The sequence below is a fragment of the Lathyrus oleraceus genome, chromosome 4 (assembly GCF_024323335.1).
Source record: "Lathyrus oleraceus cultivar Zhongwan6 chromosome 4, CAAS_Psat_ZW6_1.0, whole genome shotgun sequence".
Taxonomy (NCBI): domain Eukaryota; kingdom Viridiplantae; phylum Streptophyta; class Magnoliopsida; order Fabales; family Fabaceae; genus Lathyrus; species Lathyrus oleraceus.
In genome coordinates this window covers 233,438,300-233,500,561 of record NC_066582.1, presented here as the reverse complement: position 1 = coordinate 233,500,561, position 62,262 = coordinate 233,438,300, and the positions used below count along the sequence as shown (strand labels likewise).

General features: G+C 33.6%; 1 protein-coding gene and 1 pseudogene across 2 annotated transcripts; both read left to right on the top strand.

Moving 5' to 3' along the window:
* Positions 1–8,464: 8,464 nt before the first annotated feature.
* On the top strand, positions 8,465–9,513 carry LOC127136825 (protein BASIC PENTACYSTEINE6-like; annotated as a pseudogene).
* Positions 9,514–36,660: 27,147 nt separating this feature from the next.
* LOC127074776 (uncharacterized) lies at positions 36,661–39,007 on the top strand. Of its 2 annotated transcripts, none has more exons than XM_051016130.1 (2): positions 36,661–36,923; positions 38,032–39,007. In XM_051016130.1, exons 1-2 carry the CDS (start codon positions 36,907–36,909, stop codon positions 38,810–38,812), a joined length of 798 nt encoding a protein of 265 aa, XP_050872087.1. In that variant the 5' UTR covers positions 36,661–36,906; the 3' UTR covers positions 38,813–39,007. The 2 variants fall into 2 exon arrangements, with proteins under 2 accessions (XP_050872087.1, XP_050872088.1); XM_051016131.1 differs by having other exon boundaries at positions 36,680–36,923; positions 38,121–39,007.
* Positions 39,008–62,262: the final 23,255 nt, after the last annotated feature.

Sequence of the window (62,262 nt, the reverse complement as noted above, 5' to 3'; positions counted from 1 at the left end):
ATAAACATATTTCCACCTGTTTACACTTGAAGCAAAATGAAAAGATAAGTTGTCAATTGGTACCTCAGGGACACTAGCTGCAAACTTGCTATTGGTTGGCTTCTTCTTTGACAGAATGTCAGAGACATTACAAGGAACATCTGAGTCAGACTCAACAACAACAAACTTGGTCTTCTTTTTCTTGGGCACCACTTTGCTCCAAGATTTGGTTGGACCATGAACTTTCCTCTTGAGGGAACTCTCGACTGCCACCGTTATCTTGGAAGAGGTTGGAACATCAATCCATAAATGTTAGAGACAAAATGAAAAATTTCTCTGAGAGGATGCTTGAGTGAATGGAAGTTGAAAGAGTGGAAGAAGTAACTCTTGTTGCAAGTGAAATAACTATTATCTGTTGACCAATCAGAGCACACTTTCAGTTGTTTAATAATTTGAAATATTAAATAGTAAATTCCTAACATCCTTAGTTGCTATAATTCCTCAGAAAGACATATTCCCAACTTGCCCCTTAAATTTTCAAACTGAGTAGCATCCAAAGCCTTTGTAAATATGTCAGCAAGTTGTAGTTCAGTTGCCACATGTTCCAAGGTAATCATTTTGTCTTCTACCAGATCTCTTATGAAGTGATGTCTAATGTCAATATGTTTGGTCCTGTTGTGTTGGATAGGATTCTTTGAAATATTGATGGCACTGAGATTGTCACAGAACAATGTCATGACATTCTGAGTGACATTGTACTCTGTCAGCATCTGTTTCATCCATACCAGTTGGGAACAACTGCTTCCAGCTGCTATGTACTCAGCTTCTGCAGTGGATAATGATACACAGTTCTGTTTCTTGCTGAACCAGGATATGAGATTGTTTCCCAAGAAGAAACATCCTCCTGATGTGCTTTTTCTATCATCGGCACTCCCAGCCCAATCAGCATCACAATACCCAGATAAGATAGGCTCAGAGCCATGAGAGTAGAGCATACCATAATCACAAGTCCCATTAATATACTTGAGAATCCTCTTGACTTGATTTAAGTGACTCACTTTGGGTTCTGCTTGGTATCTAGCACACACACCAACTGCATAGGCAATATCAGGTCTACTAGCAGTTAGATATAGTAGGATACCTATCATGCTTCTATACCAGCATTGATCAATACTAGAACCTCCTTCATCTTTAGTTAACTTTAAATGAGTAGGTGCATGAGTTCTTTTGTGACTAGCATTATCCATACCAAACTTCTTAACTATGTTCTTGGTATATTTGCTTTGGGAGAGAAACATAGAATCTTCCATCTGTTTAACTTGCAGTCCAAGAAAATAAGTTAATTCCCCAACCAAACTCATTTCAAATTCAAATTGCATCTAGTTAACAAAATGTTTCACCATTCTATCTGACATTCCACCAAAGACAATATCATCCACATATATTTGGGCAATCATGATTTTTCCATCTTCATCCTTCACAAATAAAGTCTTATCTATCCCTCCTTTTCTGTAACCATTAGTAGTCAGAAATTCAGTCAGCCTCTCATACCAAGCTCTAGGAGCTTGCTTCAATCCATACAGAGCTTTCCTCAACTTGTACACATGTTTTGGTAGATAAGGATCACTGAACCCTTTAGGTTGTTCCACATAGACTTCTTCATTCAAGTAGCCATTTAAAAAGGCACTCTTCACATCCATTTGGAACAATTTGAACTTCAGAATGCAGGCAACACCTAACAGCAACCTTATTGACTCAAGTCTTGCAACAGGTGCAAAAGTCTCATCAAAATCAACTCCTTCAACTTGAGTATACCCTTGTGCCACTAGTCTTGCTTTATTCCTAGTGATTACTCCTTTCTCATCAGACTTGTTCTTGTAAATCCACTTGGTACCAATGATGTTAGTCCCTTCAGGTCTTGGAACTAACTCCCATACTTCATTCCTTTTAAACTGCTCCAGTTCATCTTGCATAGCATTGATCCAATATTCACTAGTCAGAGCTTCTTTCACATTTTTAGGTTCAACCTTGGATACAAAGCAGGAATTTGAGCTATTCTCCCTTGATATGGTAATCACACCACTATTAGGATCTCCTATGATAAGATCCTTAGGGTGGTCTTTCTGAATCCTGATAGAAGGCACCTTGTTGGATGCTTCTAACTCAAGTCCGGGAGGAGTATCCTGTACATTTTCTGTTGAAGTCTCAAGGAATGTTCCAACATCCTCTATGACATGGGATTCTTCATCTTTATCATCAACAATAACATTTATGGATTCCATCAGGACATTAGTTCTGGAGTTGAAAACTCTGTATGCTCTGCTGTTAGTAGAGTATCCCAGGAATATACCCTCATCACTTTTGGGGTCCATTTTTCTTCTCTGTTCACCATCTGTAAGAATGTAACATTTGCTTCCAAAGATATGAAAGTACTTCACAATAGGTTTTCTGCCTTTCCATATTTCATACAGAGTGGAAGAGGTTCCCTTTCTCAAGGTAACTCTGTTGTGAACATAGCAAGTTGTATTCATAGCTTCATGCCAAAAGTGCATAGAAAGCTTCTTTGCATGAATCATAGCTCTAGTAGATTCTTAAATAGTTATGTTCTTCCTTTTAACTACTCCATTTTGCTGAGGAGTAATAGGTGAGGAAAAATCATGACTTATTCCTTCATATGAGCAGAAATCATCAAACTTGGAATTTTTAAACTCCTTTCCATGGTCACTTCTTATTCTGATAACACAACTATCCTTTTCTCTTTGGAGTCTTATGCATAGATCTTTGAAGACATCAAATGCATCTGATTTTTCTCTGATGAAGCTTATCCATGTGTATCTGGAATGGTCATCAACAACCACATAAGCATATCTCTTCCCACCAATACTTTCAACCTGCATAAGTCCCATTAAGTCCATGAGCAAAAGTTCCAGAGTTTTGGATGTTGTAGGAAGTCCAAGCTTAGGATGTGACATCTTGGTTTGCTTGCCAACCTGACATTCTCCACAAACTTTTCCTTCATCAATAAGCCACTTTGGGATTCCTCTAACTGCTTCCTTGGATATGATATTCTTCATTCCTCTTAAATGAAGATGTCCAAGTCTTCTATGCCACAGCTTCACTTCCTTTTCTTCCTTGTCTAAGAAGCACATTGAGGAGTAGTTTGAGACTTTAGGTTCCCATAGATAGCAGTTACCTTTGGATCTGGATCCTTTCATAACTTCCTTATTTTCTCCATTTGTCACAACACATTCTTCCCTAGTGAACTGTACATTGAAGCCTTGATCACATAGTTGGCTTATGCTGATGAGATTAGTAGTTAGTCCTTTTACTAACAACACATTATTCAGTTCTGGAACTCCAGGACTGTCCAGCTTACCAACACCTTTGATTTTTCCTTTAGCTCCATCACCAAAGGTCACATAATTGGTAGTATGAGGTTGTATATCTACCAGTAAGTTATTCATCCCAGTCATATGTCTTGGGCAACCACTATCAAAATACCAGTCTTCTTTGGTAGATGCCCTTAGAGATGTGTGAGCTATTCTAGCAACCCATTGTTGTTTCTTGATAGGGGCATTATGCTTAGGTGCCTTCTGCTTAGGTCTGACTTGAGGGGTCTGGTTAGGATAACCATGCAACCTGTAACAGAAGGGTTTTATGTGACCCAATCTTCCACAGTAGTGGCATCTCCATCTTTGAAATTTCTTCTTTTGATGGTTAATCCTCCTATTTCCATGATGTTATGACATTGGTTGTGACTTCTGCATGATTTTCTGAACTTCAGCCTTTGAGCTTTTGAATTCAGATGAGGATTCCTTAACAAAGCCTAAACCAAACATGGTTCCTGATTTCTGTCCCACCTTTAGAATTTCTTCCAAAGTGTCAGTTCCTTTATTCAGCATTTTGATGGATTTTGTCATTTGATCTAGCTTAGAGGTCAACAAGGTTATCTCACCATTTAGATCATCTATGACTGTCATATGCTTCTTCTTCTCAGCTTCCAGCTCCTTGATAAGTTTCTTCTGCTTTTCTCCTTGTATACACACTTCTGCACTTTTGACACATAACTCTTTATATGAAGCAGCAAGTTCATCAATTGTAAGTTCATCTCCACTTGAGTCATCATCAGAGGCACAGACACTAGTTAGTGCAATGACATGTTTTACAGATTCTCCTTCTGATTCACTCTCAGAGTCTCCATCAGACCAGGTGACAGATAGTCCCTTCTTTTGCTTCTTGAGGAAGGTAGGACATTCAGCTCTAATGTGTCCAAAACCTTCACATCCATGACATTGGATTCCCTTGCCTTGGTTGGACTTTTCTTCAGATTTTGATCTTCTACTGATGTCAGATGAAGTGTTCTTGACATTTGGTCTACCTTTTTGATCAATCTTCTTTATGAACTTGTTGAACTATCTTCCAAGCATGGCTATAGCTTTTGATATACTTTCATCACCTCCAATATTTCCTTCTTCTGAATCCTCTTCAGTATTTGATACAAAAGCTATGCTTTTGTTTTTCTTTTCAACATTCTCACACAAGCCCATTTCAAAGGTTTAGAGAGAACCAATAAGCTCATCAACCTTCATATTGCAGATATCTTGAGCCTCTTCTATAGCAGTAACCTTCATGGCAAATCTCTTGGGCAATGATCTGAGAATATTTCTTATAAGTTTTTCTTCAGACATTTTCTCTCCTAAGCCTCCAGAAGTGTTGGCAATTTCAAGAATATTCATGTGGAAGTCATGAATAGTCTCATCCTCTTTCATCCTCAGATTTTCAAACTTAGTAGTCAGCATCTGGAGTTTAGACATCCTTACCTTGGAGGTACCTTCATGAGTTGTTTTGAAAGTATCCCAAACTTCTTTAGCCAGTTCACAGTGATGCACCAGTCTGAAAATGTTCTTATTTATCCCATTGAACAGTACATTCAAAGCCTTAGAGTTTCCAAGGGCTAATGCCTCTTGCTCTTTGTCCCACACTTCTTCAGGAATTTGCATAATGATTCCATCTTTACCTGTCTTCATTGGATGTTCCCATCCTTTGTTGACAGCTCTCCAGACCTTGCTATCCAGAGACCTCAAGAAGGCTATCATACGAGGTTTCCAGTCATCATAGTTAGAACCATCCAGCATGGGTGGTCTATTTGAGAATCCTACATCCTTGTCCATGGTACTAGAAAGTAACGTCCCTAGATCTCACCCAGAAACTAACAGGCAGGGTGCCTGCTCTGATACCAATTGAAATTCTAGTAACAAACTATCGATGTCACACTGGATGTTATGACATCCAATTATGCGCAGACAGGTAATGTATGCAGAAAGTAAATGTAAAAAGCAGTAAATGACACAGAGAATTGTTTACCCAGTTCGGTGACAAACACACCTACTCTGGGGGCTACCAAGCCAGGGAGGAAGTCCACTATAAGAGGTATTAATTCAGGACTTAAACCACCAGTTTAATCCTATCACTTAAGACCTACCCAATGCAATTTCAATCTAAACTAAGACCTGAGTACCTACTCACTCCCCCTCAATCACAGTAGTGATTACAACCATTAAGAATTTTAAAGTCAGTGGTGAAGATATACTTCAAACAACTCTTGATTGTCCTTAAAAGCTTTAATCAAGAAAAACAGCACTCACGCTTAAAAGCTTAGAGTGACACAACAATTACAACTCAATAAACACCCTAGTCCAATGCAATCATCTAGGTGATAATTGCTTAGCTCACAAGTAAAACCTAATTCAAGACACAATGAAAGTACAACAATGATATATAATGATATATTGAATTCTTCACGCTTCAAATCGCTGAATTGCTGAAAGTAGGATTGCCATCCTTTTATAATGCAGTACTTGGGCCTTGAACTTTAATTTCATAAAACTAGGGTTAAGCAAGTTAACCTAATTTCCACATATTAGGGTGCTAACAAATAGGCTATATGCTAGGTCTCTTAATTTTAGCACAGCTGTTAGTTTCCTAAAAATCAGCCTGAGATAAATACTGAAACATAACAGAAAAATTAGCCTATACTTTAGCATCTGCTGTCAGGGATGAATGTCATAACATTCAGTTTGACATCCAGAAAATGCTGTCATGAATGAATGTCATAACATTCAGTTTGACATCCAATAAATCCTGTATTAGCTAATCCTGTAGCATACTACTTAAGCATGTCATGACATCAGTCAAGACATCTTAGTACAGTAAGTGTTTTAACATAAAATGCAGCCAATCAAAAACATCTCCAATATATATATATATGTATATATATATATATATATATATATATATATATATATATATATATATATATATATATATATATATATATAGAGAGAGAGAGAGAGAGAGAGAGAGAGAGAGAGAGAGAGAGAGAGAGATGGGTGAATGAGAGCAAAAAGGAACGTAGTGAACTTTGAGAAAATATGAAAATATGCAAAAAAAAATCATCGTATAAGTCGACCTATTGAAGTCATGTGTCGACCTATACGAGGCATTGGTCGACTTGTTGAAGGTCATGTGTCAACTTATCAATGTCATGTGCCTCTTATGTGTTGACATGTGGAGTCAGCATATGAAACATAAGCTATAGGATTTAATATTGCAGTATACGTGTCGACCTGCAGCAAGGATGTGTTGACCTATAGCCTGGAAAATTTTACTATAGGCCGACCTGTTTATGTATGTGTCGACCTATCATATGCCTGTGTCGACCTGACTATCAATTTTTCATAAAACTTGATTTTTTTTATGCGTGTTTAATGCATGAGACCTTTTCAAAGATGTTCCCGGTGTTGGTGTAAGCCCTAGAGGCCAATACTTTTGGTACTTGTATCGAATTATCTAAAGGCTTTTTCTTTATTACGTTTGTTTAATAAAGTCCCTAGAATAGCTAGTCCGTTTAATGTATCAAGTGGGACTTGATCATGAGATCACATTAAACATAAGGACACTATTCTTAAAGTATCCGTAGTCGAGCTTTATTGTTAAATGGGATAATATTAAAGCATTAAGACTATTATGTATATAGACTGATGATCACATCTCACGGATCATGGATAAGGAGTTATCAAGTCTTAAACATAGGTATGAATATTAAGAGTAATATTTATACCGGATTGACCCGCTATGAGAATACTATATAGAAATTTATGCAAAGTGTCATAAGTTATTCTCATGGTGATAATGGTGTATACCACTCTTCGACCTGAAACCATTATGGACCCTAGATGTAGAGCCGAGTGCTTTATTGCTGATCAAACATTGTCTGTAACTGGATAACCATAAAGACAGTTGATGGGTACTCCACGAAGCATGCTGAGGGACATGAGTGACCTAGATGAAATTTGCCCATCCTGCATAACAGGATAAATGTCTATGGGCCCAATATTGAACTGGACAAGGATGACACAGTCTATGCCTTGTGTTCAATATAGACATAAGAGCAAAAGGGTAATTATGCACATAAGTATTATCTCAGAAGGATTTGTCAGATCACATGACATTTTCGTGTCTTGGGTAGCAGTGATGTGTTGCTAGATACCGCTCACTGTTTATTATGTTAAATGCGTGATTTAATATAATTGTCAACGTCGCGAAAACCTACAGGGTCACACACAAAGGACAGATTGATGAAAGATAGAGTAAATAAGGAACACCGTAAGGTACGGTGCCCTTAAGTGAATTGTAGAACATTGTATGGTACGGTGTACTTAAGTAGAATACGAAATATGGTAAGGTACCATGGGCTTAAGTGATTTTGGGCATATTATAAGATATGGGTCAAATACACTTAAGTGGGCTTTTTAGCTTGAAGCCCACAGAAGTGGTTCTATAAATAGAATCCTTGTGCAGAAGCATTCATTGTGGTTGTGTCATACCCCGATTTTGGTCCTGGATCTTTTTCATTTTTTTATTTTTTCATTTTTTATTTGGCACGTGGCCTAAAGTTCATTTGCATACATTCATGACCAAAGGCAACCGTCCATTCCCAAATCCATATTTTTTGATAAACATTGGTCATTATCTAGGCTTTTTGATCATGGTGTTTTTTTTATTATAAAATGGATTCTAATTATTTGACTTTTTAATTTTCAATTTGATTCTAATTTCAAATTAAGTCTAATTCCAAATTTCAATTTAATCTTAATTGTGTTTTTACTAATGATTCAAACTCTAATTGATTTTAATTTCCAAATAAATGTTAGAATTGATATCAAAGTAATTTTAACAAATTATAGATTAATTTGATTTTAATTGGTTTTATTGGTTTTATTTATTTATTTTAAATTGACATTTAGATGAGTCTTAGATCCATATCCATCTCTATAACCACAAATTCATTTCATTCAAACCAAGTTTGTTACAACCATTTTTTTGTAAATGTCATAAGTTTCCGACACTAGATAACCATTGCATTTGCCAATTTCATTCCAATTCCAAAATACATTTACGCTCAAAGCGCATAAGTCACAAAACCATGACACTACACAAGCATTACAACATTTCCATAAATTACAAAGCCATGCTCCAAATTACATTTCACAACATTTTCTTACAAGTTCATCATATTACATAAATCCTACAAGTACAATCCTAATGAACAATCAAAGCCCAATTTCAAGCACAATTTCAAACATTCCATTATAATTTCATACTACATACCAAATTACCACAAATCCAATACATTTCCTTTCGCATTATCAGCCACCATACACACCTTAACACTATTAGTCATTACCGACAAGTCCATACATTACAAAGTCCACAACAACCTTTCAGTTTCGAGAAAACACTTTGGCTAATGGCAGTATGTCATCATGCCCTCCAAGATGTCAAATTTCACGGGGAGTTAAGTATATACATCATCTTCCGCAACAGGTAAACCATTTGCCTACTATGGGGGATTCTTCTTACGACACGCGTGAATTGCCCACATCCAATGCCTTCCCAGAATCACCTATTCCTTCAGAGGTTGGGAAACCACCTAGGCGGGCCAAACGACCAAAGGAAAGTAAGTCTGTTTCACCCAACAAGAAGACTCCATAAACTACTAGAAAGGTCAAGAAGGAGGGTGAAGATTTAAACAAGACAATGATTGCCAACAACAAAGCACTTGAATGGAAGAGTAGTCAGGAAATTATAAGCGAAAGTGATGAACTTACCAAGCAGTTAGCGGTCTCAAAGGCTGATTGGAAACCCCAGGACTTGGCACTGAATCAAGTTGCATACGACGATTCAACCATGCCAGCACTAGTGTGCTCTTGTACTAGCGTTCTCAGACAGTGCTACAAATGGGGTAATGGAGGTTGGCAATCTGCTTGTTGTACAACCACTTTATCAGTGTATCCACTTCTAGCAGTGCCCAACAAAAGGCATGCACGAGTAGGCGGTAGGAAAATGAGTGGAAGTGCTTTTAATGAGCTGCTTAGCCGGCTTGCAGTTGAAGGACATGATCTCTCACACCCAGTTGACCTTAAATACCATTAGGCCAAGCATGGTACAGATCGATATATCACAATAAAGTAGATCACATGATGTTTTTCTTTGAGAGGAACAGTAAGACGGTTAGCATATCATTGTCTTTTTCAACTGAGTCGCCCGCGAATATGATTGTGAACCTGCAGAGCAATAATTGACGGCATTAAAGAACTATGACAGATGCAAAAACAGCAAAAGCAACTCTGTTACCACAAGGAACTGCAAACCATATCCAAGCCAAGCAACCAATGGAAAGAACTTCAAAGCATACCTGTAAATAATGAGCAATTCATAACCAATATGAGAACTCAGTTCAAAAACCTAACTAATTCCATTTCCATACTCTAAATAACAGAACTTTCCAATTCCACTCAACTTCAATTTCAATCCACCACACCACACCTAACAGGAATAGAAACAAAGCATGGTACAGAAGAAGCGAAATCAAAAGTTGAAATCCAAGCTGAGAAACTTGACATTAACACAGGTTTATCTAAAAGCTTCTTGGCGGGCAGCTCGACATGTACCTGAAATAAAGAAAATGATGGTTTTGTTACAACAAGGAAATAAAGAGCAAATGGTGAAAATTCTTGGAAGAAACCAGAAAGGACATTATTGTAGTGTTCAACAAGTACAGGAACAGTTCCATAGGCATGGAAAGAACGCAATGTTGCAAAGAGAAAGGCATTGACAGAAGCAATAACAATCCAATGCTATTAAGATCACAGGAAAATGGCAATGCCCACAGAAACGTAAACCGGATAAAGAACTTGCTTTGAAGCAACTTAGGCTCGAGCGATACGTTCACAAGGTTGAAAAGGTCTCCCCAGTTTGCAATACAGGATCCTTATTTAATGGTTATTCTCAATCTTTGCCATCTGGATCAAATCTTAACCATTCAACTGCCTTGTACTCCTCCATTGTTGCTTCAGAAGATGATATTCCTGAGTTGCACCATAGGAAGCTTCTTCCCAAACAACTCCTGGTAAAAGAAACTTCTGCGGTGGATAACACTCTGGTAGTCATGGATGATACTTTTGTAAATGGTACAGAAACTTCAGAGCAAATATATCAAGGCATTTTAGCTGAAAATTCACGAAATGGTCATAGCCAAATCCATACAAATCAATTAAGTGCTTCTGGGTCGTTATCTCCAAATGATGCTCAAAACCATGAAGTTTGTGAACCGAATGTTACTCATGCTTTCTCCAAATTTCACTGCAGTAAAAGCAAGGTAAATCAGCAAAGTAGTAAATTTTGAAATATCCCAAAATGGAATTGAGACAAAGTAGAAGAAAAAAGCATAGGTTCAGGTTACCTTTTCCAAATCCAAGCATCAAAGAGGCAGACCAACATTCTGAGCACTGAAAGGATTTGGCAGATACCTGTTTCAATCTACAATGCGCCAACCCAAAACCCTAATTTGTTGGATATAAAAGGTGAGAGGTGAGGACAGAGAGAGGGGACGAAAAATTCGGAGGCGAACAAGAACACGAAGAAACCCTAATCTTCAAGCGACGGCGTGGAAGAAAAATTAGCGAAGGGAGGACGGTACGAGTTCTGCATTGCCACCGAGTCACCGTCAAAGGTGAGCCCTCTGATTCGATTCTCTTTAGAGCTCTGGTTTTTTCTGCGTTTGGTGAGAGAGATTGAGAGGTGATGAGGGTTTGAGGCTCAGATTTAGAATGATTGGGAGGGAGAGAAGCGAGATTGAGAGCGGTCGAGAGTGACAAGATTGAGGGAGTGAGATTCTGAGGGAAATGACGAGTGTGATTGAGAGAGATTGAGGACGATGAACCTTTCTGGGTTCTGTTACAGTACCTCTCACTTTTTTCCTTTTATTTATTTCTTTTTATTTGTTAACAAAACAAACATTTAAACTATTAAAGATTCTACGTTTAGTCTTCCCGTGTTTTTATTTAATAGTGTATATTAATGTATTATTTTTTTGGTGTTCCCAATCCATTAGCCTCTGGAACCCAACAGCCAGGCGACTGGGTTTATTTTCTTGGATTTTTCCACTTTTAATTGGTAGTCCAACAGACTATTTTATCTTAGTTTTATTTTTAATTTTAATTTTAATCTATTCTGGTTTACTTATTCAAATTAGCATTAAGATAGCAAATAACCATGAGTGGCCTAGTGGAGAGAGAGTAGTTTCTTTGCCTTTAGTGAAGTGGGTTCGATACTTGGGGATAGTAAATCTTTGTGTTTATATATGTGTTATGCTTACTATTTTATTTAATTTCTTTTTCTATATAGTATCTTGCTATTTATTTTAATTTTTTATTTTAATTTTTATTAATTTAATTCGATTGTTATTTAGTGGTTTGTATTTTTTAAATGTTTACCTTTTAGATTTAATTAATGGTTGAATTTCCGATATTTTTTTATTCGATTAGTCGATTTTTGTGTGTTAACTAATTTAGTTAGGTTATTAGTACCCATATCCATACTTTTACACGTGTAAATAATCATACTCAAATTTCACTCGATTTCAAAATCAATTTCAACTTTCCTCAATTTCAAAATACATTCCAAAAATAAATGTGAATCATTTCAAGATCATTTCACAAATCAAACATAATATTCAAACCCTTTTCTAAAACGTGAAGAAAAAGATTATCCTGGATGGAATATCCAGTCATAATCCCGAACATTAGGCTCAAGCTGTAAGAGCTTGCAAGCCGTAAATATTTGTCTTCTCTTCCACACTCCAATATTCAAATCTTTTTCTAAGTAAAACGTAAAGAAAAGATTATCCTGGATGGAATATCCAGTTATAATCGCGAATATTAGGCTTAAGCTGTAAGAGCTTGCAAGCCATAAATATTCTTCTTCCCTCCAAAACATTCGTAAATATTCGAATCATTTTCTTAGCAATATTGGAAAGAAACAGACTGCCTGGGTGGAATGTCCAGACATAGTCCCGAGTACTAGACCCAAGTTGTAAGAGATTGCAAGTCATAAGTGCTCGTCTTTCAAACTCCAAAATACTTAATTCCTATCTTAACCTCTTTCAATAAAGATGGAAATGGAACATGGTGTATACCGTGCACTCCTGAGATTAAGATTCGAGGCGGATGCCTCGCCTATCTTAGCTCTCGCCATCGTTTAAAATTGTCAATGCGGTTTCTTCAAACCCTTTCTCAATCAAACCTAAAAATACTTAATCTCTATTAAACACTTTTGCCAATAAAGATGGAAATGGAACATGGTGTATACCGTGCACTCCTGAGGCTAAGATTCGAGATGTATATCTCGCTCATCCAAGCTCTCGCCATCACTCAAAATACATCCAACCAATCAAACTCTTTTTCGCCGCTGTGCGACTAATCAAAGAACCTTTTTCATAAATGAAAGATATATTGTCTTAAGTGATACAAAACAATGTTTCGGCCACGATTGTTGAGTCGAGATAAGTGACGCTTTTCCGAATGTAGATTTATAAATCCGTTCGATGTGTGGTATGCGTCCACTCCTCATCAGTTTTGGGTAAAACAATGTTTTCATCGATTAATACAGTATAGCTTTCGCTAAAATCGACCAACAAACAAACATTTTTCTACCCAGAACTACGTAAGCCTTGATTTCTCTCTTGAGATACGTAGGAGCAGGATTTTTAAATCTTGCCAGGCCCACTAATAAAAAACTTAGGTTTAGTCCTTCGTCAAAAATCCAAAAACATTCTCTTCTCATCCTTTCTTTTCCACCTAATAATTCGAAAAGCCTAATATTTCAACTAACACTAACGCACACAACTAACCTAATGGTTCCCGTTGAGTACAACGGACGTGAGGGGTGCTAATACCTTCCCCTTGCGTAATCGACTCCCGAACCCTGATATTGGTTGCGATGACCATATCTTGTCCTTTCTTTTAGAGGTTTTATCGATATTTCCCCTTTGCTTTTTAGGAATAAATAAAGTTCGGTGGCGACTCTGTTCAGTCCATCATTGCGAGCGTGCGATCGCGCTTCGCTTTAAAGTCATATCCCCATTTTTTGAGGTGTGACAGGTTGCATTATTTTCGTTTTCTTTCTTTCTCTCTCACTCAAAGCCTTCATTCGTACCAGCTAGCACTAAGTTTGAAGGAATCCGTTCGTGTGGACTGAGTAGAGACGTTGTCATCGTTCAATGTTCGTGATCGCTCCGTGGATCTGCATCAAAGGTTTTGATCGTCACAAGAGATTTGCACCAAAGGTTTCAATCTTCACAAGAGGTAAATATTCTATCACTAATCATGCCCATTCGTAAGGATCTCTAAAGGAAAACTTTTAATTTCCGCTGCGTTTTGGATCACAATTCTCCTACAAATGGTATCAGAGCCATAATTCTCCCATTACGTTATGGTTCGGGGATGAACCAAGCGGAAGCTGGTGGGCATGTAACACCCGAGGTCGGAAAGGCCGAAGAGTGGTTACATGTAACACCCGAGGGCGATGGAGTGGTTGTCGATGCATGAGGCATGACAATGAGATACTCCTAGTAGCTTCTAGGGGAAAATCGAATTCACATCGGAAGGAGAGGGATCCTGAGGCTATGCGGGTATGGGACTGCATGGTTGAATGAAGGCTTATAAGGATTAATTGGTACTACCTATACCAACAAGATGCATCTTCTTTTCGGTAGCCTAACCAATAAGAACTACATAGTTAAGCGTGCTTAACTTGGAGTAGTATTGGGATGGGTGACCTTCTGGGAAGTTTCTCGGAAATTGTGTGAGTGAGGTCAAAACATGCTGAAAAGACTCGTGTTGGTTTGTGGGGTCAGTCGGTAATCTTGAAAGTTATTTGAGGTGTTACAAATGGTATCATAGCCACTTACAAAACCATGACTCGGATAGTTGTTTATTTTCTATATTAATATGATTAAAAGACAGAATGAATCAATTAATTAAACGGGTAATTAAATTAGGCATGATGAGTGTATGAGTTGGATGATTGATGTTGACTATGCTTCGGAACCGACATTAGTATGGTGAAGCAGCGATACATCGATCGTCCATAGGTTATGCAATACTGTTTCTGTTTAGTTCATTCAAACACTAAATGGTTGTTTTCCTTTGAGCGATCAATGGTCATTTGCTTCGGAATCCGACATTAGTATGGTGAAGCAATGACCCGTTGATCAATCATACTGAATCAACAATCGAGGTGTGTTTGACGGTCTGAAATTGGCGCATTAGGGTTGGTGACGGCGCAAGGGTTGTGCCGTCAAGAAGTTGTGAATTGAGGGCTTGTTGGAACACGTCTGTTGACTGTTTCAAAACGCTGGTTTTTGGCCGCATGACGATCATCATGGACCTGTGACGATCGTAACAAGCTGGACGTGACGGTTGTCACGTGCTTTGTGACGGTAGTCACATTCACAGATCCAGAATTCTAGGCGTTTCTGTTATTTTGGCCGCGTGACGTTCGTCATGCGCCTGTGACGGTCGTAACAAGCTGGACGTGACGTTCATCATGGGCTTTGTGACGGTCGTCACATTCACAGAGTCAGAATTCTCGGGGTTTTTGTTTTGTGACTGCGCAAGAGTTGTGTTGATGCAAAACGATGTCGATTTCAAATGAATTGTTCATTAAAATTTTCGGACAGGGGCGCTCCGTTCTCGCTGACCGGGCAGCGGAACCCCGACTAACTCTGCGTAATGTGATCGGTCGCGAAATTTAATTTGGTTTTAATTAATTAAAGGAATTAAATTTAATAATAATAATGTGTTTATTATTATTGCCTTATGATGATCAGTTATGGCCTTAGTCTTCCTTTATTTTGTTTTGGGTTTTTAAATACGACCTGCGTGTCGTGCCTCTCCTTTTAATCTCTTAATGTAACTTCTTTTCTCATCTCAATCCCTCGTATGTAAAATTAGTTTCTTCTGTAATGTAATGATATGAAGAAAAAGAATAATTCAATATCAATGGAGGACAACCTTGAAGATCTTGCTTGGAGAAGCTTATATCGTTGTTAGGTTAGCTTAGGTTCTCTCATTGGCTTGGGAGAACAATTGCGCTAGGGGCCATAACTGTTTCATTATGTATGTTGATGCATGTGTATGTATGTTGATGCATGTGAATATATGTTGATGCATGTGAGAGGCGATTTATATGATAAATAAGCCGGTGAGATCATAACAATTACAATTCCCTCAAAATTAAATATTAAGTTTATGCTTTCCAAGTTTTAGCACTCATCAAGACTAGTATCGGATAATGTAGGTTTCGCCTACGCAAGGTGCATGTTGTATATTAGTAAGGTGTGATGGGATAATTGTAATATCCAACTGCTAAGACAATGGATCAAACTTAACAAAACAAATTATAATAATGTTATATATGTTTGCTTTCCAAGTTTTAGCACTCATCAAGACTAGTATCGGATAATGTAGGTTTCGCCTACGCGAGGTGTATGTTCTATATTAGTAAGGTGCGATGGGATAATTGTAATATCCAACTGCTAAGACAATGGGTCAAACTTAACTAATTATAATAATATTATATATATTTAGAAGCAAGAGTTGGGAATGATCCATTTGATGGATTGGAATAAGGAGTTATTCACCCAACTGAAATTTTCGAGAGTTGTATGAGATACAATTGGAAGGAGTTCCTACCTAAATAACCTAGTTTTGTGTAACCCGCCTACGCGGACTTAGAACGAAGTGAAATATGGATCTCGACCCACTAGAAAATCTTCCAACGGGATTTTCCGAATCAAATGATGAGGGTCATTTGTTTTGAGTAAAATAGTGGGAGCATATTTAATTAAAGGCCTAATTAAATATGTTAATGATACTTATATTTTCATTAATCTCAACAAACACCTCTAACAAACATTTTGCGATAAATCCTTAACAAAGATAAATTGTCTAGGACAAATTTTCTGGATTGGCACCGAAACCTGAGGATTATTCTCAAACATAATAGAAAGTTGTATGTCTTGGAGACACATGTTCCTGAAGAGGAACCTCCTAGTTCTGCATCTAAGGCAGAAAGAGATGCTTATAAGAAGCATGTCGATGATGCCAATGAAACTGCTTGTCTTATGCTGGATACCATGAACTCAGAGTTGCAAAAGCAACATGAGAACATGACAGCGTTCGATATGATCGAACACCTGAAGATGCTCTATCAAGAGCAAGCAAGGCATGAGAGGTTTGAAGTTTCAAAATCCCTTTTTCAAGGCAAGTTAGCTGAGGGAGCCCCTGTAGGTCCCCATGTGCTCAAGATGATTGGGTATGTGAAAACCTTGAAAGGTTGGATTTTCGCCTCGGAAATGAACTTGCGACTGATTTGATCTTGCAATCGTTGCCAGATGGATTCAATCAATTTTTCCTAAATTTCAATATGAATTATATGGACAAATCTCTTCCTGAACTGCTAGCCATGTTAAGAACTACTGAGCAGAATCTGAAGACAAAAAGGAAGTCCATTCTGATGATCAGAAATGGAAAGAGACAGAACAAAAGGCCCACCAAGCAGGGTGATAAAGGGAAGGGCAAGGAAGTTTCCAAATCGATACCCATTGTTGCTGCTTTGAAGCCTAGTTGAGGCATATCAAAGGCAGGCACCTGCTTCCATTGCAGTAAGACCGGACACTGGAAGAGAAACTGCCCAAAGTACTTGGAAGATGACAAAATCTCCATTCACGGGAAAAGGTGAAAGAGCTAATGATCTTTTGGTCCTCATACATACTGATGTATGTGGACCACTGAACATACCAGCCAAAGGAGGTTTTCAGTACTTCATCATTTTCACTGATGATTTCAGTAGATATGGTTATGTGTATTTAATAAAACATAAATCAGAGTCCTTTGAAAATTTCAAGGAATTCAAGAATGAAGTACAAAACCAACTAGGTAAGAATATTAAAACTCTTCGATCAGATCGAGGTGGTGAGTATTTAAGCCTAGAGTTTGATGACCATCTGAAAGAGTGTGGGATCCTATCCCAACTTACTCCTCCTGAAACACCCCAATGGAATGGTGTATCTGAGAGAAGAAATAGAACCATATTAGACATGGTCCGATCCATGATGAGTCATGCCGATCTTCCAAACTCCTTTTGGGGACATGCATTATTGACAACAGCTTGGACACTTAACCGTGTTCCATCCAAAAAGGTTGAGAAGACACCATATGAGTTATGAAGTGGTAAGAAACCACATATGTCTTACATGAAGATTTGGGGTTGCGAAGTTTATGTGAAACGACAAGTTTCAACTAAGCTTGAGCCCAAATATGACAAATGCTTATTTGTGGGGTATCTTAAAGAAGCAAGAGGATATTACTTTTACAATCCTTCTGAAGGCAAAGTGTTTGTCGCTCGAACTGGAGTTTTCCTAGAAAAGGATTTTATTTCTAAAGGAATCAGTAGGAGGAAAGTAGAGCTTGAAGAAATTCAAGAATCACAAAGCATTGATACACCTATGGAGGAATTAGAGCAGGAAACACAAGTAGTTATGTAAGAGCAACCTGCTCAAGTAGAACAAGACCAGCGTAGGTCAGGCAGGATATGTCACCTACTTGAGAGATATGTATATCTTATAACTGATCAAGGTGATGTATTACTCATGGATCAAGAACGAAGATAAGCCTTATGTCTACAAGAAGGTTAGTGGGAGCATGGTCGTTTTCCTGGTATTATATGTAGATGACATATTAATCATTGGAAACGATGTCCCTACCCTGCAACAAGTAAAGTCTTGGTTGGGGAAATGCTTTTCTATGAAGGACCTAGGTGAAGCAGCATATATATTAGGAATCAGAATCTATAGAGATAGATCACAAAACTGCTTGGCCTAAGTCAGAGTACATACATAGACAAAGTGTTGAGACGCTTTAATATGCATGATCGCAATCTGGTTGCGTGTTTTGTTTAAACGGTGGCGCTGTGAGCTGGAAAAGTTCAAAGCAAGATACAGTTGTTAATTCTACAACCGAGGCCGAGTATATTGCTGCCTCAAGTGCAGCAAAGGAAGCTGTTTGGATCAAAAAGTTCATTAGTGAACTTGACATAGTTCCTAGCATTGTGGATCCCATTGGTCTCTATTATGATGACAATGGTGCTATCGCACAAGCTAAGGAACCCAGATCTCACTAACGATCCAAACACATACTTAGGCGTTATCATCTCATTCGAAAGATAATAGATAGAGGAGATGTGAAAATATGCAGAGTACCTACACTTGACAATATTGTTGACCCACTGACAAAGCCTTTTGCGCAGCAGAAGCATGATGGCCATACTAGATCTATGGGCATTAGGGGTATGCCTGATTGGCTCTAGTGCTAGTGGGAGATTGTTGGTGTAAGCCTTAGAGGCTAATACTTTTGGTACTTGTATCGAATTATTTAAAGGCTTTTTCTTTATTACGTTTGTTTAATAAAGTCCATAGAATAGCTATTCCGTTTAATGTATCAAGTGTGACTTGATCATGAGATCACATTAAACATAATGACACTATTCTTAAAGTATCCGTAGTCGAGCTTTCTTGTGAAATGGGATAATATTAAAGCATTAAGACTATTATGTATATAGACTGATGATCACATCTCACGGATCATGGATAAGGAGTTATCAAGTCTTAAACATAGGTATGAATATTAAGAGTAATATTTATACCGGATTGACCCGCTATGAGAATACTATATAGAAAGTTATGCAAAGTGTCATAAGTTATTCTCATGGTGATAATGGTGTATACCACTCTTCGACCTGAAACCACTATGGACCCTAGATGTAGAGTCGGGTGCTTTATTGCTGATCAAACGTTATCCGTAACTAGATAACCATAAAGACAGTTGATGGGTACTCCACGAAGCATGTTGAGGGACATGAGTGACCTAGATGGAATTTGCCCATCCTGCATACCGGATAAATGTCTATGGGCCCAATATTGTACTGGACAAGGATGACACGGTCTATGCCTTGTGTTCAATATAGACATAAGGGCAAAAGGGTAATTATGCACATAAGTATTATCACAGAAGGATTTGTCAGATCACATGACATTTTCGTGTCTTGGGTAGCAGTGATGTGTTGCTAGATACCGCTCACTATTTATTATGTTAAATGCGTGATTTAATATAATTGCCAACGTCGCGAAAACCTACAGGGTCACACACAAAGGACGGATTGATGAGAGATAGAGTAACTAAGGAACACCGTAAGGTACGGTGCCCTTAAGTGAATTGTAGAACATTGTATGGTACAGTGTACTTAAGTAGAATACGAAATATGGTAAGGTATCATGGGCTTAAGTGATTTTTGGCATATTATAAGATATGGGCCAAATACACTTAAGTGGGCTTTTTAGCTTGAAGCCCACACAAGTGGTTCTATAAATAGAACCCTTGTGCAGAAGCATTCATTACAGTTGCATTATTTTCATTTTCTTTCTCTCTCTCTCTCTCTCTCTCTCTCTCTCTCACTCACTCACTCACTCACTCAAAGCCTTCATTCATACCAGCTAGCACTGAGATTGAAGAAATCCGTTCGTGTAGACTGAGTAGAGACGTTGTCATCGTTCAACGTTCGTGATCGCTCCGTGGATCTGCATCAAAGGTTTTGATCGTCACAAGAGATCTGCACCAAAGGTTTCAATCGTCACAAGAGGTAAATATTTTATCACTGATCATGCCCATTCATAAGGATCTCTAAAGGAGAAAATTTTAATTTCCGCTGCGTTTTGGATCGTAATTCTCCTTCACCCGGCAACTTGTATGCTTCCTAATGCTAATATGCACATAGAGAATAAGAGGATACCATCCAATGTACATAAACGCTAAAGAATCCTAGTTTTGACATCATACAGAACACTCATAACGGAGATTAACGAAAGATGCACTCACATACTCCCCTTTTTTTATGATGGCAAAACTTGAGAGGACACGTTAGTAATGAATAGATCCCCCTGAATATATGCATCCTCGAAATTTATCTTACTTCTCCCCCTTTGACAACATTAAAAAGAAACGAAGCAACTTATGAGAAGTATCATAAAACATTCATAAACGAATATAAACCACACAGAGGCGAAATGCAAAGATAAGAGAATCAATACGATATCACTCACAGAGAATGATTTTCATATTGAATAAGAATGCCTAATATAAATAAAAGCAAAGAAAGCAAGAATATAATATAATTGTTATAAGTGCTTAAAAATAAACAAAACACAAGCATGAACAATGAAGGACACAAAGTGAACACAAAATACTTGACATGCTACAAAAGCGACACAATTATGTGACATGTGCCTTTGGTGCTCCCGAAATGCTGCACACGCATGTGCTCTAGCAAGGTGATAGACAAAGTACCACCATACAAACCAAAAATAGAGGTGAAAACATAACAATGTCACACAATCAAGAATATCATTAACAATGTAACATGTTCAATCATAATTCATGAGAAAATAGATATCAAACTAATGCACCAATCACTATATTTCAAGTAAAATGAAGATAACATAAAGTCACTATAAGTATATAAATTGACATACATCAATTATACATTTTTGGAATTGAACATACATGAACTATCTTACATGTCAAGAACATCAATTATATGGACCATAAACAACATGAAAAAGGAAAAGCTTACACAAAAATGGAAAATACTTTGCTTGTGAAATGATGAGGAATACACTCTTATGAAGTATACCTTTTAAGGAAGGTTAGATGAACAAGTTATATTCAAATTGCAATAACATAACATTTAGGCAAGTGTTGAGATGTCAAGAATCCCTAATTCCTGTCGAATGTTAAAGAAGGGTTCGGTCGCAAGTGGTTTTGTAAAAATATCGACAAGTTGATTTTTACTGTCAACATGCTAAAAAATAATGTTACCTTTCTCAACATGATCGCATAGGAAATGATGACGAATATCAACATGCTTAGTGCGAGAATGTAGTACCGTATTTTTAGTTAGGTTAATGACACTAGTGTTGTCGCACATAATTGGGGTACAACTTAATTTTATATCAAAATCAAGTAATTGTTATTTAAGCCACAAAATTTGAGCACAACAACTACCGACCACTAAGTATTTCTCCTCGGCAGTTGACAATGCAACCAAAACTTATTTCTTGCTATGCCAACTAACTAAGGAATTTGAAAATATGTGACAAGTCCCACTAGTACTTTTCCTATACGATTTACAACCGGCAAAATCAAAATCAATGTAACCAACTAAGCTACAATCACTTCCTTTGGAATACCAAAACCCATAATTTGAAGTACCATAAAGATACCTAAAAATATGTTTCACGACTTAGAGATGGGATTCCTTATGAACTGATCGATATCGGGCACACATACATATATTAAACATGATATCTAGCCTAGATGCAGTGAGATATAGAAGATAACTGATCACACCTCTATATTTCTTTAATTCCACATCCTTACCATTTCTGTTTCTTTCCAAGTTACTGTTTATAGCCATCGGAGTGTCAATTGACTTTGCATCAACCATGCCAAATCTCTTTAGCAAATCCTTGAAATACTTAGTTTGACAAACCAATGTGCCTTCATTAAGTTGTTTGATTTGAAAACCTAGGAAGTAATTTAACTCTCCCATGAGGCTCATTTCAAACTCTTCCTACATAAGCTTAGAAAAATCTTTGACAAGTTGCATATTAGTATATTCAAAAATAAAGTCATCAATATATACTTGAACAAGAAGAGTATCATTTCCATGGAGCTTAATAAAAATATTAGTATCAACCTTTCCCCTTATGTATCCTTGATTAATAAATAACTTGCTTAGTCGCTCATACCAAGCCCGATGTGCTTGTTTGAGACCATACAAAGCGCATTTTAATTTAAAAATATGATTGGGATACTCGTGATTTTCAAAACCGGAAGGTTGAGCAACATATACCTCTTCATTAATGTAACAATTTATAAACACACTTTTCACGTCCATTTGAAATAATTTGAAATTCTTAGAGCAAGCAAAGGCAAGAAGAAAGCGTATGGCCTAAAGTTGGGCGACCGAAACAAAATTTTCCTCATAGTCAATACCCTTATCTTGATTATACCCTTGAGCGACTAACTGGGTCTTATTTTGGGTTATCACTCCATCTTCGTCAAGCTAGTTCCTAAAAACCCATCTTGTGCCTATTACTTGATGATGTTTTGGATGCGGGAAAAGGTCCCAAACGTCATTCCTTTTTAAATTGATTTAGCTCATCTTGCATTTCCATGAGCCAATGCTCATCAAGTAATGCATCTTTAGCATTTTTAGGCTCAACCTGTAACACAAAAGCGAAGTGATAACAAAAGTTCTAGGAGCCGAGAAGTTATGCTTAATACCATGTATTTTTCACAATACTTTTCAAAGAGAAGATTTTCAAACTCTCCTCCGTGGTCACTTCGGATGGAAACGATTTTCAAGTTCATTTTATTTTGGAACAATCTAGTAAATTGTTTGAAAGTCAGGTAGGTCTCATTTTTACTAGACAAAAACATAACCCAACAAAATCTAGAATAATCATCAACTATAACAAAGCCATAATAGTTCCCACCTAATCTTTTGGTCCTAAAAGGACCAAAAAGGTCCATATGAAGAACTTCAAGAGGTCTAGATGTTGAAAAAACATTTTTTGATTTAAAAGAGACCTTCATTTTCTTCCCCATTTGACATGTTTCACATATGTGATCTTTTGTGAACTTCAGGAAGACCAATTAGTAGATCCTTTGAGGTTACCTTGTTTAGTAAGTCAAAGTTAATATGAGCTAAGCGCCTATGCCACAACCAAGGACACATTATCTAAATTTAGAATATAAGTATTATTGTCTCTCAATCCCTTAAACAAGCAATCCTTCTTCTCATTACGCTCAAATAAACAACAAGTATTATTGAAAGTGACTTTGAAACCATTGTCACAAAGTTGGCTAATGCTAAGAAGGTTGTGTTTAAGACCATCAAGAAGCATTACATCTGAGATAGTGGTAGATTAGGGATTACCTACACTACCTTTTCCAAGAATAACTCATTTGTTGTTATCTCCATAAGTGACTAACCCCTTTTTCTTTGGCACAAAGTCAATGAAAAGCAATATGTCACTCATCATATTTCTTGAACATCCGCTATCAAGATACCACATCTTTTCGATAGATTCAACACATTCAACTTGTAGAATTAAACAAAGGAAATAGGTACCCAATTTTTATTGGGTCCTTCGAAGTGAGTGAATCAAGGTTGCATTTAGGCAATCATTGAGAGGCTTCTTTAGGAACTAGCATCTTCCTAAATTTACACTTTTCAATGGTATGACCCTTTTTGCAACAATAATGACAAGATAGATTATGACGAGATATGATTTTACCATTCAAATCCTTTTTTAAACTTTTATGCTTTTTGTATGAATGATTCAAAGACCTTTCATACTTATAAGGATCAATATCAAATGCATTTTTAGGTTGTAAGGTATAATCCAATTTGACCCGGAGAGCATTTATTTCTTCTTGCCAATAATGACAAGATTCACAACCAATTCTAGAAGACTTTTCATACTCTATTTTGTCCCTTTGAACATCTAGCATGGATAGCTTAATTTCTTCCAACCTCCATTCGGAATCTAAGACCTTAGCTTCTAGTTGCAAAAATATATTTTCATGTGAAGCTAACTTCTTAAAAGCATTTAATGCTTCTCTATAAAGATTATCAAAAGAGCCTTGTAATTGAGAATAAGATAAATCACTAGCAAACTCAAGTTTAGAAGGACTTACTTGTTTCTTCTTCCTTCCATTAGCCATAAGATAAATCCGGGCCGATTCTACACTTGAATTGGAGCTTTCATTGCTTGAGGAATCATTTGCACTCTCACAAGCTACATAAGCTCTTCTAGATTTACTACACTTCTTATGATGCCCTATTTCTTTGTCTTTATTAATCATGAGACATTCTGGAATATAGTGACCAATTTCAACACAATTATAATAAGAGCTTCTAAACTTACCTTTTCTATTTTCACCATTGTTTGCGGACTTGGACTCCCTTCTAAATTTGGCTAACTTTCCTTTAGAGTGCTTAACGTTATTATTTCGAATATACCTTTGGCATCCCATACACCCTTATAAACTGAGCTGATATGGATATACATACAAGTTTTCCAATAGCCATAATTTTTACCGGTGAAAATAGGTGCTCTATTATACGCTATTCTAATTAGGGTGAGAGAGAGGTTATTAGCTATTCTGTAACACTTGTAATCTTATTTCAAAGAGAATGTAAAGAATAACAATTTATAACCAACTTGTCGTGTTCTTCTTGCTTCCCTTTTTCCTACCCTTGTGGGTTTCTTGCCGATCAAGAAACCAATTATACTTTGTTATTCCAGTATCATTTTCACAACAATCTTCAATCAAGCATTCATCCTTGATAAACTTGATCTTTAAGCATTTGTCACAAAGTTGGCTTATACTTAGAAGATTGTGCTTTAGTCCTTCAACATAAAGAACATCTTTAACGAATGTGAAAGGTGGTGCTCCAACTTTGCATATGCCAAGAATTTTTCCTTTGTTGTTGTCTCCATAAGTTACATATTCCTTGTGTAACAACCAAATTTTAGTATTTAATTCTTATATTATTATTATTATTATATTTTATTTTAATTACTTGGAGTGTTAATTAATTAATTGGTTATTAGGTAGTATAATAATTGATTATATTAATTAATTTGGTGTGTTAATTAATTATTTAGTTGATATGAGATATAATGAATAATTGAATTAATTAACTTGGTGTGCATATTGAGTTGGTTTAAGTTATTTGAATTAATTAGAGATATTTAAATATTAGGTCTTATTGGGCCTATTAATTAAATTAGAGGTATCATTCCTTAAGCCCAAATGTAATACTAGTATATAAGAGGTGAGGAGAGTGAGAATTAGGATTCATTTGATCATTTGACAACAATAGAGAAAGAGAAGAGGAAAAGTAAGGAGAAGAGGGGAAGACCAAGAGAATAGTTAGGGTTTCCAGAAAATCGAAGAGGTAAGGGGGGAATCCTTATTATTATGGGTTAGTATGATTGGGTCAATGGGTAGGAGCATGATTATGTTAAAATCCCTAATTTTGTATGGTTGTGGAAATTGTTAGGTTTTGATGAGTATTCTTGATTTGTGGTGATTTGATTGTGTTAAAACTGCAAATTAATGTTATATACTTAGAGTATGGTATGAGTTATAATTTTCTGAATGTTTGGCTTTTTACGGAATCGAAATCGGAGGTCCGAAAGTCCTCCAACGATGAAAATCGTAGAAAATTCTGCATTCTGTCCGTCGCAATCGCGAGCCCTTTTTTATGTTTTTCGGTCGGAATCGTTTTGGTCATAACTTTTGATCCGTAAGTCCAAATTGATTTCCGTTTGAAGCGTTGGATATCTGAAACAGAAGGCTATAACTTTGTTTCAAGAATAAAATAATTTTGGATATTATTTCATGGACGTTTTTGGGGTTGAAGAAGATAAAAATTATGTTGGAAAATTTAGAAAACAACAACTTTTTAGTAACGCCTTCGTGCACGGTTTTATTCATAACTTTCAACTCGTGAATCATTTTGGGTTGGGGTTTAAAGCATTAGAAATGTGAATCTAATAGATATTATGTGAATGGTGTATTTGTTATGAATGTTAAGATGGTAGAGATGATCTTAATTGCATATTATGTGAATGGTGTATTTGTTATGAATGTTAAGATGGTAGAGATGATCTTAATTGCATATTATGTGAATGGTGTATTTGTTATGAATGTTAAGATGGTAGAGATGATCTTAATTGCATATTATGTGAATGGTGTATTTGTTATGAATGTGTATATATACCATTGGTGGATAATTCATAGAGTTGAATTATGGTGATATGTGGAATGTTAAGATGGTAGAGATGATCTTAATTGCATATGTTGTTGGTATTTATACATTCATTCATGGCATGGTCGGCTTCATGGTGGAAGCGGTGAAACTGTGGGTTCACATGGTAGCATACGTTGATCCTTAATTGGAAATAGGCGTAGTAGATGTAGCACACGTTGATCCTTAATTGGAAATAGGCGTGGTAGACGTTGATCCTTGAATGGAAATAGACGTAGCATACATTGATCCTTAATTGGAAATAGGCATAGTAGATGTAGCCTACATTGATCCTTAATTGGAAATAGGCGTAGTAGATGTAGCATACATTGATCCTTAATTAGAAATAGGCGTAGTAGACGTTGATCCTTAATTGGAAATAGACGTGGTGGCTTTGATCTTGTCCGAATCGGAAGCGTGGCTTGGATTCTAGATATTGAATCGGAAAGCGGTGAAACTTTGGATTCATATTGAGGTACCACATGCATAGAGTCACATGTCTTGCATTGAGTCGCATTATTGTGATTGTGATGTGTGTATGAGATATGGTAATTGAATTTGATGATGTTTGGATACATAACTTGGCAAAATATGTGATTATGTGATAATTGTAGTTATGTGTATTTTTGGGAATATAGTATTGGATTTTAATATTGTACTCCTTGAGTTTTGATGGATGTTTGAAACATGTGAAATAAATGTTGATTAATATTATTTACATGGTTATACGAAGTGTGATGAATTCCTTTAATTGTTGATTTAATCATTGTGCCATATTATACTTCTTCATAATGATTAGAATTCTCACCCTTTCTGTTTGAATGTTACCTTTACATGGGTATCGCGCAGATACTCAGGAGTAGTATTGCTGAAGTAAGTGGAAGGTAGCTCATTCGAGATTAGCCGGAGAGTTTCCGCATTGTAGTTTGAAGACTAGGTAATGAGTCAATGCTCTGGTCATGTAACACGGGATAAATTGGTAGTATTGAACTCATATCTTATTTGGATATGCATTACGTTATTACTTGTGAACATATTTATTTGAAATTGCTGTTGGAGAGGCCACCGTGCCAAATATTCTGGATTTGGTTTTATTTTATCTTGAGGAGATTATTGAGAGATGATCATGGTATGGGACAGGGATCATTTTATGAAATACATGAGTATTCATTCTTTTCCGCTGCGAACGCATTTTCTTGAATATTCATGATAAGTGAAATGTGTTATTTTAAATGACCAGGTGTATTATATATTGATGATGAATGATGTTGGTTTTTGAAAGCTTTTAGTTTTTGAAAACGTCAATGTGACACCCTTTTGTTTATATGCGTGCTTATTTACTCTGATTATATGTTAAGTATTTTGGGGGTAGAAAAAGGGGTGTTACATTAGTGGTATCAGAGCATGGTCGACCAGTTGGTCAATAGTCGTTAGGGTTTTCAATCCCGTTGTATTTGATTTGTGTATCTGACACGATCTATACTGTTTGTCTGGTTGGTCCGTCCGGCCAGGTTGTTTAATTAGGTTTGTTCCCTAGTATGCGACATGTGTGTGAGAATAGTGTCGATGCTTATTTTATTTTCCATTGTCAGGTTAGGAATGAAATAAGTGGGGGAGGAGCGTCTGCTTATCTTGGAGGTTCCAATTGTATCGAGCGTGGACATTATGTTGTTGCATGCAAGAGTGCAGTGGGCTAGTTAAGCTGTTTGAGAATGTTGTGCTTTTCCTAAACCCAAAGAGAGGTCGGATTCGAGGATGGTGTTGGTTAGAAGTTAATCGGGTGTATATCAACTGTTTTGAGAAGACAGTTATTTTCCTGAGGTTGAAGCTAAGGAAGATTGGTTTGTGTCTGCTAAGCAAGTTGATGAATCGGTGCAAGATGGAGCCGAGTTGTTTATGTTATTGGCAACTTTGGATATTCGTGAGAAGAGGACGATGGAAGAATTGCCAATAGTTTATGAATTTTGGTTGAGGGAAGTAAGTTTTCTTGGACATGTGATTTCGAGTGGTGGTATTTCTGTGGATCCTACGAAGATTGAAGTTGTATCTCAGTGGGAAGCTCCTAAGTCTGTGGCTGAGATTAGAATTTTTTTGGTTTAGCTGGTTATTATAGGAAGTTCATTGAAGGATTTTCTAAGTTGTCGTTACCATTGATGCAGTTGACTAGGAAAGGTCAAGCTTTCATTTGGACTTCGCAGTGTGAAGCGAATTTTCAAGAGCTTAAGAGAAGATTGACTACGGCTCCTATTTTGATTTTACCGGATCCGTTAGAAACTTTCGTTGTGTATTGTGATGCTTCTTTGTTAGGTTTAGGAGGGGTTCTGATGCAAAAAGGGAAAGTGGTAGCTTATGCTTCAAGGCAACTTAAAGTTCATGAGAGGAATTATCCGACGCATGATTTAGAGTTGGCCGCCGTTGTGTTTGTGTTGAAGCTTTGGAGACATTATTTGTTTGGATCGCGATTTGATGTGTTTAGTGATCACAAGAGTTTGAAGTACTTGTTCGATCAGAAAGAATTGAATATGAGGCAAAGGAGATGGTTGGAATTCTTGAAAGATTATGATTTTGGTTTGAATTATCATCCTGGAAAGGCGAATGTTGTAGCCGATGCATTGAGTAGGAAGTCATTGCAGATGTCTATGTTGATGATTCGAGAGTTTGAATTGTTGGAGCAATTTAGAGATTCGAGTTTGGTTTGTGAAGCGACGTCTTCGTGTGTTAAGCTTGGTATGTTGAAGCTTACGTGTGGCATTCTTGACGAGATTAGAGAAGGTCAGAAGTTAGATTTGAAATTAGTCGATGTTATGACATTGATTAATCAAGGTAAAGGTGGTAACTTTCGGATTGATGAGAATGGTATCATGAGGTGTCGTGATCGAGTTTATGTTCCGGATGTTGAGGATTTGAGAAGGAGGATTCTTGAGGAAGGGCATAGAAGTGGGTTGAGTATTCATCCTGGTGCTACTAGAATGTATTAAGACTTGAGAAAGATGTTTTGGTGGCAAGGTATGAAGAAGGATATAGCGGAATTTGTGTATTCATGTTTGACTTGTCAAAAGTCAAAGATTGAACATCAAAAGCCGTCTGGTTTGATGCAACCGTTATCTATTCCCGAGTGGAAGTGGGATAATATCTCTATGGATTTTGTTTCGGGCTTGCCGAGAACATCGAGTAATTGTGAGGCGATTTGGGTCGTTGTGGACAGGTTGAAGAAATGTGCTCATTTTATTCTGATGAGGATGGATTATTCGATGGAGAGACTTGCTAAGTTGTACATCGAAAGGATTATGTGTTTACATGGTATTCCGTCGAGCATTGTTTCGGATAGAGATCCGAGGTTCACTTCGAGATTTTGGGAAGGGTTGCAAAGTGCTTTGGGTACGAAGTTGCGTTTGAGTTCGGCATATCATCCGCAAACTGATGGTCAAACGGAGAAGACTTTTCAGTCACTTGAAGATCTTTTGAGGTCTTGTGTTTTGGAACAAGGAGGAAATTGGGATAGTTTCTTGCCTTTGATCGAGTTTACGTATAACAACAGTTTCCATTCGAGTATTGGAATGACACCTTTTGAGGCTCTTTATGGTAGAAGGTGTAGAACTCCTTTGTGTTTGTACGAATCAGGAGAGAGTGTTGTGGTTGGACCCGAGTTGATTCAAGAGACTACGGATAAGATTAAGATGATCCAAGAGAAGATGAAGGCTTCTCAGAGTCGTCAAAAGAGTTATCATGATAAGAGGAGGAAGGCTCTTGAGTTTGAGAAAGATGAGCATGTGTTTCTTCGAGTTACGCCAATAACGGGTGTGGGTAGAGCTTTGAAGTCACGTAATTTGATGCCGCGTTTCATTGGTCCTTATCAGATTTCCAAGAGGATAGGTGAAGTGGCATATCGGATTACATTACCACCATCACTTTCTAATCTTCATGATGTGTTCCATGTGTCTCAAGTGAGGAAGTATATTACGGATCCATCGCATGTTGTTCCATTAGATGATGTTCAAGTGAGGGATAATTTGACGGTTGATACATCACCTATGCGAATTGAAGATCGAGAAGTGAAAAAGCTTTATGGTAAGGAGATTGCTTTGGTGAAAGTGATATGGGGCGGAGTCGCCAATGGTAATATTACTTGGGAACTCGAGGATAAGATGAAGGAATTGTATCCGGAGTTGTTGGTTTGAGGTATTTTCGAGGCCGTAAATCTTTTAAGTGAGGGAGAGTTGTAACAACCCAATTTTAGTATTTAATTCTTATATTATTATTATTATATTTTATTTTAATTATTTGGAGTGTTAACTAATTAATTGGTTATTAGGTAGTATAATAATTGATTATATTAATTAATTTGTTGTGTTAATTAATTATTTGGTTGATATGAGATATAATGAATAATTGAATTAATTAACTTGGTGTGCATATTGAGTTGGTTTAAGTTATTTGAATTAATTAGAGATATTTAAATATTAGGTCTTATTGGGCCTATTAATTAAATTAGAGGTATCATTCCTTAAGTCCAAATGTAATACTAGTATATAAGAGGTGAGGAGAGTGAGAATTAGGATTCATTTGATCATTTGACAACAATAGAGAAAGATAAGAGGAAAAGTAAGGAGAAGAGGGGAAGACCAAGAGAAGAGCTAGGGTTTCCAGAAAATCGAAGAGGTAAGGGGGGAATCCTTATTATTATGGGTTAGTATGATTGGGTCAATGGGTAGGAGCATGTTTAGGTTAAAATCCCTAATTTTGTATGGTTGTGGAAATTGTTAGGTTTTGATGAGTATTCTTGATTTGTGGTGATTTGATTGTGTTAAAACTGCAAATTAACGTTATATACTTAGAGTATTGTATGAGTTATAATTTTCTGAACATTTGGCTTTTTACGGAATTAAAATCGGAGGTCCGAAAGTCCTCCAACGATGAAAACCGTAGAAAATTCTGCATTCTGTCCGTCGCAATCGCGAGCCCTTTTTTATGTTTTTCGGTTGGAATCGTTTTGATCATAACTTTTGATCCGTAAGTCCAAATTGAGTTCCGTTTGAAGCGTTGGATATCTAAACAGAAGGATATAACTTTGTTTCAGGAATAAAATAATTTTGGAGATTATTTCATGGACGTTTTTGGGGTTGAAGAAGATGAAAATTATGTTGGAAAATTTAGAAAACAACAACTTTTTAGTAACGCCTTCGTGCACGGTTTTATTCATAACTTTCAACTCGTGAATCATTTTGGGTTGGGGTTTAAAGCATTAGAAAGGCGACTCTAATAGATATTATGTGAATGGTGTATTTGTTATGAATGTTAAGATGGTAGAGATGATCTTAATTGCATATTATGTGAATGGTGTATTTGTTATGAATGTTAAGATGGTAGAGAGGATCTTAATTGCATATTATGTGAATGGTGTATTTGTTATGAATATGTATATGTACCATTGGTGGATAATTCATAGAGTTGAATTATGGTGATATGTGGAATGTTAAAATGGTAGAAATGATCTTAATTGCATATGTTGTTGGTATTTGTACATTCATTCATGGCATGGTCGACTTCATGGTGGAAGCGGTGAAACTGTGGGTTCACATGGTAGCATACGTTGATCCTTAATTGGAAATAGGCGTAGTAGATGTAGCACACGTTGATCATTAATTGGAAATAGGTGTGGTAGATGTAGCACACGTTGATCCTTAATTGGAAATAGGCGTGGTAGACGTTGATCCTTGAATGGAAATAGACGTAGCATACGTTGATCCTTAATTGGAAATAGGCGTAGTAGATGTAGCCTACATTGATCCTTAATTGGAAATAGGCGTAGTAGATGTAACATACATTGATCCTTAATTAGAAATAGGCGTAGTAGACGTTGATCCTTAATTGGAAATAGACGTGGTGGCTTTGATCTTGTCCGAATCGGAAGCGTGGCTTGGATTCTAGATATTGAATCGGAAAGCGGTGAAACTTTGGATTCATATTGAGGTACCACATGCATAGAGTCACATGTCTTGCATTGAGTCGCATTAGAGTTATGTGATAATTGAGTGTATGCATTATTGTGATTGTGATGTGTGTATGAGATATGGTAATTGAATTTGATGATGTTTGGATACATAACTTGGCAAAATATGTGATTATGTGATAATTGTAGTTATGTGTATTTTTGGAAATATAGTATTGGATTTTAATATTGTACTCCTTGAGTTTTGATGGATGTTTGAAACATGTGAAATAAATGTTGATTAATATTATTTACATGGTTATACGAAGTGTGATGAATTCCTTTAATTGTTGATTTAATCATTGTGCCATATTATACTTCTTCATAATGATTAGAATTCTCACCCTTTCTGTTTGAATGTTACCTTTACATGGGTATCGCGCAGATACTCAGGAGTAGCTGAAGTAAGTGAAAGGTAGCTCATTCGAGATTAGCCGGAGAGTTTCCGTATTGTAGTTTGAAGACTAGGTAATGAGTCAATGCTCTGGTTATGTAACACAGGGTAGATTGGTAGTATTGAACTCATATCTTATTTGGATATGCATTACGTTATTACTTGTGAACATATTTATTTGAAATTGCTGTTGGAGAGACCATCGTGCCAAATATTCTGGATTTGGTTTTATTTTATCTTGAGGAGATTATTGAGAGATGATCATGGTATGGGACAAGGATCATTTTATGAAATACATGAGTATTCATTCTTTTCCGCTGCGAACGCATATTCTTGAATATTCATGATAAGTGAAATGTGTTATTTTAAATGACCAGGTGTATTGTATATTGATGATGAATGATATTGGTTTTTGAAAGCTTTTAGTTTTTGAAAACGTCGATGTGACGCCCTTTTGTTTATATGCGTGCTTATTTACTTTGATTATATGTTAAGTATTTTGGGGTAGAAAAAGGGGTGTTACACCTTGGCCTTAAGCACTAGATTTAAAAATTTGTTGATATCTCCCATCATATGCTTAGAATAACCATTATCGGGATATAATAGATTTGTAGTGGTTTTCAAGCATACATATAAAATAAATTAGGTTTTGTTAGGTACCCAAATTATCTTGGATCCTTCATAATTAGTTCCTTTTTTGACCCACACATAATGCCCACTTGCCACACTAAAGTTCCTTACATAGCAAGCATTAGGTGTGTGGCCAATTATACCACAATAGAAATAAGTAGGAACAAAATTACTTCTATATCTAGGAACATAAGTTTTTTATTAACAAATATTTTTCTTTTAGGATAATGATGAATATTGTTTGCTTTGTTCACTTTTTCTTTATTGAATTGATCACTAACATTAACAAAGATGATTTTACTAGAACTTGGTTTATTGAATTTAGAATAACCAAGTTCTTTTTTAGCATTGGAATATCTTTGTTGACTAAGGACATCATCCAATTCAATTTGTCATTTTTCATATTTTTCAAGAACTCTTTTCAATTGGACAATTTGAAAAGAAAGTGACTCACACTTTTTGCATACAAAATTTTGTTTTTGTTCTTTAACAAAGTTTTTTTTTCAACTTCAAAATCTTTTTCCATGGTGTCAATCTTTTCTTCAAGAGATAAAATTTATTTCTTTTGATTTGACACAATTTTATATAGATTTTTGCATTCATTGAGTAGTTCATCTATAACACCTTGTGTATCATTATAATAAATGGAAAAAATCATTATTAATCCTTCATCTTCATTATTAGAATGGTGTGATGCCATCAAAGCAAGATTTACATATTCTTCACTTTCTGAGTCGAATGATGAACTTATTTCATTATCTTTCCATGCAATGTAGGCTCTTTTAGATTTTGACTCTTTTCTACTTTTGAAGTTGTTCTTATTGGTGAGTTTTGGACAATCCTTCTTTATGTGTCCTTGCTTTCTACATTCATAGCAAACAACATTTGGAGTTGAAGTGGAAGCATTCTTATTCCTGAAAAATTTCTTTCTTTTTGCATAATTCAAGGATTTTTCATTATTAACAAATAACTTACCAAGTCTTTTTACAAGGAGCATGAAGTTTTCAACTTCTTCCAGAGCATTATCTTATTGTTCTTCTTTTGAGTCAACTTTTAAAGCAATGCCTTTGGATTTCTTCTCTTGATTCTCACGCTTTTCAAGTATTCCAAGTTCAAGTTCATACTCTTGAAGTTTTCCGAACAAGGATGCGTATGTCATGGTTGAAAGACTTTTCTTTTCTGATATTGCAGTCACCTTTGGTTGTCATTCCCTGGTTAAAGACCTGAGCACTTTAAGATTAAGATCATCGTTAGTAAAATTCTTACCGAGAGTAATCAAGTGATTTGTCAAGTGCTCAAATCTCTTTTGCAACGTGATGATAGATTCTTCGTCCGTATTCTGAACATCTTGTACTTTTGACTTAAAGTATTCAATCTAGATCTCTTTACTTCAGTGGTTCCTTCACGAGTTTCTACCAATGTATCCCATATTTTCTTTGCCATCGTACTTTGAGAGATACACAAAAATTCATTAATGTTAAGTGCACTTTGAAGTATGTTGATTGCTTTCTTATTGTAAATGACTTTTTTTCTTATCATCTTCATCTCATGAACTCTTAATCTTTGATGTCTCAACCCCGTTGACAACACTTGTAGGAACAAACAGACCATTCTCCACATCATCCAAAATTTCTTCTCCTTGTGCTTCCAAATGAACCTTCATGCGAATTTCTCAAAAATCGAAATACTCACTAGAAAATAGTGGAGGTTTATTGCTACTGCCACCATCTTTGGAAATAGGGTTTTCACTTGTGGAAGTCATTCTGGATCTTTAGGAACATGTTACCTATAACCTACTCTGATGCCAATTATAAGTGTGTAAGTACACCTAAGAGAGAGAGAGAGAGAGAGAGAGAGAGAGAGAGAGAGAGAGAGAGAGAGAGGGGGTTGAATTAGGTATTTAAAATTTTATCTAGTTTTTGTATGGTGATCTTTCTTTTCTTGCTTGATGTGATAAGTGATGAAAGTAGAAAATGTGAAAAATAAAGAATACCGAGAATTATCCTGGTTTCCCCCCATAATCCGAGAGTACTCTAGTCCCCTTACGCAGTAAGAGATTTCAATAATGCCGTAACATTTGTACACGTCTAAGCTAGACTTCTATGCACTGGGTTCAAACCTAATCAACAAGAACAATTCTCTTGTGATTTACAACCTAAGAAAAGAAAATAATCTTTCATTTTCTTACACCATTGTTTCCAACAATCCTGGATAACAAGTACAACAATCACACAATCTTATATCCAACAATCATGGAAAAATAAAATGTTCATACAATAATGAATTTGAGTAGTAATAAATTTGATATACTAAATCCTGTAAGTTGGATTTCTTCTCTTTAAATATGAAAGTTCAATATCATAAACTCTCTAAGTGCTCAATGATGCTTTTAGAATGATATGAATTTAAAAAAAAAATCTAAGTCTGGAACACGTGAATTGAAAATTATGCAGAGATTTTTTATAAAATATGATTGAAAAAGGTAACAGTAAAAATGAAATTTGAATTATATTTAAGGAGTGAAAACAACTCTTGATAAAACATGACAATGGTTGGAAAATATTTCTGAAATATATTTAGTTTATAATTAAGAGATGCCATGAAAAAGAGTGAGTGAAGTAGTGAACACGATTTAATATTTTTCAAAACTTGTTCAGGTGCAATCGATTGCATAAGCCTGTCAATCGATTGCAAGGGCTAAAATTTTAAAAAAATGCACTGCTGCAATCGATTACATGAACTTGTCAATCGATTGCAAGAGTCAAAATTTTGTTTTTCGTAATTCCATTCAATCGATTGCACAAGAACTTCAATCAATTGCTTACTGAATTATTTTGAAATTTTTTCTAAGTCCAAATACTTCAAGCACACATCAAAACTTATTTTAAACAAATGCTATTAAAGCATTTAAAAAAATATTTTAACAAAGTATGAAATGAATATTTTCAAATGCATAATCAAATAAATTGAGCACTTTAAGATTGCCTATGATAAAAAATTTCATATACCTTGATTAATCATAAACAATTTTTTCTTTCTTCTTTGATAATAATACTTGAGTTTCAAAACTTGTTGGAAGTTTGTCTTCACAATAATTATCCTTTTTCCTCATGTCAATATTGAACATAAGACGTATAACTTGTCATTTTTGTCGAATTCAATATTGGACCCTCATACATTTACTTTGTTACGCAAGATGAATAAATTTCATTTAGATCACTAATGTCCCTCTACATGAATTGTGCAATACTCGTCAAGCATATTATCTCGCATTGGACATGATATATAAATTTGGTCTCACTTTTTATGTTTAAATCAATATAAATAAGGAAAAACAAAACGAAAATATAATTAATAAATAAGACTCTCAAAACTTGAAAAGCGTTCACAGTGTTCCATTTCTTGAAGAAACTTGTCGTACGCGTGCAACCCTAGTTAGGGTTTTCTTCTCAAACTTCGATTTTCAATTCAAAAAGGTTTCGTTCTCTCAATCGCACCGCTGGATCCGTATCGTTTTCCTCCGTCGGTCGAGTCCCCTTTTTCCCGATCCTTCAGCGATCGTGGAAACATGTACGGACCGAGGGGGTAAGTCGCCTAAACTTCATATTTCTCTTCATTTTTCTCATTCTTGCTTTTGTATTTTCATTTTGGGGTTTGATTTATGTGGATTAGGAATCGTATTCGTGATTGGGTATTGAAATTGGAGATTTTTTAAGAATTTTTGGTTTGTGATTATCACTTTTTATGAATGCGTTTTTTTTAGTAATTCATGTTTAGTTTATGAATTAACCTTTGAGATTTGTTTCATTGGTGCATATGATGTAAGGGTTTTACTCTTTTTATTCATTGGTGCATATGTGGAAAATTTGTGGGCAAGTTCAGCTTGTTTGGTTTTCTTTCAACCATGTGATTAGGGTCTTTAGGTACTGTATTGAAATTATGGAATTTATCATAACTTTTTTGCTTTTTGCTTGTGTTGCTTTTTTGTAGTTTTCTTTAATTAATTAACCTTCTGAGCTTTGCCAGTCCAGTGTTAGGGATTATGGTTTTAAATTGCAGTCGCGGATGCGGGTGTTGCGTTTGTGGTCATTGCGGTGTGGTTGGTGCGATGCGCATTGCGGCCATTGCAGTGTGAATTTTGATTGAAAAGATTTTGAAATATACATAAAGAACTTAATGTTAAGATTTTTTAGATGTAAATTGAGTTTTGGGATTCTATATTTTTAAGTTTTGATGAAAATACTTGAAGAAACTTGGGCGAAGTTGTCTAATGCAGTTCCTAATGTGGAAGAACCTGTGATTTCAAATCACACCGTAGCAGTCCAATGCCGTTGCGGAGACTACCGCATCAGCAGTATTGCGGCTGCAATTTAAAACCATTTTAGGGATATTACCATGCTAGTTACCTTGAGCTGCTTATGTACTTTGTTCAGTCAGTGTTATATCCAACTAATGGTCTGTGTCTTGGATGTTGACTGATCAAATTTTTTTCTTAGAAAATTGTATTGATTTTGGTGGTTGTTGTTCTTTTACTTTTTGTTTTTCAAAATTGTTTTGGTTTGAAGCTGCGATGAATATGATAAAATTTATAACATTAGAAATTGAAATTAAGTATCAGGAAAACATGGGTTGGGTTTGGTTTTATTAACATGTTGAGTGGGGGATTTTTGTTTTTGGGTATGGAAATTTGAAGGGCAATGTTGGGAAGCGGGGGGGTTTCGGACGGGTACGAGGTTGGCTCAAAGAGACAAAGAATGATGGAATCCAATCCATACTTCGCAGTGAGCAGCGGAGCAGGCAGCTTTCAACCTTATGGATATGCTGGAGGCTTCCAGCCCCTTCCTCCATTTCCCGTGGTTCGTCTCAGGGGGCTTCCATTTAACTGCACAGACATTGACATCTTGAAGTTCTTTGCCGGACTGACCATAGTCGATGTGTTGCTGGTCAACAAGAATGGACGGTTCTCTGGAGAGGCCTTCGTAGTCTTTGCAGGAGCAATGCAGGTTGAGTTTGCTTTACAGAGGGATCGACAGAACATGGGTCGCAGATACGTGGAAGTCTTCAGGTGTAAGAAGCAAGATTATTACAACGCTGTTGCTGGTGAGATCAGTTACGAAGGAATATATGACAATGATTACCAAGGAAGCCCTCCTCCTTCTCGGGTCAAGAGGTTCAGTGATAAAGATCAAATGGAATACACTGAGATATTAAAGATGCGTGGACTTCCATTCAATGTGACGAAATCTCAAATTATTGAGTTTTTTAAAGATTACAAACTGATAGAAGATAGGGTGCACATTGCATGTCGCCCAGATGGTAAAGCTACTGGCGAAGCATATGTAGAGTTTGTTTCGCCAGACGAGGCTAAGAAAGCAATGTTCAAGGATAAAATGACCATTGGATCTAGGTATGTGGAACTGTTTCCTTCTACACCAGATGAAGCTAGACGGGCTGAGTCAAGATCAAGGCAGTAATCAAAAGATGTTTTGTCAGGCATTTTGCATTTTGTTTTAGATGGTCAACCTTTTTATTCTGCAGTATTCTACTTCGATATTCTAAGTTTTAGATCAATGTACTTTAATTACTAGTTTGACTTGGTGGTTATCTTTTATTGTCTGAAATGAATGCATGAATTGACTATTAATTTAATAGAAAAGGGCCTTCGAATATGTGGCTTGGTAAGATTTATCCATGTAAGTTCTTTTCTGTCTTAGTAGGGCTTTTCTAGACTTCAATATTTATTTGAGTTGTTTTGGCGAGTATTTATTTGTTTGGCTGAATAATTTCGCAGAGCCGTGGCAGCTATTGAGATTTGAGATGCTTCTAAAAAGAATGGAGTCTATTTAGTTGGAAACTTATTCCCAACTTGATACTTTTGCTTTTAAATCTAATTACAATGTTGATAAATAGGTATTTCAATGAATATAATTACAATGTTGAAATAATCATCCTTAATTGTGAAAAATAAATTTAATAGACTTCAGACTTATATTACAATTTGTTATTTATAATCTAATATTTATAACACTTCTCTTCAAGCTAAATGGATGTTAATTATTTTAAACTAAATTGGTTGAATTGTTTTGATGGTAAATTTTTTGTTATCAATTCAATATCCAGATTTTTTTTATGAAGTGTCCGTCAATTTCCTCGTGTAATTCTAAACAATTTTTGTGTGTCATAATTCTAAATTTTGTTTTAACACTTAGTTGAGCAACTACACTTTTTTTTCTTACTTCTCCACTTTGATATTGTAAAACATGTTCTCAACTCGGAAGTGTCTTTTTCTTGAGTTGTGCATAAATTGACTGATCATACTAACTACATATCTAAATTAAATTTAGCACGTGCCAAGTAAATCTTCTTTTCCATTAATTTTATATAACGATTTTTTTCAATTTTGACACTTTTCTCTTTAGTGACTTATCCTATGATTTGCTCAATGGATTTACTTGCTAATTTGCATTCAAGTTTCCTTGTTTCTTATAAAAGATCAAACACATTTTTATGAGAGAAAAAGATGTCTTATTTTGAATAGATTACTTCAAATTTAAAAAAAATACTTGTGTTGTTTAAGGTTTTTCTTCTTAAATTTTGCTGATAATATTTTTTGAGTAGTTGCATCTCAATTAAATCATCATATGTAAAAATAATACCATCAACATGAACAATAAATATAGTTAGTTTTTCTCCTCATGAGTGTTTGAAAAACAATGTGTGATCTCTTTAACTTTGCTTATAGCCTAAGCAGAATACGATCTTCCTTCGTGAATCTTCTAAATCAGATTCGAGGTGATTATTTAAATATAAGATCTTCTTCAATCAACATACATTTTTGATTCCACATATAAGACCAAAGTCATATGGAATTTTTATATACATCTCCTCCTCTAAGTCTTCGTATAAACAAATATTTTTGTACATCAAAGTGACACACTTTCCAAAGAGACTAAGCATAATATCCAAACAATATCATTTTTGTAAATGGAGCAAAAGTCTCTTCATAATTAATGTTTTATGCCTGAGCATATCCTTTTTCCACTAGTTTGATCTTGTAATGATCAAGGGAGTTATCCGTCTTGTATTTTACAATATAGATCTACTTGCAACCAATTTATTTATTACCTCTTTGTCTTTCAACAATTATCCAAGTCTCATTTTTTTTCTCATCCATAACTTGAATCCAATTTTTATTTTTCAATGTCTTTTGAGCAAATGATAGTGTAGCACCCCAATTTTGCTTGGGTCTAATTTTTTCTTTTAGGATTGAGTTTTTTATGTGCTTTTAAAATAATAATAATAACTTAAGAATTTTATCCACTTTTGACTCTTGATTTGGAAAATAAAAGAAAAAGATTATGTTTTATTTCCTTTTTAGTGTATTTTTATCAATATTTTTTATTGTTTTTACCCTTTTAGAAATTAAAGAAAATATAAATTTTACTTTTATTTTTATTATTATTATTATTATTATTATTATTATTATTATTATTATTATTAATTATTATTTTATTTTTCAAATTCAAAAGGTCAAAAGTCAAGATCTCCCCCACTTTGCCACATTTTGCCCATTAAAGTCAGTCTTCACCACCCTTTCTTTTTGTTATTTTTGACTTACTACCATTTGCATGAATAAGTTTTACACACTAGACAATGCATGTAGCTTGTTATGCTGCATAATTTGTGTGAGTTTCTCACATTGAAACACACAAGAAAACCACATAAACATAAAATCCTAATGCACCACTACATAAGCTTACTAGTGGTGGCTTTGAAGGGAGGTTAAAAAGTTGAAAAAGAGAGTCTTTAAGACTCTTTGAGAGTTTGGAGAGAGCAAAGACAACAAGAAAAACTAGAAAAAAAACACCAAAATCACTCAAAACACACCACCACAACATTATTCATCATCTTTCTCACAATAACCACCACCTCACACCACTAACTTTACCTACAACCACAACAACCTCATCTTCTCCAACTTGTTGTGTTAGGAGTTTGAAAGTATTCTCTTTATTATCATTTAAGGTTTAGTATGTAGATCAAATATGTTTTATTGGTATAAGTTTATGTAAAGGTTTATGTTTTGTAATACTTAATAATACCCATGTAAAGTAGCTTTAATGCTTATTGTTAGTTTAGGATCCATGTTCATGTATTATATCCTTTAATGATGTTGATTTAATGGAGAAACATGTGAGAAAATGAGAGTTGGGTGAGCAAAAAATGCAAAAAAACGCATTATGGGCACACTGACGAGCATCAATATCACAACAGTTTGACCGTCAGCCCAACACGTGTCCATGACGGTTTTACTGTCAGGAGGGTGTCGAACGTCACCTGGCCTTTAGGGTATAAATGTGTTTGTCACGACGATGACGACCTTCACTACACTTTGATTCAATGACAGTTTGAACTGTCACCGGATTGACAACCGTCACATTAGTTTGGATCATCACAGAGAATGCAAAAATTGTTTTTAAATTTTTTTAATATATTTTTATTCCACTTTTTAAAACTCATTTTCACTTTGTTTTAAACACTTTCATTTTTTTACAAATAAATATGGATGAAAAGAAATAATCTTGTATACACTCTTTTATTCCCCGAAAAATTGAGCGCGGGGTATCGTCTCATTTTAGTTTGAGAGTTCGTCTTCAATAATAATGATATTTTAAATTTCATAGTTAGAATCGGATGAAAAATGAATAGTCGAGTGTACATCCTGTTATTCTCCGAATAATCGAGCGTGAGACGTACATCTCGTTCTAGTTCAAGCATTCATCGCTCGCGTACTAATATTGATTTTCAAACCTTTTTATAAATAAAACTCAGATTAAAAGGGATAATCAAGTGCACACCCTTTTATCGTTGAGTAAACGAACACGAGGGGTACGCCTCATCAAGTTCAAGTACATGCATTCCACATGAAAAAAGACAAAACCAATCAAAATCATTTTTCGCCGATGTGCGACCAAACAATTTCTTCAAGACGTTTATCACCCAAACACGAGTCTTTTTTAATCAACCAGTTTTTTTCCCGATATAGTGCGATTAAATTCATTTTTACAATTAAAATCAACCAACACACAATTTTTTGCTAGAAGAACTATGTAGATTTAAGTTCCCCATCACACCTGAGGATACGTAGGAGCGAGATTCAACGTCTCGTCAAATACTCTAATAAAAACTCTTTTTTTAGTCCTTTCTTATTTATTCTTGCAAATACTTTTAATAATTGGAAGAAACTAAATACTTTAAGCTAATTTTTTTTTCAAAACTAATTAAACGGTTCACATTGGTTACAACGGATGTCGTAGGGTGCTAATACCTTCCCCACGCATAATCGATCCATGAACCTAAATTTGGTTGCAATGACCTTTTTTTTTTCTTGAAGGGTTTTACCGGAGTTTCCCTTTTAAAAATAAAACTTTGGTGACATGTCCATTGTCATCCGAGTGTTCATTCGCTCAGGTATTTTTTGCATCGCTACCGCTGATAACTTCACTAGGGACAATAGAGGATTAAGCCTAGTTTAGTTAGTTTTAATTTTTAAATGTTAGCTTTGTTTATATTTTTTTTTGTGTTTTTATGTTTTCTTATTATCTTACCTATTCTTTATGTTTTGTGTCACACCTCGATTTTGACCCTGAATCACCGGTTCATTACATTCATCATAGTTGTTGTATATATGCATAACATAACATGCATTCCATACCACATAATACCTAAAATATCATTCAAAATAAATTATCAGATCTACATGCAAACTGGTTGAATCAATTTTCAAATGTGCGTCAAATCAGTGGGCAAAAAAATCTCAAAATCAAATGTGCAAACATCAGTTTTATTAATCTACAGTTTCCGTAGTTTAACATTGCATGCTCATTTTAATTTTTGACTACTTTTTCAGTTACATTTTAAACGTCTGAGCCTTTTAACCGATCATTTTTTATTTCAAAATTTGATCAAAAACTATATGTTTTCGAGAAGTTTATTTCGCACTAATCATTTTGGTGCATTCAGTTTAATTTTTCGAGTATTTTTGTGCTCGATTTTTATTCATTTTAAGTTATTTATTTTTATTTCTTTATCAAAATGTTCGTAACAATTAATTAGAATTTTCTATGTTTTTGTTTCGATCCAATTTTAATTATTTAGAATAATTTAATTTTATTCGATTTAGTTTATTTATTTATTTATTTATTTATTTATTTATTTTCATTTTATACTAATAATACTCACTAAGGACACTTTTGGTTTTTTATTACAACTTATAACCCTAAAAAAGTATATATATATATATATATATATATATATATATATATATATATATATATATATATATATATATATATATATATATATATATATATATATATATATATATATATATATATGCTATGTTACTGAAACTTGGAGGAGAGAGACCAACAGAGACCCTCTCACATACTTTGCTTGGATTGTTCACATATAATTTTTTTTTTCAGTTCAGAGTTTTATATATATAAATTTATTGTTGCTTTGTATTTATACATATACTAGTAAAGGACCCGTGCGTTCGCACGGGTCGCGCAAGTGCAATAATTTATTTAAAAAAATTAAAATATAATATATTTTTTTGTTTATATATATATATAGTTGGATCAACGTACACAAATTTATTGCATAAGAGTTTTTTTAATGTAATGAATGTTAAATGATCAATAAATGAGTTCAAAAAATTTCCCCAAATAACTTTTTCTAGTTTGGGACATAATAAAGTAAAATATTATTAATTTATAGTAATATAATTTGCTTAATTTTTTTGTATACTATATTAAGGAAATAATCAAAAAATATAATATAAAAATATTTTTACAATTTATTGATATATTGATATATAATAAACATTCAATTGTTAATGTTATGAATAAACATTCCATTTATCATTGAGATTTTGGACATAAGAAATAAAAATATATTTATTTAGTAATGGATGAAATTTTCCAATTTATTACTAATTTGAGGTATAAAAGCGCAAATATTAACCTTCATAATAAATGATTATTTAACCAAAATACATAAACCATGTAAAAGAAATACCAGAACCTCATTTGTTTTAAAATATAATAATGAATACTATCAAATGTTGAAATTAATTGTAATTGATACAGTAAGGTTTAATGCAACAAAAGATATTGAAACAAATGGTTCACAATTTTAGTTAAAATTGTGAGAAATAAGTCCAGCAACAAAAATGATTTAACTTCGTACAATTCTTTGGTCCTTAAAAAACTGAGTTTATACAAAACCTGCCCGCAACCTTTTAGGAAGTGATGATTCAAAACCTGTCCGCAACCTTAAAAAACTACAATAATAACTAATTTGATTTCAGGATATTGATTTCATTTTGGAATGATAAGATTGCAACAACAATAAAATAACGGTAATATTTTTTAGTAGTATAAATAGGTAATTTATTTTATCACATTTTTCACTCACATCTAGTCTAAATTTGACCAATTTATTTTATTTAATTTTAATTTTTGTGTGTACACATTTCATTTGAAAATGAACCTCAATCAACATAACACATGCTCCAATTTTATGCAAAATGATGGAAGTCATCTTTGTATCCCAAATCAACAAAACACCCTATATTTTGGAAATCCACCTCTTATTCCAAATCCACACCATAATTCAAGATTTCAAAATTCTCTTTTTATCCCAAATCCATAAAATAATTCACCAATTGGAAATTACTCATATCATACATCACCTTACCCAATGAAAAACTCTCTTTTAATGTATTTTGATATATTTGAATCAATTTTTTAATTATATTTTATATAATATATAGTGGGATTTAGTGGGGCCCATTTTCTTAGCTCACTTTAATTATTTACAATCATTTTCTTTGATATTCTTATTGATTTATTACAAATCATGCATAACATTAATTATGTTACGGCTGAATTATTTAATACTCCATTGACCTAGCCAATAGAAAGGAGGCAGTGGACATAATTATTCATTTCAACCCCCAACTATATTTTGGCAAATAAATAATTTAAATATGTTGAGTTATAATACTATATATGATGACGTGAGATTGGTAAAAAGTATAGTTGCATGCTTAACTTAATCATTTCAAACAAACAATGTAGATTTTCCATTACCAATCAAAAGACAATTCACTGTATATGATAATTATACCTTGTTTTTTGTATAAATCCTTAATTCAGTTGAATGCAAGATTCAAACATTGCCCCAACATTTCTGAACTACCTGCAATTTTAACATATGTATTAGACTTTGAAAAAAATTGTAAAAAAATGTGTTTCTATGTGTTTTCTATAATTAGTTTTGAAGGATTTCATAATAAATTTTTATGTAATTGTTTTTTTAATTTCTAACACCATTAGGCATGCTGAAACCAAACATGACATGCAATAATCTATTTATAATTTAGTCGTATACACATATATAAGATGGCAACATATTTTGTTATCAATCTAAAATACTTATTAACATTTGAAGATATGATACTCATATAGATTTTGTAGTTGAAAGAACACACAAAACACAATGTTCAACATAACAACATAGGATTTTGAATAATTTCACACACATGAATTAAATACTCATTATCATCCTTTAAACCATACATGAAATATAAATGTCAATTGTAATCCCACAAAATAAACACTTCAAAAAAGTAAGAACACATCCTACAACCAAAACATATCATGTTCTTAACAACTTCATACTTAAACTCATTCTGGTGCTAAAAAGTTCATAAAATATATTTCAATATCAAATTTCCGAAAATTCTAATTAAGAAGATGGTTCTATCTTTAATTTCTTGGATGGTTTGGTGCCTGATAATTGCGTAGCGCCAGACGCTTCAAAATCAACTTCTTCACCCTTGTCAGCAATTACAACATCCTTAGCCGGAGTCATTAGAATGATTGATTCTGGATCATTTTCACCAGATGCAGATAATGTTTGCTTGCAATATAAAAAATTAATTGTCAGATATAAAATGAATTATAATAATACAATATTTATCATAGAAAATTATTATGTTAACAAATGAAGATACTTACTGCGGAAGTTTCCAAATTTTCTTTGTTAGGGACCAACTTTGCATATTCAATTTTAGACTGATTCTGCACATTGAAACATCGAATATTTATTATACTTGTTAAATGTTTAAATAATACATGAATTAAGTGAATATTATACGTCTTCTACTATGTAGTCATTTTCAATCTCTTTAACAAAGGCTTCATCATCACAAAGCTTCCAAACAAACGCTTGGGAAAACGTTGGCTGCACCTTAACTCTAAAAGCCATTTTCTTATTCAACAACATTTCAAGCTCATCAGGATAAACCATTGGATCATCTTCTCCATTCTAATGGAAAAATAAAATATCAACCATGAATGATAATCTGAACTTTACAACTCGATAAACTATTAACATTTTAACTTATGTATAACAATGTACCTCCACCATAGAGTTATGCATAAATTCAGCAGTCATTCCAAGTATAGCAGCACATTCGGAATCCCAGAATACAAATCATATTTTGATTCACCATTGCTAACATATATCTCAATCTTGTACCTATAGTATTTTAAACGAAGAAAATAATATGATTAATAACAAATCCATTACCAAATTTATTTGCAATTCATCTAGATTATATGTATCTTGGTATAGGCTGTTCGACTTTTTGCCCACATGAACATTCATAAGCTTTTTCAGGATTAGGTGCCTTCGAAGAACACCTTGTGCAGCCATAATAAAACCATCCATACTTTGAGACAGCAAATTTCAATGTGGTTGCTACAGTAACACATAAAGTTTCCTAAAAGCAAATAAAAAATGATATTAATTTCAAAAAGCAAACAATATAATTGTAATAGTAAAGATAAATTCGGCTCTATAGTATTCAACTTACATGTTTGATTTTGCAGAACTGACTTAAGGACATACATTTCGCATTATGAACAAACCTTTATACTGGCGAATACTGAGAACCACCAGACCAATTAGAAAGAGATTTTGCAGATTGAGTAGGCTTCTCCTTCTGTTCATTAGTAGGCAACCTATAGAAATAAGATTGTTTTTGAAATTAAAAATTATGTATAATAATCTGAATATAAATAAATAAATAAAATCCATACTTAGACATAAAATCTTGAATTTCAGGGATGTCTTCATTTATCAACAATTTGGAACCACTCCATGCATTTGACACTGTAAATTGTATAATTAATATAAAAATTATTGAACGTATAATGAAAAATACAAATCAGCTATGTATTTATAAAGTCTGATAGTGTAATACCTTGGCCATCTTTTACCATTGCATGAGTGAGCAGAATTACAATAGCTCCATTGCTTTTAGGATCATTGTAGTAAGCCAAAAATTTTGATCCATAAATTTCCCATTAATTGCAATTTATGCAATTACCCCTATTTTGCAATATAAATAAACAATATTATATGATGGGATTCAGTGATGCAAAATATATAAATTTATCAAACACATAAGTTATGAAAACAATGCGCATTACTTCAAATCTTTCAGCACAACAGAAACAACAACTTTCTTCCCCGGAGTGTTGGATTGGATATGGTTTATCTCACTAACAGCACCAATAATATCTACATTAAAGTAAGGTTCATTATTGAATGTGTTTGCAAATATATAAGTTATATAAGTTATAATAGAATTTAAATTACCTTCCAGTCTATCGGTTTTGCATTTGCCTTGAAGTATCTCACCAAAATCTTTAAAGAAATATCCTTTAGATGGAATATTTTGAAGTTCGATTGCCTTCATTGTGGTACCACCAAGAAACACAATTTTTTTTGAATGATCACATACCTTCCACTGAAAATCATTGTTATAGACACTGCCATTGTTTATAATGCAGGTCATATTCTCCTTAATGACCTCTTTCCATTCCAGTAAATGGTCATGACGAATAAGGACCTGAATCCGATCACCCTAACAAAATGAAAATAATCTTCTTTTTATATGTTATACAAAAAAGCATTTTGTTGTAATTACTAACTATCATACAAAAATCTATACTTAAAAAAAGAAAAGCAATTTACCAAGGAATCCATAACAATCATCTCTAAATGTTCAATACCCTTATTATTCACAACACTCCAAACATCCATTATTCGAACAGCAAGACGTCAAGTTTCTTTTGAGTCATTGATGTCTTTCACAGAATCAACCTTTCTACTCATTTTCACTGAAAAAAATTCAAAAATTAATGTAACTGCAAATTTAGATGACTATAAAATTACAAACCTAATAACCTGGAAAAAAAAAGAGTATATAAATTTGATAGAGGTGTGTGGCAAAATGCTGAAAAGGATCCAACCTTTGATGTTACACATATATAACATCGTTTTGATTGTATAATTATATGTTATTAAATTATAACTTTAAATTAAAAATAACTATTTAATATAGTTGATTAATATTAATTGAGTAATTTAATATTATTGTTAATTTACCTACCAATTAATTATTATTATTGTTATTATTATTATTGATATTTACCCGACATATATGATAAGAATATTTTTAAAATTTAAATAGTATATTTATTATTTGATTTGATTTGATTTAATTGAGATCCAAATTCTATAAATTAAAATCGGTTACTTATTATGAACAATAATATATGGTCATTCCAATGTCAATCTATTATTAATTGAATTTTACATAGATGTAATTTTGCAATAACACGCTGGCATATTGAATCTTATACCGCTGTTATCTTTGCACTAACATATTTTATCCTATATTATTGTTCATAATCAGTAATCGATTTTAATTGAATTTTACTTATTATGAACAATAATATAGGGTCATTCCAATGTCAATCTATAAATTAAAATCGGTTACTTATTATGAACAATAATATAGGATAAAATATGTTAGTGCAAAGATAACAACGGTATAAGATTCAATATGCCAGCGTGTTATTGCAAAATTACATCTATGTAAAATTCAATTAATAATAGATTGACATTGTAATGACCCTATATTATTGTTCATAATAAGTAACCGATTTTAATTTATAGAGTTTGGATCTCAATTAAATCAAATCAAATCAAATAATAAATATACTATTTAAATTTTAAAAATATTCTTATCATATATGGCGGGTAAATATCAATAATAATAATAATAATAATAATAATAATAATAATTAATTGGTAGGTAAATTAACAATAATATTAAATTACTCAATTAATATTAATCAACTATATTAAATAGTTATTTTTAATTTTAAAGTTATAATTTAATAACATATAATTATACAATTAAATATTCATTTTGTCATTTAAAGAAAATCAAGTAACGATAATATTTGGCAAAAAAACTACAATAATAATTAATTTGATTTCAGAATATTGATTTCATTTTGGAATGATAAGATTGCAACAACAATAAAATAACGGTAATATTTTTTAGTAGTATAAATAGAGTTTAGTACGAAATTACTTATAGGAACATGAAAGTAGCTGTATTATGGATTGTAATTAGGGTAATTAAGTAATTATGGTGGTAATTAACTTTTATATATTAAAAGTAGATTATTTTGCAAAAATATAATATTTGATTTATTTAAAAAATGAATTAGTGATTATACTCGAATATTAGACATAACCCTTATCCCTGATTTTATCCCTTGGACAATCCTAGAATTTTATCCTTTTGATTATTATCCCGTTTGATTATCATCCCTAAAATCCTAGATATTTATCTCATAATTATCCATAAATTATCTTATAATTATCCCATATTGATTAATATCCCATAATTAATCATATTATTATTTTTTATTTATATTAACTCATTTTTAAGAATTAGTCCCTAAATCCAACCTGCCTAATTGTTCTAAAATTATTCCCTAACATTAATTATATTTTTGTTAATTATAATTATCTAAGTAATTATTTAATTATATATTCTTTTATTTAATCCCTAATTATATTAAACCCCTAAATTATTTTCATCAATTTTTATTTATAATCCCAATTAATAATTATTATAACAATATTAATTAATCTTAATTATCCTAATAAAATTAACTTAATTGATCCCTAATCAATCATAAAATATGAAATATTAATTATATTTTCTTTGGAATTTTAATACTTGATTAGGAAAAACAATGTTTTTTATTATTGGGATCTGGACTCAAGTTGTTGTTTTTTTTATTAACAAAAAAATGTTACAGATTTTTTTTTAATTTGAAATGGTTTATAAATAGTTTATAATGTTTTTGAGAAATAATTTATTAATTTTTTTATGATACTTTTAGTTTTGACTATGATACTAAAAAAACTTGCTCACAATATTTGATTTTAAAAAAACAGATTTATAATATTAACTTAGTAAAAAAAAAGATTTACCATGTTTGTTAAAAAAAAGGTTATTTATGATATTAGTTTTAAAAAAGAATTTAAAATAATTGACTGTCTGACATTTGTTAGAAAAAAATTGATTTAAAAAATTATTTTAGAAAAGTTGAATTAAAGGTTGATTTAAAAATAATTGATTTTTTTTTATATTAGTTAAAAACAAATATTTTAAAAATTAGGTGAAATTTTGGTTTTTGTGTTATAAAATAATTTGATTAAAAATTGATTTAAAAAAATAAATTTTATGGTTTTTATTAAAAAATGATGTAATTTTTACTTGAATTTGTTTAGAAAATGATCATGTTTTTTTTTAAATAGATTATCACATAGTACTAAAACACATTCAAAAGCATACAAACACCATATAAGGCACAACAACAACTAAATTTTATGACAAAAGTATAATCATGAATGGAAGATCAACCTACAGAAAAGAGGATTTTCTTGGCTTTCAACAAATGTGTCGGCTATTTTCTCCTTCTTTCCACTTTCTACCGCTTTTCGCTTTTATGCTTGCTGGAATTTGAACTGTCGAGATGTCTGAAGCTTAGAATTTTAATGTTGTTGTTCTTCGATGCGAAGAACAACAACTTTAGGGATATTAAGTTAGGTTTATTTATAGGATAGAATTAGATCAAAAATTGAATGAGATTTGTAGATTTAGGAAGATTTTCATGTGATTTTGATCTTATAATAATAATGCATAATAACTTTAAAAAATATAATATTGCAAAAACAATGAATCTAGATGAATTCATAGCTTATGTACAATGTAACAGCAAAATATAAATGAAATTGATTTTTTTTTATAACTTTTGATGTTATAATAATAATGCATAATAATTTTAAAAAATATAATATTGCAAAAATAACATGAATAAAAATATCTTGATTTTTATTTTATTTTGTTTTGATTTTTCCTTGATTTTTAAATTAAAATACATTAAAATAAGTAATATAATAATTATAAATAAATCAATAAAAAATTCAAAATTAAATATAAAAATAAAAAATACAAATTTTAATTTTAAAATAATATAAGTGCAGGTAAAAAGAAGAAGAAACTCTAAAAGTGGGAAAAATTCAATGTGTGAAAATGTTTCATCTATTATTAAATTATTAGGATAAAATATTTAATTATAATATTAAAATGTGAATCAAAAATAAAATAATTAATTAATGTAAATGGATGCTAATCTAACATAGAAATATTTTTTATTTTTTCCTTTAAGTTGTCTCATAATAATACTAAATTACTATTAATTTTAAAGCTTAAATAAATAAATAATAGTGATAGTAAAATTACAAATTTAACTCTAATAATTAAACCCTAATCAATGAAATTAAAAAATATATATTTTTTAGAATAAAATACTGATAATGATAAAAGAGATTTTTGATTTTATATTAAAGATACTAATTTCAAAATAAAGACCGACATTGAATTCGAAAATTGAAATAGAATGTGCAAACTTGATTTTGTTTATTAAATTCGAAAGTTTTAAGAAAATATGCAAAAATTGTTCTTCTTAAAATATACTAAAAACAAATTTTTGATTGATTAGATTTTTTTTGGATTTTGGATATATAAAAATTTCCAAAAATTAAAAAATAAGAAAAAACAAAAAATATAAAATTTGATTTTTAGAAATAACATAATTAAAACTACAATAATAATTAATTTGATTTCAGAATATTGATTTCATTTTGGAATGATAAGATTGCAACAATAATAAAATAACGGTAATATTTTTTAGTAGTATAAATAGAGTTTAGTACGAAATTACTTATAGGAACATGAAAGTAGTTGTATTATGGATTGTAATTAGGGTAATTAAGTAATTATGGTGGTAATTAACTTTTATATATTAAAAGTAGATATTTGCTTTTGTTGTTACATATGTACTTCTTCTTGTTATATATATATATATATATATATATATATATATATATATATATATATATATATATATATATATATATATATATATATATATATATATATATATACTTCTACATTTTTAATTTTAATATATACTGTTTTTTATAATTTATTATAATATATCTATTTTTATTATATATACCTCTATTTTTACTAATTATAATATATACTTATATTTGTTTAATTATATATATCACTTTGGCCTTTTTTTAGTAATATATATATATATATATATATATATATATATATATATATATATATATATATATATATATATATATATATATATATATATATATATATATATATATATATATATATATATATATATATATATATATATATATATATATATATATCCTTTTGGTTTTTAAGTTTTGTGTATATATTTATGATGTGTTAATATTATTTTCACATTTTATTATGTTAGCTTTATTTCGACTATGTAGCAATGCAGATCTATTGTAGGTAACACGTGTGTATGTTGTGTTTAGATTTTTTTTTATTACTTTGTTAATATAAAAAAAATGTAATACTGCTATAATAATAATGTGCTTGATTACTGTTTGGTTTATTGTTGCATTGCGATTTAGGAAGTTAAAATCCAATTTAACTTTCGAAAACCGTTTGGACGCATAAATTCAGTTTCTCGACTTTTTATAGAGTGTTTCATACATGAATCCACTCTAAGTGAGCCTAGAGATAAATTCAACTGACTTTCGATTTCGGTCGGTTTTCGGTCCAATGGCTTACTCTTGGGCCTTCTTACAATGAGCTCTTTTCTTTTTACGTGCTCGCATTTACTTGTCTGCATTTTTATTACCCTCAAATCACTTCAAACTATTCTCAACTCAAATCACTTCAAACCATTTTCATAACTAAATTGGAAGGAAAAGACTACCTGGGTGAAAGGTCCAGATGTAGTCCTGAATGCTAGGCCCAAGTTGTAAGAGTTTGCAAGTCATAAGTGTTCGTCTTCCCTCTAAAACACTTGTAAATATTCAAACTTCTTTTCTCAATAAAATTGAAAGAAAAAGATTAACTGGGTGAAAGGTCCAGACGTAATTTTGAGTATTAAACCCAAGTTATAAGAGCTTGCAAGTCATAAATACTCGTCTTTCAAGCCCAAAAAATACATTCAACCAATCAAACTCTTTTTTCGCCGCCGTGCGATTGATCAAAAAAACCTTTTCATAAACGAAATAACTTTTGTCTTAAGTTGATGCAAAGCAATGTTTCATCCACAATTATTGAGTTGAGATAAGTGACGTTTTCCCGAATGTTGATTTGTAAATCCATTCGATGTGATGCAAACGTCCGCTCCTCACCTATTTTGGCTAAAACAATGTTCTTTGTCGATTAATACAATTTAGATTTTGCTAAAATCGACCAACAAACAAACATTTTCTACCCAGAACTACATAAGCCTTGAGTTCTCTATTGAGATACGTAGGAGCAGGATCGCGAAATCTTGTAAGGCCCATTAATAAAAAACCTAGGTTTAGTCCCCTTCTTTTCCAAATCCAAAAACATTTTCTCTTTTCTTTTGATCCTATTATTATTTCCCTCATAATAACTTGAGAAGCCTAACATTTCAAGCTAACATTAACTCACACAATTAACCTAATGGTTCATGTTAAGTACAGCGGACGTGACGGGTGCTAATACCTTCCCCTTGCATAATCGACTCCCGAACCCTGATTTGGTTGCGACGATCATAATCATTGTCGTTCTTTCTTGTGTTTTATCGATGTTCCCCCTTTCCTTTTTAGGAATAAATATATGTTCGGTGGCGACTTTGTTCAGTCCATCATGCGAGTGTGCGATTTCGCTTCGCTAAGTGGTATTCTCATTTTTCGAGGTGCGACAGATGGCGACTCCGCTGTGGATATGATGACATGTTTCCCTAAGCGAGTCAAGCCTAGTTAGGCCGTTTGCGTCCCTTTGTTTGTTTACTTATGTGGCTTTTCTTTATTGTTTTTGCTATCTTTATTGTCACATTGATAAAGTTGTTGTATTGTTTCCATTATGCTTTGGTACTTGTATACTCTGATTGCAAACCTTGTGGGAAAGAATCTCTACCCAAGTCTTGAGTAAAAACACAAGATATGACGAGGTTGAGTAGTGCAGGTCCGCGAGATGAATTTCTCGTTGGATCGATACGAGAATCTCACTTAGAGTAGATCCTTTGGAGGATGTTGTCGCCCGACAAGTAAGTTATCATAAGCTTCGATATCTTCATTAGGATCCATGACTCTAAGGACCATTTGTAGAACCTTAATCCTTTAGCCAACTAGGAATGATGGTTGTGTAGTGTCTGCGAGATGAATTTCTCGTTGGATCGATGCGAGAACCTCAACCAGAATAGATTCACTTGATGGAGTTGACACCCAACAAGTAAGTTACCGTAAGCATCAAACAATCTTGTGGATCCATGACTTTGGAAATTATTGTACCCCTAATATCATACCCAATGAGAACCTATTCTTGGAAAGCAATCAGATTCATCAGTACCTCGGACTTTTGAACCTATGTATTGAAAAAAGACAAATATACATGGCTTGCATCTGCATCTCATCAGAATGAATGTCATTTTCCACACAAAATACAAAAAAAACTCATCCATCCATTGTCTATAATATGTCAGGTGATTTTCCCGGCACTATTTTGAACCTGTGGTAGGTGTTAAAGGACATTTAGGCATTTGAAGCAAAATCATGTAGAGATAAGAGTGAATATAGATAGCTTAAAAGGCCAGGTAGACCAGATGTTGGAAGTTGTGGTAGATATGTCAAGTCTTCAGTATGTTGTTGCGGAGAATGTTGGTCCTCCACCAGGCTTTACCGTGATGACTAACCCGGCGTATGATCTTCCCCCTGACTATGCTCCTCAACAAGTTCCTACTCAACTTTAGTTGACACATGTCCTGATATCCAATGAGGTCCCCATGGGGCAGAAGAACCCATTTGTTCATATTGATGAAGAGATTCCTCACCTCATAAGGAATGTGCCCAAATTTCAGAATGCACGTCTGATGACAAGAATGGATCATTCTAAGTGACTGAAGTCACTGAAATAGGTCGTGATCTTGAGAAACGACTGAAGGCTATGGAAGGTTTTAGCACATTGAAAATTGATGACATGTGTTTGATGCTGGACCTGGTTATTCACTCGAAATTCAAAGTACCCAACTTCAAAAAGTACACAGGGGATACCTGCCCAAGGGACCATTTGGTGATGTTCTGTTGAAGAACGACTTCCTATACCCACAATGATAAGTTGATGATTCATTATTTTCAATACAGTTTGAGTGGGGCATCATTGAGTTAGTACATGAAACTAGAAAGAATCTATATTCAGTCATGGGAAAACTTAGCCAACGCTTTTTTGAAGCAATACAACTATAACTTGGACATAGCTCCAGATTGGAGGCAGCTGCAGAGCTTATCTAAAAAAAGCAACGAATCCTTCAGAGGACATGCGCAACGATGGAGAGAATTTGCAGCCCAAGTGCAACCATAACTCTTAGAGAAAGAATTAGTTGACATGTCTATGGATACCTTGCAAAGCTCATAATTCAAAAGAATGGTAGGCATTGTGTCATCAAGATTCTCTGACACGGTGAAAGTTGGAGAACGTATCGAGAGCAGTCTCAAAAGTGGAAGAATCCAAGACGCCTCAAGCAGCCAAGCTAGTGAGACAGAATCCTTCAGCAACTCCCAAGAGGAAAAAGATGACGTAATCAATGCAGCCATGACAGATGTTGAGTATTCTCATGGTGCACCGTCAAAACCTTATGGTCCTTCATCTTTTCAGCGGTCACCATTTCCAACACCATGTTATCCGTATAGGCAACCGACAATGCCTAGAGCGCCATACCATCAACCTTGGATCACTCCCTATTCAAATAAGCGAGCCTAAGATCGAGGATATCAGAGCCAACATACGCCTCATAACAACCTAGAAAGAAGGAATGCTCCTCTTGATCCAATTCCCATGTCATACAGTCAGATTCTGCGGCCTCTGATTCAAAGCTCATTCGTGGATCCTAAACCTCTGAAGTTGTTGCCACAACCATACCCACCTGGGTATGATCCAGATATGCAATGTGGATATCATGTAGGATCAATAGGGCATTCGACCGAGGACTGCAAAGCCTTCAAAGCTAAATTACAACAATTGATTGATAAAAAGTACATAGCCTTTAGAGAAGGAAACATGGTGGTAAACACCAACCTCACGCCCTAATAAGTGAAAAGACCTCAAGGGGCATCTCCTAAAGTTAATGGAGCATACATGAAGTCATCCTCAACACTGGCAGTCATGGGGCATTGTTATCTTTTTGCATTTGTATTATTTTCTTTTGTCCGTTAGATGCCACTTGTTTTTAAACATTGTTGTTCTTAATGGTAATATTAATGAAGTGTTCATTCATTTTGAATCAACCCATTTGTATTCACTCTTACTATTTTCCCTTCATTTATGCAAAAAAAAAGGAATATCATATCTTCTTCCATTCACCTTTTTATCAAACTTTGTCGATGATGTAAGGCATTGTTTCAAATTCCCAAACATTTAAGAGAGATAAGGAGGTAATCCCTAGTCAACCACTTTGAGCCTAGAAGTTGGTGTTTCTTTCTAAATTAAAACCCTTGATTTTAACTCGGGGTAAGGTAGTTAATTCAGTTAACCTGACTTGGCATTCAAATTGCAAGACAAAACACCCTTCAAAGAGGTTCAACCACATACTCCTCTTCACACACCTCAGAAGTGTTAAAGAAGTCGTGAAAAAACCAAAAGAAATTACAATGGTTGATCCTCACCAACTAATAACACGACAGTCACAATCTTTCAAAAAAGAATTAAAAAAAATAAAAGCCCGCTAAGTTGAACACACAAAAAAGGAAACTTAGGTAAAAACCAGGGCATCCCGATGGACCGAAAGCTTCAAAGAAGTGGTCCAGGAAAAATTAAGGATAAAAATCAATCAAAAGAGGTCACCAAAATCCTCAACAAAAACATAATCAGAATAAGGTGATTGTCATATTCAAGAAAATCTCATCTTGAATCCTCATCTTACACAATCAAATCCTCTTGGAAGTTAAATGCGTGTGTCAATTAGCTAAACGTAGGAACTGGAGATCATCAAGAAGAATTAGTGGGTTTAAACTAAAATTTGAGCCTTATATCCTTTGTTTCAAAAACTATGAACCAAGCCATGTTACAATCCTTAAAAGACCTAATTGAGGCAGGGTTTATTCTGAAAGCATACTACAACAAGGTTTCGTTAACCTGATTCCAAAATATATTTGCTAATCATTTGTTCTGATCATATCACCTTGCACACTATGAATGGCTAGATAAATATTATATTCTAATCATTGACTCGTTCATTGTCTTTCACAGAATTGATTCAATAAATTTTTTATTTTGCATAAGAACTGCATTAAAGTTACCATTCTTGAATGAACTATTTTAATTGCAAGTAAGGATTTAGCATCAGAGGAATCCCAATAATATGCATTCAGTTGAGGACCTTGATCAAGTGCAAGAAGTCCACCCAGGGGAAAATCACTTTGAGATTCATCCAATCTCATACCAATCAGCCCAAGAGTCGGCTAGTCAAGATCAAATCACTTCAAGACTCACACTAGGGTGAGCTACCACAAAGAGTTCAATGAGTCCATCTCTCCAAAGTTGGTCAATCAGAAGCCTCCCATTCTAATATTTGGTTAATCACGGGTGTACCACCGCTTCAAAGATTCAAACATTAGGGCCAACAACCTTAAGGTTATGGAAAGTTGTTTCCAATCTCCTGTCAAGGAAAACCTCTTCAAAGGCCAAACATACTAGGGAAATATAAGCCACAGAGGGGCAAGTCATATCCTTGCCTTCAAGCTGCTTAAGCTTATGCCATACGTCAGCAACTGTTAAGTTCAAGACAAGTGTCGGGGAATTATCTTATCACCCCATAAAATAACCCTTTGCCTTTCAAAAGAATCTTTGTTGCAAAAGAGACACTTCCATCCATTACCCACACAATGGAATTTTGGAAACCTTTGATTCATTATAAATCATTCTCATGCATTAATCATGTCTCTTCGCTCTAGCGTTAAGCATGCATATCATCTCATTCATCGAGCATATGCCTATAGCATGCAAAAAAAAACATTAAAGATCAGTTCTCATCTGGTAGACCATTTGAAAGTCAATTTTCGTGTTACAGTCAATTTTAAAACCAATTCCCGTATGATAGCCTTTTCTTTAAACCAGTTCCCGTCTGGTGGCTTATTTTTAACTCAAGTTCTCGTCTGGTCATCAGTTTTCTGTTCAAAACCAGTTCCCGTCTGGTAAACCATTTTAAAGTCAGTTCTTGTCTGATAGTAAACCATTTTAAAGTCAGTTCTTGTCTGATAGTAAACCATTTTAAAGTCAGTTCTCGTCTGACAATAAATCAGAAAAAGTCAATTCTCGTCTGATATACTATTTGAAAGTCAGTTCTCGTCTGACAAACAAAAACAAAAGACAAAGCACTAGTTCCCGTCTAGTAATCTACCTTTCAATTCAAGTTCTCGTTTGGCAGTTCACCTCAAAGTCCAATTTTGTTTAGTGTCCTTAAACCATATTTCATTTTTCGCAGGCAAACTCTGTTATACCCAGTATTTATTTTACTAATGCCCTCAGTCAAAGTCCAATTGTTGTTGGCAAAATCTGTTAAAAGTTGGTTGTAATCCATTGCTTATGGTCAAAGTCCAATTACTGTTGGCATATACAAAAAGTTTAATTATCTTGTTTTTTCCTGGTGGTTCCTAGAAAGTCATGTATGACTCTTCATTTTGAGGAATTCCCATAAGCTTGGAGGTTTCCGTGTTAGAAAACTCCAATGATGTTGGTTTTGTTTGATTTCTTTATAAAGAAGCATTATAGCCTTTTGTGTGAATGATCTACTTATAAGAAGACTCTCGTTTATCTTTGTTTTATATAAGTTACCTGTTAGGAATCACCAAAATCTTTGATCGGATGATTTTCTTGTGAGAAATCTCCAGAACTGTCAGATGTATTTTAAAGTGTCAGGTCATGTATGAACCTATTGATGAAACTTGCTTTGAATTTTCCAATATTGTCAGGTCATGTATGAGCCTGTTGTTGAAGTTTTCTTTGGGTTTTCTAGTGTTGTCAGGTCACGCCTGAACCTGTTAATAAAATCTCTTTGAAACCTTCAGAATTGTTAGGTCATGCATGGACCTGTAGATATACTTTCTTTAAATTTCCCAGTGTCATCAGGTCATGTATGAACCTGTTGATAAAACTCCCTTTGATTTTTCCAAGTATTGTCAGGTCATGTATGAACCTATGGGTGAAACTTTCTTTGAATATCCTAATGTTGAGGCCACGTATGAACCTATTGATTTAAATTTCTTTGATTATCTAGTATTGTCAGGTCATGTTTGAGTCTGTTGTTGAAACGCTTTGAATTCTCCAATGCTGACATGTCATGTATGAGCCTATTGATGGAACTTTCTTTTTATTTTTTCCAGTATTATCAGGTCATGTTTGAACATGTTGATGGAACCTTTTGATATCCCACAACATTGTCAGATCATGTTTGAACCTGTTATTGAAACTCTTTGAATATTCCAATGGTCAGGTCATGTATAAACCTATTGATGTAATTCTTTGATTTTTTCCAATGTTGCCAGGTCATATATGAACCTGTTGACTAAACTTTCCTTGATATTCAAGTTGTCATCAGGTAATGTCTGAACCTGTCGTTCAAATCTTCTTAGTATGTTCCCTAATGTTGGAAGGTCATGTTTGAACCTATTAATTGAGCACTCAATATTCAAGTGTTATCAGATCATGTTTGAACCAATTGTTGATTTTTTTTAATATTCCGGTGTTGTCAGGTCATGTGTGAACCTGTTGTTAAAATATCTTTGCATATTCCCCAGTTGTCTTTCCTCCAATAGGATTGTTATCCCCGGTGAATTTATACCTTTATTTTTATTTCACGTGGTCCACAATTACTACATGTCTCCATCATTCCCCACAGGTTCATTTGTCATTCTGCATTCATCATAAAGCATCATGCTAGTGTTTGTCTTATGTCTGATCATATCTCTAGCAAATCAAAAATAGAAAGAGTCATTCATACATTCATAGCATCTCATAGCATATCATATCATTTGCATTTCAAGATCAAAATCCGGGTCTTCTTAGTATTTAACTATCTCCAACTATGATCATATGAAGAGTGTCATGCTTCATATTCTCTAGTTGTAGATACTTAAATAGGGCCAACTGTCACACCCCGATTTTGACCTTGAATCACCGATTCAATACATTCAACATAGTTGTTGTATATATGCATAACATAACATGCATTATATACCATATAATGCCTAGAATATTATTTGAAATAAACTTTCGGATCTACAGGCAAATTGCTTGAATGAATTTTCAAATGTCCGTTAAATCAGTGGGTAAAATTTTTTCAAAATTAAGCGTGCAAACATAAGTTTTATTAATCTCCGGTTCACGTAGTTTAACATTGTGTGCTCAGTTTAATTTTCGACTACTTTTTCAGTCATATTTTAAACAGTATGAGCCTTTTAACCGATCATTTTTTATTTCAAAATTTGATCAAAAATTGTATGTGTTCGAGAAGTTTATTTCACACTAATCATTTTGGTGCATTCAGTTTAATTTTTCGAGCATTTTTGCGCTCGATTTATTTTCATTTTAAGTCATTTATTTTTATTTCTTTATCAAAATGTTCGTAACAATTAATTAGAATTTTCTATGTTTTTATTTCGATCCAATTTTAATTGTTCAGAATCATTTAATTTTATAAGATTTGTTTTTTTATTTTTTTAATTTTCATTTTATACTAATAATACTCACTAAGGCACTTTTGATTTTTTATTACAACTTATAACCCTAAAAAATAGTATATATATGCAATGTTACATAAACTTGTTGGAGAGAGACCAACAAAGACCCTCTCACAAACGAACATAGCAGCGCAATTGACAAAAGCATTCAGAAAATGGTATCACCCACCACATTACACGTCTTCCTTACCTTTAATGAGACTCTCTCCATTTTTTCCCCATAGGTTATTCTTTCTCACATTAACATATATCCTTCATCTATATCTATCTCTCATTTAAAAATAAAAAAGAAGTTAGAATAGAAAAAGTGAATTACAATAAACACATATCAACCTCACAATGATAAACTATCACATTTCACTCACACAATAATACTCCTTCTCACAAAGAATCATATCCTCTTTTAATCTTTTTTTATATTTATTTTTTCTTTTTTTATTATTGTTATTTTATCATAGTTATTTTTATATATAAATAAATATTGATTTTGTTTTGATTTATATATGAACATACTTTGCTTAGATTGTTCACATATATAATTTTTTTTATTGGTTCAGAGTTTTATATATAAATTTATTGTTGCTTTGTATTTATACTTGCTTTTGTTGTTACATATGTATATACTTATTGGTGCCAAATC